The following is a 72,089-nucleotide window of genomic DNA, read 5'->3' as shown; positions in this document are numbered from 1 at the left end:
TGGCCTTTTCACCAGGGGTATTGAGTCTAGCATGGGCCTAGTGTTTGTGTGGGGTGTCTTGAACTTAAACATCATGGAGGGCATGGATGGAATGGGATTGTGCTGATTTTGCAGTGTTTTTCGATTTTTGGGGGTGTTCATGGGGAGGGACAGGCCATGTGGCTGGGGGCCATTTTGAGTGCTGCTACAGGCCCTGGCCATGTGCAGGGAGGCAAGTGGCCATTTTGAATGTAGGCATTGTTGTTAGGCCTGCAACCATTTTGCCTACTTTTCAACCTTTATGCCCAGGGGTAGTGAGTCTTGCATGGGCCTAGTCTTTCTGTGGGTTGTCTTGAATTTAAACATCATGGAGGGCATGGATGGAATGGGATTGTGCTGATTTTTCAGTGATTTTCGTTTTTTGGGGCTGTACTTGTGGCCTTTTCACCAGGGGTATTGAGTCTTGCATGGGCCTCGTCTTTCTGTGGGGTGTCTTGAACTTAAACATCATGGAGGGCATGGATGGAATGGGATTGTGCTGATTTTGCAGTGTTTTTTCGATTTTTGGGGGTGTTCATGGGGAGGGACAGGCCATGTGGCTGGGGGCCATTTTGAGTGCTGCTACAGGCCCTGGCCATGTGCTGGGAGGCAAGTGGCCATTTTGAATGCAGGCATTGTTGTTAGGCCTGCAACCATTTTGCCTACTTTTCAGCCTTTATGCCCAGGGGTAGTGAGTCTTGCATGGGCCTAGTCTTTCTGTGGGTTGTCTTGAATTTAAACATCGTGGAGGGCATGGATGGAATGGGATTGTGCTGATTTTTCAGTGATTTTCGTTTTTTGGGGCTGTACTTGTGGCCTTTTCACCAGGGGTATTTGAGTCTAGCATGGGCCTAGTCTTTCTGTGGGGTGTCTTGAACTTAAACATCATGGAGGGCATGGATGGAATGGGATTGTGCTGATTTTTCAGTGATTTTCGTTTTTTGGGGCTGTACTTGTGGCCTTTTCACCAGGGGTATTTGAGTCTAGCATGGGCCTAGTCTTTCTGTGGGGTGTCTTGAACTTAAACATCATGGAGGGCATGGATATAATGGGATTGTGCTGATTTTGCAGTGTTTTTCGATTTTTGGGGGTGTTGATGGGGAGGGACAGGCCATGTGGCTGGGGGCCATTTTGAGTGCTGCTACAGGCCCTGGCCATGTGCTGGGAGGCAAGTGGCCATTTTGAATGCAGGCATTGTCGTTAGGCCTGCAACCATTTTGCCTACTTTTCAACCTTTATGCCCAGGGGTAGTGAGTCTTGCATGGGCCTAGTCTTTCTGTGGGTTGTCTTGAATTTAAACATCATGGAGGGCATGGATGGAATGGGATTGTGCTGATTTTTCAGTGATTTTCGTTTTTTGGGGCTGTACTTGTGGCCTTTTCACCAGGGGTATTTGAGTCTAGCATGGGCCTAGTCTTTCTGTGGGGTGTCTTGAACTTAAACATCATGGAGGGCATGGATGGAATGGGATTGTGCTGATTTTTCAGTGATTTTCGTTTTTTGGGGCTGTACTTGTGGCCTTTTCACCAGGGGTATTTGAGTCTTGCATGGGCCTAGTCTTTCTGTGGGGTGTCTTGAACTTAAACATCATGGAGGGCATGGATGGAATGGGATTGTGCTGATTTTGCAGTGTTTTTCGATTTTTGGGGGTGTTCATGGGGAGGGACAGGCCATGTGGCTGGGGGTCATTTTGAGTGCTGCTACAGGCCCTGGCCATGTGCTGGGAGGCAAGTGGCCATTTTGAATGTAGGCATTGTTGTTAGGCCTGCAACCATTTTGCCTACTTTTCAACCTTTATGCCCAGGGGTAGTGAGTCTTGCACGGGCCTAGTCTTTCTGTGGGTTGTCTTGAATTTAAACATCATGGAGGGCATGGATGGAATGGGATTGTGCTGATTTTTCAGTGATTTTCGTTTTTTGGGGCTGTACTTGTGGCCTTTTCACCAGGGGTATTGAGTCTTGCATGGGCCTAGTCTTTCTGTGGGGTGTCTTGAACTTAAACATCATGGAGGGCATGGATGGAATGGGATTGTGCTGATTTTTCAGTGATTTTCGTTTTTTGGGGCTGTACTTGTGGCCTTTTCACCAGGGGTATTGAGTCTTGCATGGGCCTAGTCTTTCTGTGGGGTGTCTTGAACTTAAACATCATGGAGGGCATGGATGGAATGGGATTGTGCTGATTTTTCTGGGTGTTTTTCGATTTTTTTGGGGTGTATAACTGAACTGATGTTCCTCTGTCTTCCATTGTTTTTAGGTGCACAAGACTCAAGAGAACCACCAGTGCCAGGAAGAAGTCCTGCAGCGGTGTGTGTGTGCAGCATAACGTCATGCGACGTCACGTCTGGCCTCAGACAACTCTACAATTCGTGCAACTGCGGCCTGCTGTCTGACCTGCTCTGAAGAAGATGGCCCCAAAAAAAGGTCTCCGTAGCTCCTCTAGCAAGAAAGTTGCTAGTAAGGAGCAGAAGAAGCAAGTTACCAAGGAGGCTGGTGTGCCAACCGCCACGTTTTTTGGGAGCAAAAAAAAAAGTACGCCTGCAGCAGCAGGATCTGCTGGGGACCAAGCTGGGAGCAGCACCCCCGCTCCATTGGGTTCAGTGCCTCCACCACCACGCCAACTTAAGTCAAAGCCCTTGAGTGCTTCAGAGGCAGTCAGTGTACTTCTCCAATCACCATCGACCAGTGATGTTGGCTCATCGCAAGAAAGTAGCAGCAATGTCCCTGAATCAACACAGGTTGTTGTAACTCATCTGACAAGTGTTGAACAACCACAGCCGCAACAACAACATGTGCAAGTAGTACAAGCCCAAGAATATGTGGAAGGAGAGGAAGCACAAGGAGATGTGCAAGCAGAGGTGCATGGAGGGTCACAACAAGTTCCCACAATAGTTGTCCCTCCCGAAGTAGGGGCACATCAGGAAATCGACAATCAAGCCGAGGTATCATTGGAAGCCACTCCTCCTGATGATTATTCATTGTCTTCCACATCCCTAGCAAGGAAAAGATCAAGGTTGGTGTCTACATCTTCTTCAAGCCCACCGCCTTCTGATGATCTGGATGACGAATGGGTACCACCACGGCAGCCTGAGAGTGAGGCACACCATGATCTGACTAAGATACCTAAGCGTAAAAGGAAGGTCGTCGAAAAACTCATAGCTATGGAGTGTGATGAGGCACAACAAGAAGTGATGCATACTGCTGCTGGTGAAGCCTCTCACGATGACGACGAGCCAGTCATCATAAAGGTCACTGCAGCCCCAGCGGGCATGCAGCAAAGAGACATTTTGACCCTATCCCGAGAAGCTGCTGAGCGTGATGATGATGTCGACGAGGAGGCAATGGAAATGGAAACACAACAATCATTATATTTGGAGTTAACTAGTACACCAACACCTACCGCTTTCATATTTCTTCCTCGCAAGAAGGGACCTCCATCCACCTCGACCTCAATTCGTGGTGGTGAAAGTGCAAAACGTACTGAAGTTCGGCAATCCACATCCTCCACTTCATCTGGCATTAGCAGCAGGACCACCACCACCAGTATCGCCGCCTCCTCCGGCCCCCAAAGACATTTCAAGTCTCCAGTTTGGGACTTCTTTATTGTTTGCCCAAGAATGGAAAACGTAGCCATTTGTAGCATGTGTAAGTTTCGAGTTAGTCGTGGTAAGTTTGGTACAAACTATGGTACCGGAGGCCAGAGAGGTCATCTTAAGAGAGCGCACCCTGTCCAATGGTTTGCGCACCTAGAGGCGGTCAAGGAAGCCCGAATTGCACGTAATGAAAACGTTGATTTTTCATCTGATGATGGCGAGGAGGAAGAAGACGATTCAAACACTTCACTTACACCCAGTACCCCTGTCAGCAGCACACCCCATGTGAGGCACACTAAGAGTGTGGGAGAGAGTGAGACATCAATGCGGAAAAGTTCATCAGCGAGCGTAACTGGGTCGAAGATATCATCATCATCCCGTAAATCCTTGGTCCAGGGCAACATTAAAAAGATGTTGTTTACAGAAGCGCAATATGAACACAACCACCCACTGACGCGTCTGTATAACACTAAGCTGGCTAAAATGCTAGCTCTGGACCTTCTCCCTTTTTCTTTTGTAGAAGGGGTTGGTTTTCTAGAATTAGTGGCAGCGCTCTGCCCTCAATGGAAGGTTCCTAGCCGGTTCTATTTTGCCCGAGTTGCGGTTCCAGCACTACATGAAGATGTCCTGAAGGTGATTGGGGCATCTTTGCAGAAGAGTGCTGTTCACACTATACATCTGACAACAGACATGTGGACCAGTGGCGCAGGCGCTGATTACATGTGCATCACTGCACACTGGGTCTCTTTTTCAGGGGCTAAAGCAAAGCTAAACACAGGTGTTGACACGGACATTGTTTTTAAAGCTGCTCAGAAACATGCAACACTAGCCATGTTTGGTTTGGAGAAACGTCACACAGCAGAAAACATTTTGGATGTCTTTAACACAAAGGTCCTTAACTGGCTGTCCCCACTAAAACGCCAGGTTGGTTATGTTTCCACGGACAATGGCGCCAATATAGTTAAGGCCATGAGGCTGGGTAACTATTTCAGAGTGCCGTGTTTGGCGCACTGTATAAACCTGGTTGTCCAAAAATTCTTGGGTAATAAAGGCAGTGCAGCGTACAGAGTATTGGACACCTGCCGAAAAATGTGCAACCATTTCAGCCATTCTTTTAAGGCCCGGAAGCAGCTGAGGAGCCTGCTATATCAACGTCAAATGCCAGTGAAAGCACTCATCCAGGAGGTGGTAACACGTTGGAACTCAACCTTCTACATGCTTGAGCGTCTGTATGAGCAGTATACGGTACTCGATCAATATTTCTTAACAGAGGGTACAGCTCAGGATGACCTGAGGATGGGTGCGGCGCAATGGAACATAGTTCAAAGCCTGACACGCATGCTTCGTCCTTTTGAGTTCTTCACGCGTGCAGTCAGCAAGGAGGACTGTAATTTGGGAAAAGCTATCCCATTGTTGTACATGCTGGAGGACCAACTGAAGGAGGTGTGTTCTGTGTTTGAAAAAGATGTACAAAACCAAGACTCTTTTGTTCTGGCTTAGAAATTATTAGAGCTCCTACAAGGTGATGAACGTCTTAAAATGATCCACTCAGAAGAGCATTACATTTGTCCTACTATTCAGGATCCACGCTACAAAAAGGCGCTGGCAGGCCAAGCATTCTTTCCTTTTGATGATGAACATGTTCCAAAGTACAAACGTTGGCTAGCCTTGTCAGCCAAGGTTTTGAAAGAGAACGGCTGAAAATTGAAGGAAATGGCAGTACATCAGCAGGCCATCCCCAGTCAAAACAATCCACTTCTGCACCTGTGGCTGTGGCACAAGTGACCTCTCAGCCGTTAAAGACACCGGCAACCGGATCATCTGCACCAGACACAACAGAAACATTGGAGGCTGAAGAGGATTGGCTAGCTCTGCGTGGGTTTGGTTCTCAAAACGTCAGAGGCACAGCAAGAGCTAAGCAAAGTGGAGGAACCTTGGATGAGGACCTTGAGTCGATAGTGAAGGACTATCTGAATGACTCAACAGAGGTCTATGTTAATTCTGACCCAATGGCGTATTGGCATGGGAAAAAAGAATTGTGGCCACAGCTCACCAACTTGGCTTTAAACTACTTGTCTTGCCCACTCGCAAGCGTGTCTTCTGAACGTGTTTTCAGTGCTGCTGGTGGCATTGTAACTCCCAAACGGAGCCGCCTCTCGCCCAAAAATGTGGAGAGGTTAACAATGATCAAGATGAATCAGCACCTCATACCACCAGATTTCAGAGTACGAGAAAGCGCGCCGGATGAAGACGACGTGGCCAGCAACATAGATGAGGGAATTTCTACTCTGTCAGGTGACACTGAGCTCACCCTGCCTGAATTCGCAGAGTATGATGACGAAGCCTTATTCTCATTCCTGGACCGTGATACCGAGCCCTGAAAATGAGACAACGAATCATTAACTTTCTTTTTCGTCCTTATTCACTTTTATTCCTGTGTGTCTGTCTTTCTTTGTTGTGCACAGTTAATATATTTCAAACTTTAATCAGATAATCACAAAAACAAGCCCATCAGCAGAACTGTCTTCACTGGTTTGCTAATTGATTTGAAGTTGCCGCAGTCTGCATTCCTCAGGTTCACAAGTTTAGAAGAACATGCTCCTCTATCCTCCTCCTCCAGACTCCTATTTCCATCAAACAAGAGGGCTGGTTTACGCCCAATGAAGAAAGACTCAGCACTTGTGGGGGTGTTGTTCTACCTCTTTGCTGGTGAGTTGACGGCTCTGGGACCATTGTTGGGAAGCTCTAATACCGGATAAAAGTGGTTTGGACCAAATCCGAGGCGCAAATTTTTTAGTGTTTTTGCTGACTTGCTTGCCTTTGAGGTGCTCTTAGGGGGGGTTCCGTCTGTTTGTGGGTGAGTTTCGGGGTCTGGGAGCACTGTTGGGACACTCTAATCTTGATTGCATTTGCTTTTCAGGAAATCCGTGGTGGCAACCCCGACTTATGGCCTAGCTACGCAGCGCGTTTGGACCGAAGGCCGAGAAATATTGCGAGTATGAGATTTTGCTTTTGGCCTGTTTGGGGGTGTTATGCTTCTTGGCGGGTGGGTTGGCGGGTCTTGGGGCATTCCTGGGAAGGTCTAATACCGGGTAGAAGTGGTTGGGACAAAATCCTTGTGGAAAAGCCTTTTGGCACTTTTTGTAACTTAGGGTTCGTAAGGGTTAGCCCTAGCAGCAGGATTGCATGTGCTTCGGGGTGTTCTAGATTTTTGCAACTGAGTTCTGGGGTCTTAGAGCACTCGTGAGAATGTGTAATTTTGGTTGCAAGTCATTTGAAGAAAATCCATGGTGGGAAAGGGGGGATTTGGCACAGTTAAAGAAAGCCTTTGCCACTATTCTTAACTTAGGGTTCGTTAGGGTTAGCAGTATTTCTATTGCATGTGTTTGGGTGGGGGGGTTTTCGAGTCTTGGAGCGATGCTGGCTATGGATACTTTTGCTTGGTTGCTTGCAAGTGGTTTGAATGCAATCCACTGTGGGTAAGGGGGTACTTGGGCCTACTTTTACTTTCAAAGTACGTTTTGTCACCAGTTTTCTGCTAGGCCTAGTTTTTTGAGATTTGATTGGGGGTCTTCTACATTTTTGCGACTGGCTTTAGTAAGGGTCTGGGTGGGAGCGCTGCTGGGAAGATCTAATTTTGTTCTAAAACACAGTTTACAGGACACCTAGCTTGAGGGGAAAGATCCGCTACATTAATTTGCCCATGCTTATTTATCCTTCAAAAGGTGACTCTGACAGAGTACGCACTTTCAAAAATATTGTACTGTCTACTAGGAAAATCAAAGTGTGCCTTTTTGCACTCCACAGCCTAGATACCTTATATTTATTTATCAGTGGTGTTGTAATATTATATCACTTCCTGTTTTTCGTTGAATAATTACAGGCCGGGTTTCAGTCTGTGCAATGGGGAAAAAAGGATGGAGTCAGGCTTCACATTAGCGAGCCACAATTCAGCATCAGGCAGGCAGTGGACAGGGTGTCTTCTGGTCACCAACATCGATGGACGAAGCGTCAGCTGCAATGGAGGAGTGCCGCTAATAAGAGGATTTTTTTTCTGCAGGTAACTTACTTACCAAATTCAACAGGACAACTACAACAACATACAGATACAGTATCCTTTGTCTTTTTCTCTGACTGTGACTGCATTTCTTGGATCTCTCTCTGCTTCTAAATTGATCCCTTAACACATCACTTAGTCCACTCCACTATCACATCTGCACCACACATAGTCATTTGTAAGTGCTCCTACGTAATTCGCAAGTCGCAGCACGCCCCAGTCCGTAGAGGACTGGGATGGCCCCAATGATGAAGCATGTCACCAAGGGGCAACCCTGGTGAGTGAGGGGACACCTAGAAAAAGAGCAATTTCTCCTTTTCTATCTACTATACCTTCCAGACCAACCCCATTGAGTGTTGTGAATGGATTTATAGTGACCAGCAAGGCTCTCAGGTATCTGGCAACAGAGACATTATGTTGAATATAGTTATCAATAATTCCACACACGCCCTGTACTGTCGCATTCTTTCTTCCACAGTTGTCGAAAGTACTACTTACTTTTCACTGACATGCATCCAGTAGTGCATGCACTTTCAAAGATTGATGGATAGGTTTGTACCCAAAGATTTGTTTATGTTCAATTGTTTGTCCATGCTGTGCTTTTTTTACAGGGTGTCTTCTGGTGGTGACCAACATCGATGGACGAAGCGTCGGCTGCAATGGAGGAGTGCCGCTAATAAGAGGATTTTTTTTCCGCAGGCAACTTACTTACCAAATTCAACAGGACAACTACAACAACATACAGATACAGTATCCTTTGTCTTTTTCTCTGACTGTGACTGCATTTCTTGGATCTCTCTCTGCTTCTAAATGGATCCCTTAACACATCACTTAGTCCACTCCACTATCACATCTGCACCACACATAGTCATTTGTAAGTGCTCCTACGTAATTCGCAAGTCGCAGCACGCCCCAGCCCGTAGAGGACTGGGATGGCCCCAATGATGAAGCATGTCACCAAGGGGCAACCCTGGTGAGTGAAGGGACACCTAGAAAAAGAGCAATTTCTCCTTTTCTATCTACTATACCTTCCAGACCAACCCCATTGAGTGTTGTGAATGGATTTATAGTGACCAGCAAGGCTCTCAGGTATCTGGCAACAGAGACCTTATGTTGAATATAGTTATCAATAATTCCACACACGCCCTGTACTGTCGCATTCTTTCTTCCACAGTTGTCGAAAGTACTACTTACTTTTCACTGACATGCATGCAGTAGTGCATGCACTTTCAAAGATTGATGGATAGGTTTGTACCCAAAGATTTGTTTATGTTCACAATTGTTTGTCCATGCTGTGCTATTTTTACTTGTCTCCCGAAACCTTTCCCAAAAACCCCCGTACCCATCCATTTTTCAAACCCTAACCCTCTTCCCCCGGGCTGTGTGGTTTTGATTGATGTGTGACTAAATTACAGCAATAAATCCACACACTTGCTGGGGAGGATAAGGTGATAGCAACAGGCTGGTGAAGAAATCCGAGGATATATTCTTACTCTGCTTGACAAAGACCCATGGCTAATGTCAAAGAACTTCAACCGAATTAGTAGTTATACTTTACCATTTGTTAGGCTACAATGTGGCACTGTTCTAGTGTACTTCTGTCACCTGCTATATTCTCTATTGTACCGTTGAATTGCTCAGGAGGACAAACCAGATTTAATTTTCTTTTTTTTCATAGGCATGCAACTGCCACTGTGTCACACCACTAGTACCACCGCTATGAGGAAATTTTATCCGCCCAGGATTGCCAACCTTATTCGCTGTTTCCCGTGGAGCCAGCCCTGGGTCTAGCCCTACTTTCAAACACAAATTACAGGTAAGATAAGCGTTTGGTGGTTTGGGGGTATAATGGAGTATTAGGAGAGACGAGAGACTGACGGTAGTACTACTAAAGTTCTAGGACTCTTGAATTCACTTCACTTACTCTGTGAGAGGCACTTAGTGTTGAAAACATTTGGGCATTTACACTTAAAGGAAGAAAATGGAACTAAACTTTCAGGAAAACAAAGTCACTGTTAAACCCCCACCCACCAGGCAAGCAGTAAAAAACAGGTATGCTCAGATAAAGTTTGAAAAAGTATATTTATATCCCTAAAAAAATAATCTCCCGCAAGACCCTCCCTAACCCCAACGATTGTCCTTCAAAAGTCCCCAAAAACCCAACTCCCAATTCCCACCCCCCAAAAGTCTCTAAAAAAGGGGCAAGGGACACTATGGGTGGATGCTGTTTACTTTTTGGGCCAGGGCATCATGCTCCTCGTGGAGCAAGGCGTGCTCTAAGCGGAGCCCCTCCAACACGTTTGTGAAGTGGTGGAGCTCCTGCTGAAGGCGGGACACCATCAGGGTACTGCGGCGCAGGCGTGCCTTGACTGCCTTGCAGGTGCAATGGCTGTGAGAGGCAGCTGTTGTCCTTGCTGCTCGGCGGTGGCGATTGGCTTTGGCAGCCCGGCTCAGTCTGTGTGGACCACTGTGCTGGGTGGCAGCCCGTGGGGGCACGGAGGCCGATGCAGACGACGTTGTTGTTGTGGTCGACTGCACACTTTCTTCGTCCTCCAGGGCCACCAGCCGCCGATATTCTGCAACAGTGGCATCGATCCTCCGTTGCCGGGCCGCTCTAGCCAGCTCCTTCCTCCTTGTTGGTTTGGAAGGAGCATCTATATGAAGAAAGACATAGTCTGTAACCAATGCTCTTTAAGATTAACTCAATCATTCAGCAGAAATTTGTGTTGCAGTACAACTAGCAACTTGCAAGCGCATTACATAACTATTGAGGCCAGTATCTATCTAACCTCCCACTTCTTCATCCTTGCTCTAACATTAGTGGGAGTTTAAGGAACAAATTCTACGAGCACTATGGACTTCCATTGGAGTCGACTATGAAAGTACACCAGTCTTATTCTTCTTCTTGTCTCTTGTTTAGGAAAATTGGTACGTTATCTTCTGCAAGCCAGCATAATGCCAGCGCAGTGAACTTGCACCCGAGAAAAACAGACGCACACCATGGTGAGTGAGACAGACTTGCATTACTGTACCGGTCCAGTACATGCAGGTGGTGAAGCTCTTACTTTTCTATTACGGGTGGCACTGAGAATACTCTGTTACAAGGGCTACTGCTTAATTAATTTAACTTTCACCCTACAGTGCAAATGAGTACTAGAAATGAAAAATTGAAGAAGATAAATAATCTGATTATCTATCACTTCACATGGGGTGTTTTTGCTTATATATGGGATGACTTTAGGTGCTTTGCTTTTTATTGAGTGACCAGTGATACATCCACACATGAATGACTGAGTACTACTAAACTTATTAAGAGAGGTAGGGAGTGGCCACCGTAATAACCGGATCTATGCTGTGCTTGCAATACAAACTACTGCTACTATTGATGGTAGTATTTGGACAAAATTAAAACTTCTTTTCCTTGCCTTTCCTACACTGGAACGGACGTGCGGGTGCAGTGTTACATGCTCTTCAAAGTTACACTTAGTTCATCCACTGACCGTCTACTCTCTCTAGATCATGGGTACTCACAAACTTTCTCTCAGGGGCTAAATTTACAGTGTAGTTTGTGGCCGAGGGCCGCACTGGTGGGGGCGGAGTCAGATGGGGTGGGGCTAAAGCAAAACGAAAACTTGTGACCATGAGGTTGCACACAGGTCCCTGCAGCAGATGCCTTCATCCACTGAGCCACCAGACCCAGCATTTACATACATCTCGCTCCCTCATGCTCTCCCTCCTGCCCTCCCTCTCCATCTCTCTCTCCCTCCTGCCCTCCCTCTCCCTCCCCCTCTGTCATCTCACTGTGTGTGTGTCTGTCTGTGTCAGCCTTCAGCCCGGGCTGAGACAGCTTCCTCAACGCGCACACACAGACAGCCACACCAAAGTACTTAACAGGTCTTTAAAAGACCATTAACATATTATTGAGGCTTTGTTTGTTGTAGCGCCCCTGCATCTACACCCTGACAATCACTGCTTGCCCAGCCCCACAGAGCAGAGGCTTTGTTCTATTTCACCTCTTTGTGGCCCTGCATCTCCACTCTGCTCTGTGGGGGCCGGGGGAGCAGTGATTGTCTGCAAGGTCTGCGCACCGCCAAGGAAGGCTTGCCGTGCCGCCACTACTACTACTATGAGTACCCCTGCTCTAGATACACATATGCTATCTAAGAGTCAGATAGTAGCATGATCCAGGTATATGGACACATACAGTTTCTGTGTCACCCACCCAGGCTGTTGTCCTTCCACCAATCATTGCTTCATCATTCACCCAGCCATGCATCTCATATTCTTTCCTTCCCAGCCACGTCTTCAATCTCAATAAGTAAGGAATATATAAGAGCTTACCTCTGCCCGCCACCACCACCGTCTGAACTCTCACAGCCGGCACTGGAACCGCCGCATCCTCCCCTGAGGAATTGCCCTCTGCCTCCGTGTCGAGCACCACCACCACCTCCGCGTTGGCCCCAGATGTTCCACCTACAAAGTACATTTAAGAATGTTAGAATAAACCACTCACTAGTATTTGGTCTAGGAATGAAGACATGTGAAAACAATGTAATGCAGCACTTTTTGGCACAACTGATGAAGGCTGGCTTTTTAACACGCACCATTTTTTTCCACACAGACAGAAGATGGACTTCTAACAACAAGATCAAGTTGAAACAAGGTGAGAGCTCGGCTCGACCACAAGAAATGTCTTCAATTAATCGTCAATAAAACAGGTGATGGACCGAATGTGGATCAATTTTCACACATTCACCCCAGTCCGAAGAGCTAGCCGGGCTGATGAGAGGTGTTACCTCGAAACCGGTCCGGTCCTCGGATGCTTAATTCCGTTCTGGGAAGTACATGGCTTTTGTAGTTCGGACTGGACTGTTCCCATGAGGCTCAGGGTCAGAGCTGATTTGCATATCGCCATTGTCTAACCCAGGTTGGTGTGGAGTGCAAAATAACGATGGATTTAGGCCCAGATCCTTGGACTGGGGCGAGTGTGTGACATTGATCCACATTCGGTCCATCACTTGTTGTGTTTGCAATTTCCGCCATAAGTGCGCTGGGGATGCCCAGACGTGGGTCCCAGGCACTCCACACCACTGGAGTCAAGCTAGCCGGGCTGATGAGAGGTGTTACCTCGAAACTGGTCCGGTCCTCGGATGCTTGATTCCGTTCTGGGAAGGACATGGCTTTTGTAGTTCGGACTGGACTGTTCCCATGAGGCTCAGGGTCAGAGCTGATTTGCATATCACCATTGTCTAACCCAGGGTGGTGTGGAGTGCAAAATAACGATGGATTTAGGCCTAGATCCTTGGACTGGGGCGAGTGTGTGACATTGATCCACATTCGGTCCATCACTTGTTGTGTTTGCAATTTCCGCCATAAGTGCGCTGGGGATGCCCAGACGTGGGTCCCAGGCACTCCACACCACTGGAGTCAAGCTAGCCGGGCTGATGAGAGGTGTTACCTCGAAACCGGTCCAGTCCTCGGATGCTTGATTCCGTTCTGGGAAGGACATGGCTTTTGTAGTTCGGACTGGACTGTTCCCATGAGGCTCAGGGTCAGAGCTGATTTGCATATCGCCATTGTGTAACCCAGGGTGGTGTGGAGTGCAAAATAACGATGGATTTAGGCCCAGATCCTTGGACTGGGGCGAGTGTGTGACATTGATCCACATTCGGTCCATCACTTGTTGTGTTTGCAATTTTCGCCATAAGTGCGCTGGGGATGCCCAGACGTGGGTCCCAGGCACTCCACACCACTGGAGTCAAGCTAGCCGGGCTGATGAGAGGTGTTACCTCGAAACCGGTCCTTGGATGCTTGATTCCGTTCTGGGAAGGACATGGCTTTTGTAGTTCGGACTGGACTGTTCCCATGAGGCTCAGGGTCAGAGCTGATTTGCATATCGCCATTGTCTAACCCAGGGTGGTGTGGAGTGCAAAATAACGATGGATTTAGGCCCAGATCCTTGGACTGGGGCGAGTGTGTGACATTGATCCACATTCGGTCCATCACTTGTTGTGTTTGCAATTTCAATTAATCGTCAGCACTAACCACTTTTCCATTCTCAGTTAAACGTTTCGTTTTTTTATTATGACTTCATTTTAATAAATGTGTTTACTTTTAATAAAGCTTTTAAACTTAGAGAGACTCTGTGTTTTTTGGTCCAGACTTGAGTGACTGAGCGAAAGGTTTTGCAATTTTTGCAAGCATGAGTCCGTGCCTCTGACACTTCTTGACTCTGACTCCGTACTCTTCAGCTACGTTGGATCATTGGGGATCAATCAGCGATGAATTCGGGAGGTAAATTACTGTGCCACACTATGTAGTCTAGTCAGTCAGTAAGGACATTGGGGGTTCAAAGTCTGTTATCACAGAGGTATGTGGAAACTCTAACAGCGCCTATTATAATTGATAAGCAATGCACTATTTATTGTCCATAGTTCTGTTTCTGCAGAAGAATTGTCCGCGCCACTGTAGTGGTATGGATTGTCCTCCTATCCAAACCAAAAGGTAGTATCTTATTCTTTCTTGGTGGTCATTCACATTTTATAGTTGGGAATTTTCAAAGCAGATAGAACACTTCAAAAGACATTATGGACAATCGTAGAGGACTGCACTAAGTAGATAGAGCTATTGCTGACTAGAATGGGAGTTTCGCCAACCGTGCAATCTTAGTTAGCTACACAGACAGACTAATAAGAATAATCTAGTAATACCACAGGGAGTCATAGTAGAGGCAGGATAAGAATTTAGATACAGTCTACAAAAAGATCAAAGACGATTTTGAAAAAATCAAATGAGGAACGCTAGGAAAAATAGGTTCTAGTCTAAAATGAAAACTTACTGGGGCCAGCAAAGGAGCCCTCGCCTGCCCGATCCTGGCCCTGTTCAACAGCATCCGCCGCCTGCTGCTCCTGTGTCCTCCCCTCGCCCCTGGGGGGAGCTGACGTACAACATGAAAGAAAGAACAGAAAACATGGATGATTGTTGCTTGTCAATGTCAACCAAATCAAACATTTCAAAACAACAATAACAAAATATTTCCGCGAAATTATATTGATTAGGGTTAGTTTTCATTGATTTGCGGACCTGGGACTTCGAAAGTCACGTAACTCACTAAACAAAGCACTGAAAGGTTCACCTAGGACTGGCAGGCATCAGTCCGCAGGCAAGACGCAAAGTGACAGACAAACTCCATTGTGATTTCAGTCAGATCAGTGACAACACTAACAGTTGCCTGCTACATTACCAGTCATTTAAATAGTCAAACTATCAATCCACCGCCACTATTTTTCTTATTGTCAGGGGTACAAAGGAATGGGCAAATTTAAGCCCCTTGCGGCTCTTTTGCTCCGTTCTTGCCTGACTTTTGTGACGCAGCAGCTAAACAAAAGAGGCTCCATGGTGCGGCGTATAATATTATAACAACGTGACGCATTTGGGAGATGTATCCTGTTATAAAGCCCTGCGCCATCAGGGGGCGTTCCGGCGCAAGGGAGGGCATTCCTGCGCTGGAACACATCCTAAAAGTGGCTGAGGGAAATCTACAAAATTTCAATCAGTCACCTTTAGGACAATGATGCGTCACACAAACCCTGCACCTGCTTGAAGCAGACGTACGGCTTGACCCAGCATTGGGGAGATAGGGTACCCCAGAGCATTGCTGGAGCTGCGCCATCGTTGCGACGCAACTCCAGCAGTAAAGCTTCGGTGACGTTTTGGGCCCATGGTGCGCCGCATTGCAAATACGGCGCACCATGTTTGGTGGTGGTAGCGGGCCGCACAATTAATGGCGCATCCCTGCTACTTTGCAGGGATGCGACGGTAATTGCAATTCTGCCCCTTAGGGGCATACTTACTTACGCGTTCTTGCGCATCTCCAGAGATGCGCTAGATCAAATGCGTCACGCAAAACTACCCTTGCGACACGGCAGATGCGCCTCATTTACAATGCGGTGCGCCCTGGCGCAAGGGTAGGCACTTGCGTGACGCATCTCGTCACGTAAGAGCGGCGCATCGCTGGAGTCACGTCGCCAACGCAATGCAACTCCAGTAATGCTCAGGGCCACCCAATACTTAACATGCTGTGTCAGTCCTTGCGCCTGAATCTTGTAGATTTCATGCAGGCACTTTTGCGAGGCGCACAGCCGCCGGACCGCCCACCCTGCGTACTAGAAACGCACCCTTTGTGGTGCAGGCACATGGCTTTATAACGTGACGCATCTCCCTAGATGCGTCATGCTGTAAATGACTCGCAGGGATGCGCCACGTTTACGCCGCTGTTGCGTCACGCAAGGCAACGTAAACGTGGTGCAAGGGGCTTGTAAATGTAATCTGCCCCCTAGTGTCTAGCATTACGCAGTTCTGTAAAGTACACTCATACATAATAGTTACTCAGGCCAATGAGACCACAAAATAGAAAACAAATAAGCATAGTAGCAACGCCACTGAGAAGGAGAGCAGTGCACCTGAAATGCACAGAAGATTTTGAAATATAATTTAACTACAATGTAATCGTCATCAGCGGCATTTTTGGCTTGCTCCATGTAAAAAACAAATATTTGCAATACAACAACACAGAGCAGGAGAAAACATCATAGTAGTGAGTGATGAAATAGCTAGTACTACTCACCAAGCCCGGGGATCTCCAAGCCGAGCTGGTCCAGCAGGTCGCGCTCCCGGTCCAGGAGGTCCGTCCAGCGGTGGGTGACCTGGCTGTAGGTGCGCTGGACCCCGTAGAGGTGGGACATGGCCCAGCACACCTTCTCCCACCGCTTCCGGCGCTCCCGGATGTTGTAGCCGCCGGCCGTGATCCTGCCGCCTCCCGCGATGGTCCTGGGCAGGCGGCGCTGGACGAAGTTGACCAGCGCGCCCACTTCCTCCGGGCTGAAGATCTCCCGTCGCGTCACCTGCTCCCCCCTCAATCGACCTCATGCTGTCCTGGCACGGGGTCCAGGACTCCTCCTCCCCGCCGCCTCTGCGGCCCTCAAGTGCCTGGGCAGCTTCACGGCGCCTGGCTTCACCATGGTCTGGGCAGGTAAGGTAGGAAGTAGAAAATTAAGAAGGAATAGGATAGGGAAGAAGAAAAGAAAAGAGTTTAAAAAAGTAGTTTAAAAGTAAAGAAAAATAGCAGAAAAGACAAAAACATACAGCTAGGAAAAGAGAGGGATTGATAAGAAGCAAAATCGTTAAAAAAAACCTGAAAACAAGCAAAGGATGGCAAAGATAGCAAGAGGATTAAACACCATGCCCAGACACAGGAAATGAATGAAAAACAAGATGGCCGCCCGTTCACGAGCGCGAAAGTAAGTTTGCACGAGATTTTCCTCGCGATCTCGTGCGAACTTATACTCGCAATGCGCTTACTGCGCGAGATTATACATAGCGGGCGGAAACGGAAATACGTCACGCAATCAAAATGGCCACGCCCGTACTCGACCTTGGGGTAAATTCGCGTGTTGCGCTGCAAGCGGCTCGCGAATACTGCAAAAAAACTCGCGAAACAACAAGCCGCAAAAAAATATAAAGCTCATTCGCCCGAATTGGCGGCTTCCGCGGTCGGTTTCGCACGACGCCGCGCCCCGCGAATAGCGCGAAAAAACCGAAAAACGATTTTTGCAAAAGCAAAAGCAATGAGCAGGTGCAAAAGGTCAACCTCATGATTTGTAACGATTCCCTGTAGTGCTTCCTGAGGGGGCCCTCCAGAATTCGGTTGCCTGCTTGCAACTATTGTGTGACCCTGCTCTGACCTTAACTGTATGCCACAAAGGTCCTGATTTACAGCTAAGGGAGCAGACAAGCAGGTGCAAGCCTGGAACTTCAAATTCAGTGACACATTAATTAGCCCCTAATTCATTATTGTCAGTTGGGGCAGGGCAGGTGTTGTTAATAAACTAACCCCAAATTAATTCATGTCAGTTCAAGCAGGGCAGGTTGGCTTGCTTTTCCCCCCCATCTTCTACAGTGATGATGAACAAGAGGGTGGCATTGATGTAACAGAGGGTGGCATGGGTCAAAGAGAGGGTGGCAGTGGTGAAACAGAGGGTGCTGGGAGGCTGTGATGATGAACCAGACGTAGAAACAACATAGTCGCGACCGTTGCGAGCCGACAAGTAAGTTCGCAATTGCGAACTAGTACCAAATCCTCGCGAACTGGCAGAAACGCTTGCGAACACAAAAAAAAAAATCTGCAAATTCGCGGGAATTCGCGGATTTTGCGGATTGCGAGTTCGCAAATCCGCAAAATTCGCGAACGCGAGATTCGCAAAATTCGCCCATACTTACTCAAAACCAACACGAATCGGTAAATGAAATGAGTCATATCCTTCATTTCAATGTTATCGATTCCACTGTAGGTTTTGAATACCTGTAGCAGTCGTTCATAGTAGGAGTGAACAGTTTCATCACAATTTTGGGTAGTTCTATCTATACGGGTCCTATCAGTTTCCTTTGCTGGCACTTTCTCTTTTAAGTATTGTATTACTTTGTCATATTTTCTCATCACCTCCGGCGAGGGAGCTCCGGTTCTGGATTCTCTCTCATACTCTTCACTATGCCAATCAACTGCAATTTTGCATTCTGTCCACAAATCTACAGGAGCAACAATGTCGAAGAACCCATCCAGGTCCTTCAGGAGACACTTTTGGACCTTAACGAATCTCTCGACCTGCCTATACCACTCTACAGGCTTCTCTCGTAATTTAGGGAAATCATTGGTGAATGACACAATATCCTGTCGGGACCATGGAAAATGTACATATTTCCCACCTGATACTTCTCTCATGGGATACAAATTTTCTGCCTTGTCGACTTCCTTTAGGACATATTCAGAAGTCTTTGGTCTGGCCTTACTATCTTCCTTTTTCTTTGCCCATCTGGCTTTCCATTTGTCTAGATCTCTCCATTTCTGCAGAAAATTCAACAATTCCTTTATCTGTACCTTTTTCCCTGACACATTCATGTTCTCCAGGTCCTTGTCTGAAAATTCGGTTCTGTATGGCTTTTGTAAGACTTTGGATTTGCTAACATCTATTCCCATATTAGCCGCAGTGTCCATTAGTTTCTCATGGAACACTCTGGTGTTTCGGGTAAGGCTCTTGCTTATAAACAGTAACTCCTCCTCACTAAGAGTGTTCAATCTGTCTAATCCCACATTTCCGGCTATTAGTTCCTCCATTTCTATTCTTAGTTTGTAAATATCTAAAGGTAAGGGCTGGGGAGTTTCCTTTTCTAATTCTCAGGGTCCAACGATCTAGTTCCTCCGGAGTCACTACTGTGGCACTCCGGGTCCCTGAAGCAGTTTCTATCAGGACTTCCTTGGCCCTGGTCTGAGTTAGTGTCCGTGGTATACTACTTTCCGGCTCCCTGATGGGCAGATCCATCAAGGAAATTACAGATTCGCATTCACTCGCCTGATCATCAACTATGAGAGGCTCTTTTCTGGGCTGGGCTACAGGTGGTGTAATGACTGGTGTTTTTGGACTAGCCTGTCTATCCCCATAAAGAGGAACAACGGGACCAATTGTTACTGGAATTGTCAGGGCTTCGGGACTGGGATTTATCTGAGCTATGGTCTGAATGAGTTCATTCCGCTGTTTTATCAAGGCTTCCTTTTCTCATTCATGTAAAGCCCTGTCAACTGATGCATCATGTAATACTTGTGGAACTAAAGGAGGATACAGACTCAGTGCAGTTGGGGATATCCCACAGGATCTCTCTTCACCGAACGGTCTATAATTTGGGACAGTAGGGTCAGGTCTACAAAATCCGTCTCCACCAGTTTGCCTATTGCCTATACCTGCTGTATCTGTTTCACTAGCACTTCTCCTTCTAGCAGGTCTAAAGAATGGATTTTTCAAGCTCAAAGACCTGGATTCCTCATCATATGGCGGTGGATTTTTCATAAACAAATCCTCCAAATATTCATCTTCCGAATCACCCATAGTCATTAGGTGTCGGGTTTTCTCTGTGCTTTTTCCTCCCTCGGCCTCATTTACCCCAAATACTGGAAATAGTCCCTCGACCATCATATTCTGTCTCCACTGTTTCATCTTTTTCTCCTTGGTTTCTCGCTGCAATTTTGGATACCATTTACTTATTCCCTTATCCATTCGGGGTCTGTCTCGCTCTAGAGCCTCAATCTCCCATTCCTCTAAAGCCTCATATTGAGTTAATCTGGGTCTGGGGTGTAGGTCATTCATTCGGGTCCTCAAGTTAAACAGGATTCTACTATTAAAGGTACCGTCGAGAGGAAACGCTAGGATTCCGTCATCTTCGGTATACTTTACCCAGTTCTCCAACCATACACAGGTATGATACCCTTTGTCAACCATCATAAATGATGCGGGAGTATTTGGTGGTGGAATAATCACACCTTCTCTAGTTCTAATGGGCTTGTCTTTCTTAAAGTAATTCTTCATCTTATCAGCAAATGCTTCCGTACATATTGTAAGGTCTGCCTCTTAGCATCTGATCCTTGCGAAACCCTAAATGTTGTGGATCAGGTAAGAATTCAGGATACCACATAGACTGCGTACCCAAAAGTTCTGTGGTTAACTACGTCTTTTGTTTACAAATCCTCTTCCAATACCAGTGTGTCTTTTACAAACTACACCAACCAATCAGCACTGTGATTGCAAACAATTTCAACCAATGGGTGCCCAGCCTTTTTCGCGAGACGCGGTCTCACGCTCCGGCACTCACCCCTCCTTTACAATACTAGCTTCATTACACGCCCGTAGTTTCAACCAATACCAGCGCGGCACGGAGTGACGTCAGCGCAGCTTCGCAACCGACTCCCTCCTTCACAAGGTAACGGAAACTTTGAATTTTTCTTAAAGTGCAAGTGCTCTATTCAGTTTACAACGTATAACATTCGCCACTGTACTCGAGTGCCTAAAAGTAAGATTTGTTTCACTGCAAGTAAACCTCTTTCGGATACTTTTCATACACTACAGATAGACCCTTCTGCCTACCCTTGTTAATGTTAATGTTAATGTTATATGTGCTTGCATAGCACACGGCTGCCCCAGGCAAGGGGCGTCCCGGCGCTTGCTGTATGAAGAGTGGACAGATGGTAGGATCGGGGAGGTAGGAAGGGAGGAAGAAAGTTTAGCCGAAGAGGTGTGTTTTTATTGCTTTTCTAAAGGTCTGCAGATCTTGTATCCCTCGGATCGGATCCGGGAGGTCATTCCAGAGTTTGGCGGCCAAGTATTTGAAGGAACGGCCACCCATCCTGGATAGTTTAATACGGGGCATTACAAGCATTAGAGTACCTGCAACTTCTTTTGACTCATCCCCTCTTTCTGGGATATATACTAAGTCCAAAGTTTCACTAGCGAACTCCTTTGCTATCACTTAAGCTCCGATGAACCTACTACTCCTTCCACGTGTGACCCTTACTAGGTTATATCACAACTGAAGTTTCATTAGCGATCTCGTTACTATCATTTATTCAATTAGTCATACAGAAAACCCTAATTAGCGCTTCCAGTTCTGCCTAACCATGCACTAATCTTTCTCGAGCCACTGACCTCTCCGCGGAGTGGATTCTACTCACCACCCGCTATTCTATCCGCCGGAGAATTTCCAGACAACATATAACAATCACTAACCATTTGTTAATAAACACTTACTATAGCAGCATTTCATATAATATAATTTTCAAAACATTTTATAACAATTTTCAAAGCAATATTTCCGATCGGTTTTAGCAACAAAAAAATATATATTTTTAGCAGCAATAAAATTTTAGCAGCACATGTTATAGATTCACGGTTTATCCACAAAACATCTTATCTGCCTATCTTAACTAGTCCTAACCATTCCTCTGCTAACCAGAAAATTACTGATAGCGCGCGCAGGTCACCCGACTCTTTATTTACCAAAAACATACACACTTGGGCCCATAACGTGTTTACTAATTTATGAATCAGGTAACCTACACGCTGCTATTCAGCAATTCGAGTTTCACTTCTATTGATTTTGTGTACCCGACTTACCAATCCTCATCACAGGTACCTATGATCAAGACAGATCAGGAGCTAGCAGGGGTAAACAGATAATTCTAAACAAATAACTTGTACATTTGAATAACGATGTATACTTTCAATAACCACAAACACAGGAAGTTTTGAAATCTTTATCTAGTTATCAAAATTAAATTCATATGCCATGAGACTGAGATTTACACAGATCAGACTATCAATGATTAAGATCAGAAGCAAGGTATAGCTATGAATCAAAACAAGTAACATTTGAGATTTTCAGGATTCTAAGGGTTGAAAGAGGGACTATAGACTTCTCAATGTTACTAAAGGCGGGTAAAGAAAGGGAACATACTAATTAAGGTGATTTCTAATATGCTATAGATCTAAGGAACCACGTCACTCCTAAGGGTTTCTATATCAACAGGTACTTATTCTCTAAAGGAAGGGAAAAATGGAACATACTGCATAGGAAACAGATTTAGAAGGTTTGACTAAAGGTAAGGGGAAAAATATGGAACATGCTAGTAAATACTTTGCATGAAGGCAACTTTTATATGAAGACAGGAAATAACGTCGGCAAGATTGCTTTATTTGGAAAATAGGAGTGAAGAGATTTTAGAATAGACGAATACCCACACAATTATATTTACCTAGAACAGGACGGAGACTAACCCTGGTCACGGGTTAGTTGGGAAAGGCGGAAAAGGACCCTCAAGGACTTAGGATGCCAGTAGGCGAGCAGGTACAGCTCATGGACAGTCAGGACAGGATAACCAGAGGATTAGGATCAGGACCGGGCTCATCAAAGGGTACGACCAACACCTGCAGCTTCGGATGCAACGCCTCCTCTACGCCCTCTCTGCAAGGAATCTGCCAATAACCCCGATTGGGTTCTCGAATCTCCCAGTAAAGTGCTTTGCCAGCACTTAAGGTTTCTCCACCCCAGACTGAGATTGTGGAAATTACGGACAGAGTGCTCCGCAGCTCTCTGTATCAATCACCTATAGAGTTCGTAGGGTCAGTGACAGGTCAGCTACTCGGACAAGTCGGACAATTTCTCTAGCTAAAACTAGACTAGTTATACTGTTTTCGGGTCAGTGGACCACCCATAAATGTTGCAAATGAAAGGATCCCCAACTTTGGATTGGACAAGAGAGGTGGTTAGGTCATTGTCACCACCTAGAATTTGGTGTTCCCATAATTAATATGTAATATTTTGAACCCACCCCTTACATTCCAGTTCCCATGGCATAGGAAGGTAGAGTACAATAGGACACACATTAAAATATCAATTTTGTATCCACTTCAGGTACAGTCGAAGTCTCCTCCTGGAGCAGAGGTCGCTTTCCCAGGAGCATCTGAGCTTCGCAGCCAGCTGGCTTAGTTCCACTCCTGCGCAATTCGTTTTCTCCCTCATCACGTGGTTAGGGTGACATGGGCTTCAAAGATGGAGTGGCGCACAGCTCACAGGCCCCCAAAGTGTGTTGCATGAAAGGTAAGCGAAAACAATTTAGAAACACAGAAAAATTGAATACACTGCATACCATGTTTGGCTATAGTACACCCCTTACAGTATAATAACTATAGCGTTAGGGTTTAAGCAGAAATAAACAACAGTGTGAAAGCAGCGGTGGCAAGCGAGTTGCGTGTTAAAACAAAGCGGCCATTTTTAGTACTACAGCGCATGTGCAAAAAATCCCTCCAGAACTGCGAGTGCCTCACATCACATGGATATAACCGACGCATGCGCAGACTAGAAACCTGCGAAGCAGCGATCGGTCAGTAGGCAAGCGTTGTTAGGATTAGAAACCACATAGGCAAGCGTCTTTGGGACACCCGCGTGTAGTGTAAAAGTGCAATATTAATAAACAAAACAAGTTGATTATAACATTAATGATTATTTGAGGTTCATGAGTCCAGCAAGTCGCGTAACATTGTTACTGCCTTATGTATGTGTTTAAAAAACTGTTTTGTCTGTTGTTTGTATTTGTCCCTGACTTCTTAGTTCTCTATGTATTATCTATTAACTTTTGGAATCCTAATATTATACCTAAAGGTAATCTCTTTTTCTGGATGTTCTGGTTTTAATGCATTTAATGTATTGCAATTTTGGGACTTGAATAAAAAACTTTAAATATAAAACAAATAACATACCACGCAGCATAGGAACAGGACACAGGCTCTGGCTGAAGCATGACAGAAGCTGGACAAGAGAACAGGCAACAAGAGGTCCAGTACACAGAGGTTCAAACTTCAATGCAGGACACGAAGCTTCAGCTAATGGCAGCTTATAAGCAGATCCACGCAGCAGCAAGCCAGGTTGGAATCACATGATTAAGTAGTTCAAGACTCCAGTTCTGAGGAACAGCAGGAATACTCTCATTGAAAGCAAGGCAATGTGGATGCTGGTTCTTATTGAATACTTGGCAGTGCATTATATAACCTGTAATCCATGTAAGCAAATGTAGTTTTATCAATGTGTACATAACTGAAATGAGAAGCAGGAAGAAGTTATAAAAGATATTTAGAGTAGTTTTACTGGCAATTTCCAGGCTGCAGATGGTCTATGTAGAGCGTTCACTTTTAGGACATCCCGAGCCTTTTGCAGTGAAAATAGCTTTTGGGACCTGGTCCCTGTCGGCACATGGTAAAACATTTCTACATGCCCTGCTTTTACATAACATACACCCTTGTTTGTGGGCTACAAGGCCTAAAAAGGGATGACTTATTAGTATGTAATAAGGCTGTTTTTCCCTACCAAATATGTTTATTTTGACAGGCCAGACTGCAGGTTTAACTTGCTAAAGCCATTTTTCTCTGTCACACTAGTATATGGCACAATAAGTGCTGCAGTCTACGGTGACATTTCGCTTTCCATGTCATTGGTGTATTTCTGCACCATATAATGTCATCTTTTGGCAAAGTTATATATTCCAATAAAGGATTAAACACTTTTCAAGTATTTTAGGGGTCAGAACACATATATTGGGTACTGGAAAGCAATGCCCGTGTGTACGTAGTCTAAACCCTATCCATAAAAGTCTGCAAAAACTTGGGGTGACCACAGGAATCGGAGCATTCATCACTTTAAACCCAATTTCCTACTAATTTACCCACTTGTCTCTACAATGCTACAAATTATGAATATTTTTGTTAGCAAACAATCTATGATTTTAATTAATTTCGCATTCCAATAGTCCTCACTTAAAGTTAATGATTCTGAGTTTTCAATTTTTACTTCATGCACCCCTTGCTCAATAATATTCAGGTCACATTGACAATCAGCATTGCCTTACAATAAATATTAACTCTAAAGAACTTTCTAATACAAAATGTAGACTATACAACTAAATTAAGAGCTAAAACATTCTGGGTTTTAAGAATGATTGCAGTTCATGCACATGAAAATCTTGATTAACTAATATAGCAAATCCACTAGAGGGCCTGCCCTTTCTTGGTGATCACTGCAGGAATGTTAGGTATTTTGCCATTGAGAAACAAAGTCACAGTGCGCTATAGATGTTGTGGGTGCACAATATGATGCATTCCATACTCGAATTCCAGCTGTGTGCCCCTCAACACCACATTTGGAAATGCCCAATTTCAAAGGGTTCTACATACTTGTAAATATTTCATCCACCCCATAGCCACAAAGTGATAACAGGGGCGCGGATAACACTGCACTGCAAAACTAAACCTGGAGGCCAGCTACTAGGGGGATGTGGAAATCGCTTGACGCTTATCTGGACTCCTATGAACCCCCGTGAGATCACTTGGGGAGGATGGCTGTCCACAAAACAAACCGCTACAAACCCAGACTAGGCTCATCGCTATAGAATACTTCTTGTAACTTTTCTTCACCCTTTCTTTTCTACTCTCTTTCTTTCTGTCATCTGTTCTTAATCTCCTAGCAAGGCAATGTAAAGAGGTGCAGCCAAACACGAATACCAATTACCTGTAGCCACGACAACACCAACCAAGCTTGGCTGGCACCCTGTAACGGAAAAACGAATGTACTTGTCTGTAAAAAAATCATAAAAATACTGTGAAATAAAAAAAAAAGAACTTAAACAATAGGATCAACTGACTATGGGTGTTCTGAGTGTCCTGTCATAACCTGTCTGTTCCAGACTGAATTCTTCAACATCAATGCTGTCTTGGAAAACGGCTTCCCCTGGAGAGCCATTGAACTATGCCAGCGAGAACTACAAGGGACTTTGGAACTATGGAGCTGGGGAGTTGGCTATCAGCAGCTCCCTTGATCATGGAGCCCATCACCTGCTGTAGTGCAGGAACCATACGTCTTGTAATGTTCACATTCATCAAGGTTTCCTTATGACCTTGAGACTAACTCACCTTGATGGGGGTATCCTCGTATTCGTTTGTTCTGATGGTTAGAAAGGTTTACCTAGCGTCTAAAAAAATATTTTTTTCAGTCTCCATTTTCCTTCGTGTTATCCTGCATTGTAGCGGGCATTCATTTACTTAAAAGAGCTGGAAGCGTTTTTGTTTCGTAGGCTTTATACCTTCGGTGCCAGGCAGCGTCTGTATCTTAGCAACAAAACAAAATTCTATTACCACCATTTTCTTGGTGCCTCTGGTCAGTGTGACCTAAGAAAAATGATACCAAATGCCTGTGTTTGAGATATTTGATGTAACGTTATCCTTTGCCACATATAAAGAATTTCGTTTTAATAAAAAACGAGACAGGCTATTTTGGATTGAAACGTGAAGGATTCTGATGGGTCAGCAAAATTGCCTGTCTCCAGGTGATTGTGGTGCATTTCGCTATCACCTGAATTTTCTTCATATAAATTATGTTACAAATGGGTTAAAGCGTTGATTATTTTCGGTGAGCCCGTTACATAATCTCTCCTCATTTGTTGGCGAAGGGAGGAGGTCATTCATGCATTATTGAAGCAGCAGACATCAGTTACACACAGAGTTGTGACAACACGATTTGTCAGCGAGTTTATGGGCTCCTTAGATCCCGTAGTGATTAATGAGAGCAGCTTCAATGGGAGAAAAAGTATTTCTCTAGATTTCAGTTCTTTAAGCTTTTTTTTGCATGCTCTTTCTTGACATTGTTTTGTTATCCGGTGTTTCTCCATTTCTTGTTAATTATTCACATATGTCTTGCAAACCCATATTCTGACAACTTAATAGAAAGTCTCCCGACTGCCTTGATATTTCAGAAAGAAACTAATATAGGCGAGCTTCAAAGGAACATCTATCAATATCCGAATATTACCAGCAAATGTGGTGTCTTGTACACGCTGTTCTTCTGGCTAGTTCAACTTCTGAAGGTAAAAAATAGCTGCGACATATTTCGAATACAATGGGCATTTCTACAGAAAAAAACATATACGTCTTTACAATTAAAATGTGTAAATTATTAAAAATTCTCGCCCACAACCAGTCCAGAAGTTCGATACGTAGAACCTCATTATGAGTGGCCCTTTTATTCTTATGGGGCCTGTGACAGAAGTTACTGCCCGTGTCAAAATTATGAGATACAGGGAAACTTTCTCCAGGAATGCAGGTGCTGAAAGCAGCACAAATCTCCAGGTGAAACTCAAAATGCGAAGCACTGGGGGATTCGAACCCCGAATTACCGTTTCTCCCTCCAACACCCCCTCTAATTCCCCAGGGTCCAACTGGTAAGGAGCCTGATTTCCCCACCAAAGCAGTTACCAATACCCCCGGAATCAGTAACTCAGGAGTGAGGGAATCCGGTCCATTAACTGCCTTAGCAGTGGCGTGCTATGCATATATAATTATGTCAGGATATATTTCAAACCCCACGAAAATGTCATCAAACAAAGCTGATTCTAGACTGCCTGTTGCTGGGGATTTTTAAAGATGCAGGAATGCTTAAAGAGACTTGTTTTTTTTCCTATTCACTGGATGACCCCTTTAACAACATGTAAAATATATAGATATTCAAATGAGACATTCTTGAGGCCATTCACACATTCTCTTAGGAACTGATATATGTATGTACTCACAGACCTACTCAGAGTTATGCATCCACTTATACACACACTTAGAAAAAAATGGGGTAAAAAAAAGGATGTGTTTGCAACGTTAATTCATACAGGACCTGTCAACACGTCTACAGCCCAACCCACTGAACAGAATTAGCCCAAATTTGGCATCAAGGTAGATTGTGTTATACAGATCATGCTTTCAGATAATTGGTGTAAATCCGTTAAGTAGATTAAGTTAGAGATAACTGTGCTCAAGGATATTTCATTGTGACTCCGTGATTAATCATGAAGATGCGAGGCAACAGGATTGCTGTGATTGGCTGGCCCGAACCTGAACAGACAGCTGCAGCCAGCATTTAATGGATCGGGGAACAGTTCCCGGGGCTGAAAATTTGTGATAAAGCTGATATATTGGTCAAAATGATAAAAATATATTTTAACACACTTGCCCTCAGTTTTATTTAGACACTCACTCATAGATAGTCATGCATCCAGTGACACATCCTTTCAGAAAGCTATGCATCCACTCACAGTCGCACTCCAACACTGACATGCCCACTTACAGATGTAGTCAAAGACTCCCACACCCACTCACAAACCCACTTCGAAACTCATGCATCCAATCATAGATGCACGCACTCACTCACAAACCCAGTGAGACTCTGATGCACCCACTGAGAGATCCACTCAGAGAGTCAGACGCTGACTCAGAGGCACACTCAGACACTGACATGCCCACTCACACTCAATCAGACCCTGATACAGCCACTCAGAGACCCAATCAGACACTTAAGGATCCACTCAGAGACCCGCTCAGACTGTTATTCACCCAGCCAGAGGCCCACTCAGACACTGACATAATCACTTATGGCCCGATTACAAGTTTAACGGTGTGGCAGCGTGTCCCTCCGCTGCCGTACTGCCAAACCAGTGGTCGGGTCGCCAGTTGCACTTGAGTCTGACAGGCGTTTCTTGGTGTTCCCACTGCTGTGCCTTTAAAAACAGGCACCACAATGTAAATGCCAAATACAGTTCCTGCACAGCATGGACTCGAAAGTCCATGATGTGCAGCAACTTGCTGTGCATGCACTCAGGGGGGCACATGTTATGCTCCTCAGTGTGCATACATAGGGTGTGAGCCACAAGGAGGCCTGTTTCCTCTCCACCAGGGTTTACTTGGAGTAATAACCTCCATGTAAACCCAGGCAGAGAGGAAACTTGCAATATGCTTGGTGGGTCCACGGGGGTCCCGCCAAGCATATTGCTTGGCGGGACCGCCACACCACGTCTAGGAACAGGGGTTCCCTGGAGGAGTCGGCAGTCCTGGGCAGTCAAACCTCCTGAGTCGTGTTCAGGTGGTTGAGAGACTGCCACCACGGCAACCCTGCAAGAATGTTGGTCCGTAGCTGCCAGACTCATAATCCACTCCTCAGGGACCCACTCAGACACTCACTGAGGAGCCCACTTAGATACCCTCTCAGATACTCAGACACCTACTCACAAGCCCACTCAAACACTAATGCACCCTCTGATAGATCCATTCAGACACTGATGCACCCACTTAGAGACACACTCAGATACTGATGGACTGAATCAGAAACTCATTCAGATACTGAGACATCCACTAACAGATCCATTCCAACAATGATGTCCCTATTGAGAGACCCACTCAGGTACTGAGACACCTACTCGCAGACTCACCCAAACACTGATGCACCCACTCAGAGGCTGAGACACCCAGAAACAGATGCACTCAGAAACTCATATACACAGTTATAGAACCACTCAGATATTGATGTACTCACTGAGAGGCCAATGAAAGACTGACACATCCATTCACAAACACACTGACATACTATACACAGAAGGTGAGACTCACTGACACAGTGAAAGAGTCTCACAACGTGTCATAGACAAATTCAATCAATCAATCAATCAATCAATCAATCAAAGTGCATGTAAAATGTGCTACTTACCCGTGAGGGTCTCAAGGGGCTGAGGGGAGGGGGTGCCCCTACTGCTCGAAGAGCCAGGTCTTGAGGAGTCTTCTGAAGGTGAGCAGGTTCTGGGTCTGCCGTAGGTGAGAGGGGAGGGTGTTCCAGGAATTGGCCGCGAGGTAAGAGGAGGATCTGCCACCGGGATTGTTCATTGGATGAGGGGGACAGAGGCGAGGGCAAGGCTGGCGGAGCGGAGCTGGCGGGTGGGAGTGTAGAAGCTGAGTCTGCTGCTAAGGTAGGCTGGTCGGGCATTGTGGAGTGCTTTGTGTGCATGGGTGAGGAGCTTAAAGGTGATCCTCTTGTCGACTGGGAGCCAGTGTAGGTCTCTCAGGTGGGGGGTGATGTGGCTGCAGCGGAGGACGTTGACAATCAGTCGGGCGGAGGCGTTTTGGATGCGTTGTAGTCGTCATAGATGTTTGGCTGGGATTCCTGCGTAGAGTGCATTGCTGTAGTCCAGTCTGCTGCTGACGAGGGCCTGTGTCACCGTTCTTCTTGTTTCGGTCGGGATCCACTCGAAGATCCTGCGGAGCATGCAGAGGGTGTTGTAGCAGGAGGAGGAGATGGCGCCGACCTGTTTAGACATTGAGAGGGAAGAGTCGAGGATGAATCCCAGGTTGCGTGCATGGTCGGTGGTTGTCAGTGCTGTTCCAAGTGTGGTCAGCCACCAGGCATTGGTGCTGGGGTTGGAGAGTTCCTTTACGATGCTGAAGAGCTCTTTGCTTTTGTGTGCGTTGTTGTCCAGGAAGTCTTTGAAGGAGGATCCCTTGGCTAATCTGAGGTGGTGATGTCTGCGGGTGGCGTCCTTGTGGGCTGCGTGGTTGTCCAGAGTGCGTTCGTGGAGCCATAGCTGCTCCAGTTTCCGGCATGCGTGTTTCGAGGCTTGCAGCTCGTCGGTGAATGAGGTGACTCAGTTCAGTTCATTATGTCTTTATTTCGAAATAAAATTCATAAAAGACAACATACAATGCATAAAATATGATAAAAACAACAATCATATCCCGTAATATTTAAAAGGTTGTGAACATACAGCAGGGACTTCATATCATGTCATTTAAGTTAAATAAGTGTTCGGTTTCTTAATACGAATCAACCACGCCCTTCCCTGAAACTTGGCCCCACAGACCACGAAAAACTCAGATCTAATATTACGAAACTTCTGCAGGGCTTCAAGGTGGCCCCCACAATCCAATCTACTGCATAAAGGTTTCAGCCATTTAGATCGTGGGGCTCGATAAGCTGGGCAGGCAAAAAACAAATGGCCAATACTTTCCACATGAGCCGGACACCAGGGACATTTATTATTTACATTCCTCGCCCACTTTGCAGTAAATGAATTAATGGGGAGTGTACCTACGCGAAACTGATGATACAATTTCCGATCCAAGGTTTTGCATATCAAATCCCAATAAGGCTCGAGGGAAGGTGTCAATTTATGTGTTAAAAAAAGCCCTGTTAGGTTAGTGTCCGAAGAATGAGTAACTGCAGTAGATTTAACCGAAGCCCAAAATTGGTCTTTAAAATCTTGTTTTGAAGGGAAGATGGAACACCCAGGATTTATCCACAGCTCGGGAAGGCCCATTGCATACAAAACATGTTTGACTTCCCTGAGCCAGGGGATTCTATGGGCACCCCACAGTGATTTAACCTCCTCCAACTCACGAGCAAAGAGGCTAAGCTCTGGGGTCGTCCAAAGCCGTCGCCAAAGTGCCACCAAACGAAACTGTGCCATCTCATCTAAAGGTTTACAGCCTAGATCTAACAGCAGTGGCTTGATGGGTGTGGACTGGGGTAGCCCTACCAGATTCCGCAGGAACCTGTTCTGGGCTGTGGTCAGAACAGACAAATCCTTGTAGCCCCATATGTCTGCTCCGTACAGGGTGGCTGCATTGATCTTGACTTCATATATTTTTAATGCTGGGGTAATACGTTTAGTCAAGGATTTCTTCTGTTCATGCAATAAACAACCCATAAGGCGGACAAATTTAAGATTTAGCGCCTCCATCTGGGGTTTCCAGCTGAGTTGGTAATCAAGGGTCACATCCAAATAAGTCATAGCCTTAACCTGTTCGATTGAAACACCGTTCAGACTAGCAGAGCTTTTAATCGGGGTTTTATTACTAAAAATCATAAATTTGGTTTTATCTACGTTAATCTGTAGATCATTTATCCTACTGAACTCAGCAAACCTATTCAAGGCTGTCTGCAACCCACTCCGGGTTTTAGAAAGAAGCAGGGTGTCGTCGGCAAAGATTAACATCGGGTATTTTGACCCGCCCAGTGATGGTGCATCAGTCTGAGTATTAATAAAAAATTCGACAACCTGGTTGATGAAGAGGAGAAACAGGGTGGGGGCCAGCACGCATCCCTGGCGCACCCCACGTTGGACCGGGAAGCTGCTTGCCCCACCTCACTCGGGCAAAGTTGTCCTCATGAAATCTCATGAATAATTCCAAGAGTTCGACAGGAAGGCCCATGAGTCTTAGTGCTTCCCATAGTTTCGCTCTTGGAACCAAGTCGAAGGCCGACTTGAGGTCCACAAATGCGGCATAGATAACCCCTCCACCCAAAAAAACCACCTTCCAATAAAGCATAGTGAGTCTGAACACCTGGTCTATAGTACTGGTGCCCAATCTAAACCCAGCTTGCATGGGGGAAAGTATATTATTCTGCTCTATCCATCCCTGAATTCTTACAAGAACCATTCTTGATACTATTTTTTGGAGTGAGTCGATCAGACTTATGGGGCGATAGTTGTTTGGCAATGATCGATCCCCTTTTTTAAATATTGGCAAGATCTCTGCCCCTTTCCAGGATTGTGGAATCCTGGCCCCTGCTGCAATGGCATTTGCCAACATAGTGATGTACGGGACCCATACATCGAGGTTCGATTTAAAAAGGTCTGCAGGGATAGCATCTAGTCCCGGAGCTTTTCCTGACTGAACAGAGCCAAGGGAATGCACCGTGTCAGAGGAAGAAAAAATAAGTGAAGCCCCGGAATTAATGGGCAGTAACCCCAGTACAGGCTTGATTACTAAATCGGGCACGGCACTCATATCTTTAAATTGGGCAGTAAAAAAGCCCACCCAGTCCGAAGCAGAGACATAGTTAACCGGTATTTGGGAATCCGGGTCCCTGCCCCACCTAACAGTCTCCCAGAACTTCACTTGGTTAGACGATTTACACGCCAAGAGTAGTTCCGACCAATATGAATCATCCCATTCCCTCTTGGCTGACCATAAGACCAGCTTATAGATCAGCCTAGCATTCTTAATGTCGTTGGAGATCCTCGATTTAACAGCTGCTATTAATTTGCTATGCGCTTCCCTACAGCTCTTGTTGTACCATCTTTTACGGACTTTAACTACCTTATTGTTCGATGGCTTAGTGAGCAGGCTTTTGAGTTCCGTGAAACACTTCTCATGGAGGTTGGTAATTAAGGTGTCGACCCCACTAGAGGGGGATAGGTCTGTCATCTTACCCCTTGTTCCTAAAACCAGCTCCTCTATTTCTTTAATGAGCTCAGAGTCAGCTATGACCCTAGGCCATTTAACCCGTCTTCTGTTGTTACACAAAATTATGTCAGACGTTGGGCATGTTGTTACCAAGGGTCCAGCACCCAATCCGGGGACCCTGAGACCCAAGGAGAGGGGATTGTGGTCACTCTCTGGCCTAGTCTCTACCTCCATGTCTATCACGGATGACCAGAATTCTACTTTGACCAGTATGTAGTCGATACGACTCACACTGGTCCCATTATCAAAGGTTGGTTTGCCAGATTTATCGGACAGAGTGCGGCCGTTCACTGCCCGTAGCCCCCACTCCAAACAAAATCCCAACCAATGAAGGGCCGCCTCAGTTCCCCTAACACCCTTACTTATAGTTAGCGGGGGGATATTCCAAGCAGTGTCCTCGTCAGTTCCCACATCTTCAGCCAGACTAAGAATGGGTTCAAATGAACAGTTCAAATCTCCTGCCACTAGGATAAGACGATCACCGCTAAACTTCTTCAGGAGGCAATCTAGATCGTTCAAAACCGATTGCTTACGGCCGCCCTGGCTGCCTCGGGCATAGATGTTAATTAGTACAATGCCCTTATTATTACCCTTGCTAAGGTTGATACATAGAAGGTCAGCATTATCTATCATGATTTCCTTAGATTGGAATCCCAGGGAATCTCTGATCCATACCACTAGGCCTCCAGAGGCCCTACCCTTTGGGCCCTGTATGGCGGGCTTATAATGGTTCAGGTAACCTGCTCTAAATAAGGGACCGGTTGCCCAGGTTTCCTGGAAAACGACAGTATCATAAGTGTCGATAAAATCGACCCAATCATCGTTGCCCAAGCGACCCCTTAGCCCTGCTATGTTCCAGGAAGCCACCTTAATTGATCCCACTATGCTACTAGTCGGGATTGCCTCTGATAAGCCTAAGTCTTCCACCCTGGTCTCAGTGAGTCTAGTGACATGACTAGGGACTGGTCGTGAACCTTCAGAGGGATCAAGACTGTCTACACGTGTTACTAAGGGGGTAGGGGGAGGAATCTCCTGGATGGGAGTGGGTTCGGTGTTGTGGACTGAAACGTCGACCCCCCCAAGTCAATCGACCTCATCCAAACAACCGAACATATTAGAAGTAGGAGCCCCTTCCCACCAGCCATTTTAACCTTGCCATCCATCCCTTCGTCCACTCCGCATGGTGTTTTTAACTGTTGACCAGTTCCCCCCTTGATTAACGTTCTGCCGTGGGGGGTAAAAGAAGGTGAAAGGTCTGACAACGATGGTTGAATTATCGCCTCGTACATCCCATGAACATAGATGTTGAGCCGTATAGGGATCTGCAAAGGAGACCACTATACAGTCACCAGCAATGGACTTAGGCGTGGGACCTACCCAGGGTACTCTACGTACCATTAGTATGTTACTTCTTAGGTGGTTTGGAAGCTGTTTATTTACATTAAGCCAGTAAATAACCTTGTTTTTTAGTGACCAATGATTCTCTTGAGATTGTGGCTCTAAGGCAGGCACACCAGCTAACACTATGATGTATGGCCTAGCATCTGGTGGTAGATCTATGAATCCCAAAACGAAAATTAGGACGACTAGATTTCTGGGGTTATGTGCGCGTGATCACAGGCTTATTAGGTTGTTGGACTATAGCCTGAGACCTCTGTTTAGATGGTGCTGTGCCTTGTGGGGGGCAAAGGATTGGGGCTGTAGTTCGTGGGATAGTAACTGTAGGGGTATAGACCTTTGTGCGGGGTTTGGGTATGGGTTTAAGGTTTGGGGGGGGCATGGCCGGGGCATCTAGCACTGGGGCCTGTGAAGTGCGCTCATCACCCTTGGAAATGTTAGCTTCCATTTGTTTAAGGCTAAGACTAGCTAGAGTAACTATAGTCTTATCCATTTCTAGTAGACTGTTTTCAATACGAGTAAGTCTAAGTTCCAAGGGAGTTAAAAGCTGTTTTAATGTAACCCAAACAATTTTGAGGAATTCTTCATCACCCCCCTGATGCTTCCCTGGCTCACTCAACCGTCCCTCAATGACCCTCTCAGCAGTGTTTACAAGGGAATCCCCTGTTGTTAGGTCTAACACAGCGCTGTCTAAACCAGTACCAATTTCCTCGCCCGGTGTGCAAGTATTAGCCTCAGGAGCATCAGTACCTACCCCGTTTAAGACCAGAGGTCGACGGTTATTAAAAAATTGAGACCTCGCAATTTTGGCCTTTTTACGTGCATAGGCTGCTCTGGCAAGGCATTTCCTTTTGTGAATAACATCTTTTTTTTTTACACTTACTGCTTGCTTTGACAACTCAAATTTGTTGGGAAAACCTATGCCTGAACCTGAAGTGTTTGATGACAACATCTGAGTGGGCTTTGGGGATGTCGATAATGGAATAAGAAGATGCTCCGACGGTGGTGTTGTTGGTAAATGATGGATATCCGCCTGAGTTATCAATGGTCGAGGACCAGGCAGGCGCTCCGGAGTTATAGCAGAGGCAATATTACCTAAAGATGATTTTTTTGAGGACGCTAAGTTCAGGGATAGTCTTCGTGCTGCTTCTAGCTCCAAAGACACTCTATGTTGCATTTTGCTGATTTCCATATCAATGGCCTTACTGGTCTTGGTAAGGAAATCATCTAGAGTCCCGTTGGGCTTGTGCTCCCCCTTAGCAGTTTTGCTACGACTACCCCGTGTGCACATGATGGTTTAGGAGAAAGGACAAAATAACAGAATATAGATAAGGCAGGAGGTAAACAGGGGGGGTGGCCCAGGCCAGGCCTCTCAGACCTAGAACGGCCTCAAACGGCCCGCTCTTAGCCCGGTCTTCGCCCGGAGCTGTGTCCCGCGCTGCGGGAGTACGAACCTTGGATATAGGGGACGTTAAGGGCGGTGGGCAGTACAGCAGGGAGAGCGGACCGGAAGCTGTCAAACGGTCACGCAGGGACTCCTGAGCAATGGAGTCCCTGCAACGCTCGCAGCCCCGCTGAAAGCCTCGACCCCGTCCACAAGTTCCTTCCTCCTTCTATCTCCGGCGTGGTCCGGCGTACAACCCTTCTCACCCTCAGGCGCTGCGGCACCCGCGGAGCGGGTGCGGCGAGGTACCGGGTCCAGTGGCAGTAGCAGGCAAGTCCGTGACAATTGCTCCTGGTGAGTCCGATTTTAACAAAACGTGGTCCCACTGAAACAATGAGTAAGGGGGTTTAAAAGCCTCCAATGGGCGGTGGGCGGGACAGCAGGGAGAGCGGACCGGAAGCTGTCGAACGGTCATGCAGGGACTCCTGGGCAATGGAGTCCCTGCAACGCTCGCAGCCCCGCTGAAAGCCTCGACCCTGTCCACAAGTTCCTTCCTCCTTCTATCTCCGGCGTGGTCCGGCGTACAACCCCTCTCACCCTGAGGTGCTGCGGCACCCGCGGAGCGGGTGCAGCGAGGTACCGGGTCCAGTGGCAGTAGCAGGCAAGTCCGTGACAATTGCTCCTGGCGAGTCCGATTTTAACAAAACGTGGTCCCACAATGAGGTGACTCTCTTGCTGGCTGGCGTGGTTGTTGGACGGTTTCTTGAGTGGGGCGAGGGTGTTGGAGAAGTCGTCGATCCACTGTCTGAGGTTGCGGGCTGCCATGGTAGCGAGGTAGCTGTTGGGTGCGGTGGTTCGTGGTTGGTTTGTTGAAGGTGAAATGGATGCAGTGGAGGTCGGTCCAGTGGAGTTCGGTGGTGTGGTTGAAGGCGACGTGGGTGCCTGTGGAGAAGATGGGGTCCAGCATGTGGCCGGCAGCGTGGGTGGGTGTGGTGACAAGTTGTCTGAGGCCAAGGTTGGCGAGGTTGTCGATCAGGGTGGTGGAGTTGGCGTTGTTGTTGTTCTCGAGGTGGAAATTCAGGTCCCTGAGGAGGATGTAGTCCGTGGAGGCGAGGCGAGTGCATGGGTACTGGCGAGGTCGGTGATGGAGTCGTTGAATTGGGCTCGGGGTCCGGGTGGTCTGTAGATGAGTGTTCCTCTGAGGGTGGTGTTGGGGTCGGTGTGGATCCGGAAGTGCAGGTGTTCGGCGGTGTTGAGGGTGTCGTCTGTGTGGGTGGCGACCTTGAGGGTGGACTTGGGGAAGATGGCTATTCCTCCTCCGATTCCATTGGCGCAATCCCCGTGGGTGATCTTGTAGCCGTCTGGGATGGCTATGGCGATATCGGGCGCTGGGGGGGTCGTTCCACCAGCTCTCGTGAGGAAGGCCATGTCTGGGGCAGAGGTGTTGAGCAGATCCCAGAGCTCGACGACGTGTTTGCGTGCGGAGGGGGTGTTGTGGAGAATGTAGCGGAGGTGGTTGGGTCCAGTCTTTGGGGGTTTGGTGGTTCAGTCGCAGGTGAAGCTGCAGGTGTGGCTGAAGAAAGGTCCATGAGTCCGTTTCAGGGCGACTTGGAAGCAGGTTTGGTTTTAACCGGCGTTGAGTGTGCATCGCATCGTGGAGGGTGCTGGTGTTGTAGCAGAGTCTGGTGTCGTGGCGCTCGTGGGGTTTGCGGGGCTCGTGGGGTTCGCGGGGTCCAGCGGTTCTGGCGCGCTCCAGGCGCAGACGGGCTTGTCTTTGGCATGCCTTCGGCCCGCCAGCGGCGCACCCGCTGCACGCGGCCTCCATAAGAGGGGGATAGGGAAGGAGGAGCAGCTGGGAGGCGGGAGCGTGGTGGCCAATGGGGAGCAGGGGGGCGGGCCGCAGGGACGCAGTGGCGGAAAAGGATCGGGAAACGGCAGGAATCGGCGGGAACCAGCGGGCGGTAGGAAGCAGGACAAGGGGCAGCTGGCAGCCGTGTGGTGGTGTGGGGAGTGACCTGCCTGTGAGCAGGGTCAAAGGTCGCTCCTACACCACTGCGCGGCACCTTTAAGAGGGGGGTAGGGAGGGAGGAGCAGCTGGGAGGTGGGAGCAGGGTGGCCAATGGGGAGCAGGGGGGCGGGCTGCAGAGACGCCGCGGCGGGAAAGGATTGGGAAACGGCGGGAATCAGCGGGCGGCAGGAAGCAGGACACGAGGCAGCTGGTGGCCGTGTGGTGGCGTGGGGAGCGACCTAACTGTGAGCAGGATCAAAGGTCGCTCCTACACCACTCCGTGGCCCCTTTAAGAGGGGGATAGGGAGGGAGGAGTAGCTTGGAGGCGGGAGCGGGGTGGCCAATGGGAAGCAGGGGCGGGGCCGCAGGGACGCAGCGGCGGGAAAGGATCGGGAAATGGAGGGAACCAGCGGGCAGCAGGAAGCAGGACACGAGGCAGCTGGCGGCCGTGTGGTGGTGTCGGGAGCGGCCTGCCTGTGAGCAGGGTCATTGAGGGAGTCATGCCTGTTTTTCATACAGTGAATTAGATAATAACTAAAGGTTACAGGAACATTATAGTTAGGAAATAAAACTTTTAAAAACCTTAGAAATTCACTGAAGAAAACAAAGGTTACAGGGGCGTTATAGTTTGGCTCAGATTTCACCCATACAGAACCGTTGACATTCAGCAGTTATAGTTACAGATTTCTCAAGTAACTATAAATCGTGCCCTATGGTAACTATAACGTGTGCCCTCAGCATGCCCTGCTAATTATCCCACATAGTTCATCAGTAATGACATCTCCCATGACATATCACTGCAACATTTGCTGTAAAATTATTGATGAGAAAACGATGCATGGCAGGGGCATGAGTTAAAGTTACCTTAGGTCAAGAGTTATATTTACCTGATATAACTCTAATTGCTGAATTTCAATGGTGTTGTACAGGTGAAATCTGAGTCCAACTATAACGTCCCAGTAACCTTTGTTTTGTTCAGTGCATATAACCATATCAAAAGTATTGTTTGACTTGCCCATATCTTTGGTGCCCATTGATAAATCTTCACAAAATGTCCCCCAAAAATTTGACACTAACTTCAGCTGTTGTCTGGAAACTTTCAAGGATGATCCATCAAGCGGGAGTCCAGCAAAAGGGGGGGGGGGGTCCCAAACACCTTTTCACCATGTTAATTCCCAGAGGGATTTTTAACATTACTTCAGCCCAAAGATATAAACAGAATTACACCAAATTTGGCAGAAAGCTAGCTCATGGTCCAGAAAGTATGCTATTGGGATTTGGTGTAAATCTGTTTATTAGTTTTGGAGATATTTAAAGAAATCAAAATGTGTATATCTAGGGGTTCAGACCCTCTGCGGATCTACCTGTGGTTGATCCATGGCTCCATGTGCCACAGCAGGGCCCTGATTGACTGGCAGCAAATGAAGAGAAAAGTTGCAGCTGCCATTTTATGTGTCTGCAAATGGTCACCGGTGCTGAAAAAGAAACATGTAAAACCGATGAAGAGGTCATGAAAGAGGTGCCCTGACGCTATGTGTTTGTTATAAATGAGGTGGAAGAATGATTAAAAAGCAGTAAAATGGCAAAAACATTCTTTTGCCACTTGCAAGATCCTCCACTGACCCATCGCATGGTTCAGTGCACCTTCCCATGTAAATCCACAAACCGCACCGAAAAGTTACACGGGGGGCCGTGCTGAGTATTGTGGAGAATCCGTGGAGTTTCAGTAAAAAGCAACCAAATTGGGCTCCTTCGCAGGAAACCTGGAAAGCGTTTAACCTCTTGGGTGCTGATGACAAGCTCACCTCATCATGCAGCACGGTGGCACTGTGCTGATGACGAGCTGAGCTCGTCATGACCTCCGCAGAATGCCCACGCGGGGATAATTACCCCGCTGTGCTGGGCGTTCCATTGAGTGGGCGTGGCCATGACGAGCTCAGCGCCACTCTGCTGCATGGTGAGCCGAGCTCGTCATCAGCAACGCGGAGCCGCGCGCGGCCCCCGTCCCCCCACGCCGCGGGTGAATTAACCCAGCAGCGATGGGGTTAAGAAATGCTGACCATTTAGAAATGGTAAAACAAAAAAAGAAAGATGAAAGGAATGCTGTGATTTGCTACCTACAGCAGCACATGGTGATGGGTAGCCATTTTACCTGCTTTGCTACTGAGAGATGAGGTGGTTTGCAGGAGTTCTGACTGGACATTTAGAATGAAAATAGATGTGATCAGAGATAGACATAAAGCTGGGAGAAGAGAAAAGATCTTTTACAAATATGTTAATTAGGTTGTACTATATAAAAGATTATTTAAATAAAACATCATGAGTGCATGCAAGCTGAAAGAAAATGTGGACCTTCTAGATACTATACTAGAAGGGAAAATAGAAGGGAGCTTGAATGAGAACATTAACTAAAAATTCAGTGAGCAAGAAAGGAGAAAGAGAAATTGATGGTACTTCTATTGAGCCAGTAATAATGCATGTTTTTGAGATTTGATTTAAGTGTTTGCTTACAGTATGCAATTTAATTGGGTTTACTGACAAAATATTGCTTCAGAAAATATTGCCATACCAAAATATTGTTGTCAAAAATATTGTCATTCTATATTTATATTGTAAATGACACAAATATTGTATCACAAATATTGTTGCCATTAATATTATTGTACAAAATATAGATTTTTTTAAGACATATAAGAATTGAACATCAACTATATTACAATATAACACTAAAATAATACAAATTAAATGTCTTTAATTAATTTTGAAATAAATATAAGTATTATACGTATTCCAAATTTAAAACACACATATATAAATGCATGCCCCTGCCCCCTCCTACTTGCCCTTTATAGCCAACTTGCTGCCACTGCACATGACAGGCTCCCATCCGAGATCAGTTTGTTGGCTCTCTCCCTTCTCCCTCCCCTCCATTCTCCTTGTGCATGCCTCTGCCCCCTCTCTACTGCTCTCCATAGTTCATTGTTCTGCCATTGTCCATGCCAATCTTTCCTCCATGGTCAGTTTGTTACCCTGCCACCCTTCCCTCAGGATTTCCATGTACTTGACTTTGCACCCTGCCATCTCCCTCTGCGGTCCATAGTGCTGCCGTTATCCCCATCCCTGCAACCTGCCAAGCCTCATTTTATCTTTCTAGAGCACTAACCATAATTTCTATGACAAAACAACTCATTTGGTTCATTATCAAAGAAAATGCTTTAGGTATTACAGCTTTGAATCTATCAAAATGGTTTCAGGCGTACCAAAGCAATGTCATTAATACAGAATATCAGCGTTCTAATTATTTACTAGAACACTGACGGAGGCTGTAGTAGAGCACTGAGAATCAGCTGGAGAGCTGCTTCTTCTTTCTGTTGGAAATACATGTTTCAAACAGAATATCAGACTTCATACTCACATGGTTGAGGAACATGATGTGAATTTATAGCAAAACTGCTCTTGTTTAGCTTCTGGTGCGCACTTCATAACCTCAAAGAGAAGATCATGGGAGAAACAGTTTTCTCTCAAACATTGTTCACAGAACCCCAGCAGAGGGTCAGCATTTTTCATTGAGTAAAATCATCTTAGAACACAACACAGTTCCTAAAACTAGTATGGTACCATCAACCAATGTTTTTTTTACTCATTAAAATGTATCTCGTCTCTTTATATGTGCTCAATTTTGAGACCCACAAAACCTTCTATTCAGGTCAACGAGTCCTTTAATGGCTGCCACAACATGTCTATGTTAGGACAGCCAGTCATGTGGGGGCAGGGTCATTTTGGGACCCACATACAAGTGCCTTGGAGTCAGAGTGTGTTCACACTGGCCTTTTATGTATTTTAAATTCATTTGCAGGACTCAGGGGTCATGTCATTGAGTCCTGAATTGATTGTGGCAACATATTGTTCAGGTTTTGACCAGCCAAACAAGATTGACTAGCCCGTTTCAAGTGGCCATTCAGAGTGTATCTGGACATCAACGATAGATATACCTATTTTTTAACCTCTTCAAGTACCTATTTAAACATTTCTAGAAAATGGCTCAACAGATTTATATCAAAGAATAAAAAGCATGCTTTCTGTTAGATCTGGGGGTCTCTAGTTGGCAGTGGTATTCACCTTCGTCCAAACAGGCACCCTTACTTCTAAGTCAAGATAAGGGGATTACACTCCTTGACAACCCCTGCTCACCCCTTGGTTGCTTGGCACGAGCAGACAGGCTTATCTCAGAGGCAGTGTGTTGAGCATTTGTGAATATACACAGTAATACAGTGAAAACACTACAGATGGACACCACTCGGGTTTTTATAAAAATGAGTATTCTTTATATAGACTTAACGCAAGACCAAAAATTACAAAAATCCACAATATTGCACTTAAGATTGCTTAAAAGATTATTAAAGTTGCTTAGTTCAAGATGTTGGTAAATGCAACAAAGTTCTCAACAAAGTACCTGGATGCGTAATACAAAGTAAACAAAAGGCTTGCAAAAGGGGAGATGCATTTGTTCTGTGATCCGGGGGAACGGTTGCGTCCTGTCTTAATGCTTGCACAGAGTAGGGGACTCGTCGGAAGCCTGATGCGTAGATTTTTGGCCTGTGGCCCGTTGCTGTGCACAAGATGGCACCTTGATGCGATACGATGATCCGGTTGCGATGCGAGAAGATGGCGCCTTTGATGCGGTCATGCAATGACGCCCTGGCAGCCTTGCGACAACTCGATGGCAGGCAGCTTCGAGGGAGATGCAGCGAAGGCTCGCTTCTCCGGCGTTGCGATGATTCAGCTGCGGCGGCGACAGACTTCTTCTTGATGCGTCGTGCTTCCAGCTCCCAGTGGCATGCAAGTGACTGTAGTCAGAATTCCCAGCAAGGAAATTCAGGAGGGAGATGGAGGTGAAGTCTTTTGTCCCTGAGACTTCAGCAGGAGGCAAGCACAGTTCAAGCCCTTGGAGAATATTCTATAGATGAAAGTCCTTACAAAGTTCCTTCTCCATCCCTTGGCAATGAAGCAACCACTGCAGGCCAACCCAGCAAATAGCACACTGGCAGAGGGTCAGTCCAAGCTCCTGCAGCTTCCTTGGTTCTTCTCCTTGGCAGAAACGTTTCTTGTCCAGAAGTGATCTAATTTCTTGGGATCAGGGTTCCAATATTTATACCCCAAAATCCTTTGTTCTCTGAAGGCAGAGAGGCCTCTACCCAGTCCAATCCAGTTCCTTAGCACTGTGTTTACATGACTCTATACTTCCTTTCACTGTGCCGGGCAGAGATATCAGCCACCCCACAGGAGGTGGAGCTAGCACAGGGGAGGGAAGATACAGCTCTGGAGCACTCTGTTGACATGATTCCTTCTCTCTTTTCACGGTGCAGGGCAGAGGCATTAGACAAGCCACAGGAGGTGGAGCCAGCATTGTAGAGGGAAGGCCCAGCCCTATTCAGGTCCCAGGTGCAATTCCTCCCTCCCAACTAGATGCAGATCTCTATATACACCACTGGGCTGCCCCAGGCTGTCTCCTGGAATCCCCAAGCCATGTCACTCACACACCCAGACAAGGAATACACAACCCAGCAGAGGCAGGCCTGGATAGTTAGGTAAGAAAATACCTAAAAGTGGTATTTTCAAACACAGAATATTAAAACCAACTTTACTAGAAGCTGTATTTTATTATTCTGAGTTCAGGCATACTAAATTCGAATTTCTACCATGTTCCCTGAGTCAGGATTATAAGAATGTAATAATCTAACTGTTCATTCTGGCCTATGAGAACAGGCAGCCATCAATAGTGAAAACGAAAATGGCTGTAATTTAATATTAGAACATGCTACATACATCAGAGCAAGTCCTACCTTATACTTACAATGCACACTGCCCTTAGGCCTACTATAGGAGTGTCGAATATGAAGCAAAGGGAAGGTTTAGGGACTGACAAGCGGGTGCACTTGGCCAAGTCGACATGGCAGTGCTCAACTGCACACAGGCATTGCAATGGCAGGCCTGAGACTTTACAAGCTGCTTCTGTGGTGGCACAACCAGTGCTGCAAACCCACCAGCAGCATTTGATTTACCATCCCTGGGCACAAATGGTGCACTGTACTAGGGGCTGACAGATAAATCAAATAACCAAATCATGGAATAACCAATTAGTACATAAATTTAACATAGGGAGCCCTTGCACTGTGGCACTAATTTACAGTGGCACATTGCCCTAAGCATAAAACCAGCAAAAACATATCAAAACAGAGGAGGCAATCCGTCAAAATGGAAGGGAGGCTCACGCCAATGATGCCAGGTCTGGGGAGAACTACCCTTCCCCTTGGGAGTTCTCTTCACTAAGGCAGAAAAATCTGGACAGACCATCAGCGTTGGCATGTTCTGTACCAGGGCAGTGTTCCACCGTAAAGCCCATACCCTGTAGGGAGATGGACCCCATCAACAACTTTGGGTTCTCACCCCTCATCTGCATCAGCCATCTGAGGGGCCTGTGGTTGGTCTGAACCCGAAAGTGAGTCTCAAACAAGTATGGTCTCAACTTCTTCAGCGCCCAGACTGCAGCAAATGCCTCACGCTCAATTGCACTCCACCTCTGTTCCCGTGGAAGTAACCTCCTACTGATGAAGGCTACAGGTTGGTATAGGCACTCTTCATTAATCTGTGATAGAACAGCCCTAAAACCATGCTCTGAAGCGTCTGTCTGAACAATTAACTTTTTTTGAGAAGTTGGGCGCCTGAAGCACGGGTGCTGTGCACATGGCAGAATGTTAGTCCAGTTCACTTTCTTGGGCTGCTTACTGGAAGTCAGCTCAGCCAAGGGTTGCCATACCCCTTGACAAACCGCCTGTAGGACCCTGTGAGTCCTAAAAAGGCTTTCACCTGTGTCTTAGTCTTTTGGGGTTCCCATGCCAGGATGGTATCAATCTTGGGTTGTAGGGGCGCCACCTGGCCTCTTCCTACCTGGTGACCCAAGTAAACCACGGAACCCTGCCCGATCTGGCACTTACTCGCCTTGCGCAGTGCCATCAACACTTCCCAGAGGTGCTGCAGGTGTTCTTCCCAACTGGCGCTGAACACTACAATGTCATCCAGGTAGGCGGCACTGAAATCCTCCAGCCCAGCCAACACCTGGTTGACCAACCTCTGAAAGGTAACAGGGGCATTCTTTATCCCAAAGGGCACAACCCAAAATTGGTAGTGCCAATCTGGTGTGGAGAATGCTGACCTCTCCTTAGCCCCATCAGTCAAGGTGATCTGCCAGTACCCAGACCCTAACCGATCAATGAGCTCATCAGCTCTGGGGATGGGGTGCGCATCTGTCCTGGTGACTGAATTGAGCCCTCTGTAGTCCAAACAGAAACGGAGTTCAGGTGTGGCACCCAGCGAGGCAGCCTTTGGGACCAAGACCACTGGGCTGGCCCAAGGACTGTTTGAGGACTCAATGACCCCTAAAGCAAACATCTTGGAGATTTCCTCCCTAATGTAAGCCCTAACCTTTTCAGTCACTCTGTAAGCCTTGTGCTTCACAGGAGGACTGTCACCGGTGTCCACATCATGGACGCACCACTCTCTGACACCAGGAACCAAGGAAAATAGATCAGAGAATTGCCCCAACAGCTGGCGACAATCCGCTGCTGATAAGGGGTTAGTGTGGCAGAGAGGCTGACACCATCCACTGACCCATCTTGCTCTGTTGCAGACAGGAGGTCAGGAAGAGGCTCGATCTCCTACTCCATTCCATCATGATCACGACCGCCACTCAACCCAAAAAGGCGCTGCCCGTCTCCCGTTTTAAACGGCCCTGGCACAAACTCCATAGTATGGACTTCCCTGCCAGTTTAGGTGAACCCAATCTGGAAATCACAAGTGACATCAATATGTCATACGCTGCTTTTCAGGAGTGGATTATTAAAGGACTCGACACTATCATACCAGCCAAATGGACTAGAGGACGGAGTACCCCCTCTAACCCATGGTATGACGAGAATTTGAAAAATCTTAGAAAGGAATGCAAAAGAGCGGAACGCCATTGGAGGAAAAATTATAGGGACAAGGATAAAGCATGCTATTTGGCCACACTCAAGCTATATCACAAAGCTATACGCATGGCTCGCGCTTCTTTTTATGCTAGGGAAATTGATTGCAGCCCCAACCCCACAAAAACAATTTTTAAATTGGTGAAAAAATTACAAAACGGTGGCAACCCCGCCTCCACTCAACAGTGCGATGATCTTGCCACCTTCTTCACAGAAAAGGTGAGAAAGATCTACAATACCTTATCACATACCCCTTCTGACTGCACCGGATCTCCCAATTGTGCTCTCAAAGGCTCCAAGCTCACCCTTCTACCAGCTATCTCTCTTGAAAACCTAGCTACAATTTGTAGGAAGGTGAAATCGGGATCCCCCTCAGACCCCATGAGACCAGCCCACTTTTTAAAAGCGCTGGACTGCTTCCTACCTTCATTGGCCAAACTCCTTAATCTTTCCTTTTCATCAGCCACAGTACCTACATGCTGGAAACAGGCTTGGGTTACTCCCATAATTAAAAAATCTACTCTAGACCCCGCAAAACCGGAAAACTACAGGCCAGTTTCACTGCTCCCGTGGGTGTCTAAATTAGCTGAAGCCCATGCGAACACCGTACTCACTGATCATCTGGCCAAAAATAACATCTTGGACCCCTCCCAACACGGGTTCAGGCCTGGACACAGTACGGAGTCCGCCCTTCTTTCCACCACAGAACACCTCCGGAGGTTAATGGACACCGGTCAGAGTGCTGCGCTGATACTGCTCGACCTCAGCGCAGCATTCGACACGGTTTCCCATAATATCCTACTTGGCCGCCTGGAAAGCATTGGGATCAGTGAACTGGCTCTGGAATGGTTTCGGTCATTCCTCACGAGCAGATCCTTTCGCGTGTCAGCCCCCCCTTTTATTTCCCAACATCATGCAATCGGCCAAGGAGTCCCACAGGGCTCTGCGCTTAGCCCATCCCTCTTTAATGTGTATATGCAACCTCTTGCGGCAGTGGCCAAAGAATGGAACCTCACGCTGGTGTCGTACGCTGATGACACCCAGCTGGTAATCACCCTCACGGAGGTGCCCTCTGCCACTGCTACAATATTTAGGGATGGGTTAGCTGCAGACGCCAACTGGATGACTGCAAACTGTCTACAACTAAATGCAGGAAAAACCGAGGTGTTACTCCTGGGTAAGAACACTGGCGGCTGGAACGACCATTGGTGGCCCCCTTTGCTGGGCCCCACCCCCCCTCCCAAATCCCTGGTAAAGAACCTAGGAGTATGGTTGGACTCCGCACTGAATTACCAGTCGCATACCAAAAAAGTAGCAGCTACATGTATTGGGTTGCTGAGATGCCTTAATTCCATCTTAGGCTTCTTTGACCCCAAGGCAAGGCAGCTCATTGTCCAATCCACCATCCTTGCCCGGCTGGATTATGCGAACGTCCTCTTACTGGGTGCTAACAAAGCCGAAATAGCTAGATTCCAGCGTATTCAGAACTCAGCAGCAAGGGCAATTGTAGGCCTGCCCAGAAGATGCTCGGCTAGAGCCACCATACAGAGGCTCCATTGGCTGCCCATGGAGGCTCGCATCCAGGTTAAAGCTCTTACCATTGCTTTTAAAATCCTTAAAACTGATGGCCCAGAACTTCTCCGATCGTTGCTAACACCTTACACCCCCCAACGCAATCTTCGCTCTATGGGTCAACACTTAGTAGCTGTCGCGCTCTACAAAACATATAACATAACATAACATAACATCATCCGTCGCTAGGGGCATGCCCACTTCAGACCTTTTTAAGTGGGGCTTCAGGCGGTTAACATGCAGGACCTGCAAGGGGTTCCTGGGAGACCACAAGTTCACCATATAGGTGACATCACTCTCGCACTCCACCACCTCATATGGACCGGTCCACCTGTCCTGGAGTGCCCAAGGCTCTACAGGGGCCATGACCCAAACTTTCTGTCCAGGGTGAAGCTCAATCAGAGTGGCATTCTGATCGTACCACCGCTTCATTTCCTCCTGGCTGGCTTCCAGATTCACCAGAGCGAGATCTCTGAATAGCCGAGTCTGATTCCTGAAGGCCAGCATGTAACTATATACATCCTGGGGAGGGTTCCTGGGAGATTGATCCCAGCTTTACTTGACCAAACTCAAAGGTCCTCTTACTGGGTGACCATAAAAAAGCTCAAAGGGGCTGAACCCTAGAGACTTTTGTGGCACCTCACGGGAGGCAAACAGAAGGCATGGCAAAAGGACGTCCCACTTACGCCTCATTGGTTCCTCAAGACCCATGATCATGCCTTTGAGGGTCAGGTTGAATCTTTCAATCAGCCCATTTCCTTGTGGGTGGTAAGTAGTGGTGAACTTGCAGTTAACACCACACTCCTTCCACAGAGACTTCATATAATTAGAAATGAAGTTTGTATCCCGGTCAGACACCACCTCTCTGGGGAACCTTACACGGGAAAAGACCCCAATCAGTGCACATCCCACCACGGGGCCATCACTGTCCTGAGTGGAATGGCATCTGGGTACCGGGTAGCATGGTCCAGCAAGACCAGGATAAACCTGTTGCCCATGGCTGTCTTGGGGTCCAGTGGCCCCACAATGTCAATCCGCACCCGTTCAAAGGGGGTATTGACAACAGGGAAAGGCTGGAGAGAGGGCTTGTGCCTCCTTTCACTTTTCCCACTTGCTTGGCAAGTTTGACAGGTCCTACAATGAGTATCTGAACTCTTCCGCATCTGGGGCCAATAAACGTGGGAGACAAGCCTTTCAAAGGTCTTGTTCTGCTCCATGTGACCAGCTAAAGGAACATCATGAGCCAAACCCAGTAGGAAGGCTCTGAAGCGCTGGGGTACCACCAGCACACGGGCTGACCCAGGCTCAGCAACCTTAGGCGCGCTATACAGGAGACCGTTCTCCCAGTAGATCCAATGTGATCCAGACTGATCACCTGCTGCCAGGTTTGTGACCTGTTGCCTCAAACACACAAGAGAAGGGCACTTCTGCTGCTCTTAACAAAATTCCTCCCTGGAGGGACCCCCTTCTTGCTGCCAATGGGTCAGCTCAGGTAGGTTCCCCAGTTCAGAAACGTGCTCCCCTGTAGGTTCCAGGGCATCCCCCTCAAGGTCTGCCTCCTCCTAGACCGTGGGAACAATGGGGGCTGGTTTCCCATGCCCCCTACCTCTTCTCTTTAATGCAGGTCCTTGGGCCATACTTTCAGGCTCCTGGGTCTCTTGAACACTCTTAGTTGCCATAGACCGAGTGGTCACACATGCCCACTCAGGCAGACCCACCATCTCTAAATGCTCCTTCCTCTCCACCTTAGCCCAAGGGGAGCTTTCTAAATCATTGCCTAACAGACAATCAACAGGCATGGATGGCCTCACAGCTACTTGAAGAGTACCAGAGACCCCCCACTCAAAGGGAACTTGAGCCACCTTGCAATGGCTCTGTGTGTTATCAGCAGCAACAACTGGGAAGAATGCATGAGGGACTACCCCCTCTTCAGACACCAAGTGACACTTGACAGCTGTCACACTTGCTCCGGTGTCTCTCAGAGCCTTCACTCTATGTCCATTGGTGGTCACCCACTGCCTGCATTTCTTAGTGTTGTCAGGCAGCTGAGTTCTAGGGACCATCTCAAAGTCTCCTAATGAGACAAGGCACATCTCTGCGAGACCTCACCCACCTTGGGAACCCATATCCTCCCCACCCAAGGCTACACTGGCCATCTGACGGGGTGGTGTACGGGGTGGCACATAATGTCCCTTTTGAGGACACTGGGGATCATACCAACGGTGTCCCACCTGCTTACACTGAAAGCAGGTAATAGGCTACCTCTGAACAATTTTACCTGTTGGGGGTCGTGACTTCTTCTCAGGGGGAGGCTGGGAACCCTTACCTTGGTTCCCTTGGGAATTACTTTGGGGACCTTTTTGGAACTCCCTCTGATTATCCTTGCCCCCCCCCACTCTTCTGCTGGGGACTCTGCCCACCTTTGGCGGAGTCTCCCACAAGACCCTTGTGGACCCTGTTACTGACCGATCGGTTCGCCTCTTCAGCAAACTTTCTAGGGTTAGTCAACTTGCTATCAATAAGGTGCTGGCGTAGCTCTGGAAAACAATTAGCAGACAAGTGCTCCCTAGAAATCAAATCATAGAGCGCTTGAATATTATCAACATTGCTACCCCTCACCCAACCATCCATAGCTCTGCAAAAGACACATATTCTACCCAAGTGGTTCCCTCCAATTTCTTAAAATTCCTGAACCTCTGTCTATAGAGCTCTGGAGGTAACCCATACCTTGTGATCAGTGCTTCTTTAATGTGGGCATAAGACATTCTATGATCGCTGGGCAAGTCTAACAAAGTATTCCTACCTTCAGTTAAAAAGCGACCCCACAACCCCGCTCCCCAATCCTTCTCAGGGACCCTCTGGACCAATATTGCTAACTCATAGGCTGCAAACCACTGCCCATTATCGTCACCTTTGTGGAAATCTATAATGACATCCTTGTGAATATGTGCCTTCTGAAGGCACAGATGCCACCAGAGGGATTGATTTATAAGCCCTTGTCCTTGATCTCTAACTCCCTCAGCATTCTCTCATGCTCCATTCTTGTTCTCTCCCATTCCAAGGACAACCTATTATTCTCTGTTTCCCTCTGACTTTCCATTTTAATCTTTGCCAACTCCAGCTTCAGTGCCCTATTTCTCTCCCTGTCTTCCAATTGCCTGGGGTACAGGTCTTTGGGAGAGATGCTGCTGCCAAGTGGGGATGGCACCACTCCCCTGGCTGGAAACTCTGGCCCATCAATTTGCCCATCTGCATCCCCAACAGGCTCCACCACAAGACCAGGGACATTCCTGTCTTCTTCACAGTGTAGGTTTCCAACCTCTCTTCCTCAAAATCAAGATCCATAGATACAACAGATGCTGGTTTACTCATGGTAGAAAAAACTGGCAATGGCAGGAAAAATAACAGTCCAAGGAAAAAGGATTCTAAAAAAAAGTATGTGGTCGCATTGGGTCTGCACTCACTAGTAGTGTACACTAATCACTGTATATAAAACACAAATGCAAGGTCCAAATCCTCACCGCTGACCACCAATGTTAGATCTGGGGTCTGTAGTTGGCAATGGTATTCACCTTTGTCCAAATAGGGACCCTTACTTCTAAGTCAGGATAAGGGGATTACACTCCTTGATAACCACTGCTCACCCCCTTGGTAGCTTGGCACGAGCAGACAGGCTTATCCCAGAGGCAGTGTGTTAAGCATTTGTGAATATACACAGTATTACAGTGAAAACACTACAGATGGACACAACTCAGGTTTTATAAAGTAAGTATTCTTTATATAGATGTAACACAAGACCAAACGACAAAAATCCACAATACTACACTTAAGATTGCTTAAAAGATGATTAAAGTTGCTTAGTTCAAGTTGTTGGTAAATATGACAAAGTTCTCAACAAAGTACCTGGATGCGTAACACAAAGTAAACAAAAGGCTTGCAAAAGGGGAGATGCGTTGGTTCTGTGATCCGGGGGACCGGTTGCGTCCTGCCTCAATGCTTGTGCAGAGTAGGGGACTCGTCGGAAGCCTTACCGGTGCGGAGGTGATGTGTAGATTCTCGGCCTGCGAGCCGATTACGATACGAAATATGGCACCTTTATGAGATGCGACGATCCGGTTGCGATGCGATGCAATGACGCCCTTGATGCGGTGATGCGATGATGATGCAATGACAACCTTGGCAGCCATGCAACAACTCTGTACTTTGAAGCCGCGACAAGCCCTGGAACATGCTTCTCCGGTGATGCGATGGCAGGCAGCTTCGATGAACACACGCTTCCAGGGAGATGCAGCGAAGGCTCGCTTCCCCGGCATTGCAATGATTTCAGCTGTGGCGGCGACACGCTTCTTCTCGAATCGTCGTGCTTCCAGCTCCCAGCAGCACGCAAGTGACTGGAGTCAGAATTCCCAGCAAGGAAATTCAGGAGAGAGCTGGAGGTGAAGTCTTTTGTCCCGGAGTCTTCAGCAGCAGGCAAGCACAGTTCAAGCCCTTGGAGAATATTCTGTAGATGAAAGTCCTTACAAAGTTTCTTCTCCTTTCCCTTGGCAATGAAGCAACCACTGCAGGCCAACCGAGCAAACAGCACCGGGCAGAGGGACAGTCCAATCTACTGCAGCTTCCTTGGTTCTTCTCCTTGGCAGAAAGGTTTCTTGTCCAGAAGTGATCTCATTTCTTGGGATCAGGGTCCCAATATTTATACCCCAAAATCCTTTGTTCTCTGAAGGCAGAGAGGCCTCTGCCTAGTCTAAACTAGTTCCTAAGCACCTGGTTTACATGACTCTCTTCTTCCTTTCACTGTGCCGGGCAGAGACATCAACCGCCCCACAGGAGGTGAAGCCAGCACAGGGGAGGGAAGATACAGCTCAGGAGCACTCTGTTGACATGATTCCTTCTCTCCTTTCACAGTGCAGGGAAGAGACATCAGATAAGCCACAGGAGGTGGAGCCAACATTGTAGAGGGAAGGCCCAGCCCTATTCAGGTCCAAGGTGCAACTCCTCCCTCCCACCTAGATGCAGATCTCTCTATTCACCACTGGGCTGCCCCAGCCTGTCTCCTGGAATCCCCCAGCCCTGTCACTCACAAACCCAGACAAGGAACACACAACCCAGAACAGGCAGGCCTGGATAGTTAGGCAAGAAAATACCTACTTTCTAAAAGTGGTATTTTCAAACAAAGAATATTAAAACCAACTTTACTACAATATGTATTTTATTATTCTGAGTTAAGGCATGCTAATTTCGAATTTCTACCATGTTCCCTGAGTCAGTTAGGATTATAAGAATGTAATAATCTAACTGCCCATTCTGGCTTATGGGAGCAGGTAGACTTCAATAGTGAAAAACGAAAATCGCTGTAATTCACTATTAGAACATGCTATACACATCAGAGCATGTCCTACCGTATACTTACAATGCACCCTGCCCTTGGGCCTACCATAAGGGTATCTAATATGAAGCAAAGGGAAGGTTTAGGGACTGGCAAGTGGGTGCACTTGGCCAAGTCGACATGGCAGTGCTAGACTGCACACAGGCCTTGCAATCGACGGCCTGAGACCCATTTTACAAGCTGATTCTGCGGGTGGCACAACCAGTGCTGCAAGCGCACCAGCAGCATTTGATTTACAAGCCCTGGGCACACAATGTGCACTGTAGTAGGGGCTGACAGATAAATCAAATAACCCAAATCATGGAATAACCAATTAGTACATAAATTTAACATGGGGAGCACTTGCACTGTGGCACTTATTAGCAGTGGCACAGTGCCCAAAGCATAAAACCAGCAAAAACATATCAAAACGGAGAAGACAATCCGTCAAAATGGAAGGGAGACTCGCGCCAATGATGCCAGGTCTAACACGTTCTAACCAAAGTTTTAACTTTCTGCCAAGTTAGGTGTAATTCAGTACAGCTGTTTTGTCTGTATCGCATCCAAATTTTTTCTGTGCAAATAAACAGGTGAGATCAGCATTTTGGTTGCCACAGATTAGTTATAGCTTGGTCAGAATTTCCATAAAAAAATGTGTTTTTGTGCAAATAACCTTGGCACTGTTAGACCTTTGGGGTGGTCTTCCCCCAAACGTTTTGCCTTCTCCCTTCTGCATAAAGTGCTATTTCATGCACCTACGGCTTGTAAATTAAATGCTACTACTGTGCCTGTAGTATTTATTGTGCCACCCACTTAAGAAGCCCATTAAACATGTTCCGGACCTGCTATTGTGGCCTTCATGCTACACTTGGCAAAATAAAATGCCTTGCCAGGTCTAAAACTCCCTTTTTAGGTCTTGCATGGCTTACTTCACACATGCGCAGTCGAGCTCGCGGGATTTTATGTTTTCAGGACTACTTCACTACCGAGGGTTAAGCCCCGCCCTTCTTCTCCATTGGCTGGCCTCCTAAATAGTGGCCAGCCATTGGAGAAGAGGTCCTAGTGACGTTCTTCTTTCTTTCTAAGCTCCGTCCTTTTCAGATGGGGTTCCTTGACTTACTGGTGACGTAAAAGCTTTCTTATCTTCTTTATGGGACAGATAGCCCCATAAAGAAGATAAGAAAGCTTTTACGCCAGAAGGAAGTCAGGCGCTTGTTCTTAGGACTGGCGCCTAGCTGCAGATCCTTGGATGAGAGACATACAACTATTCCAATTTTGAGTTCTTCAAGATTTGGTGAAAGAGTGAGCTTTCGCACGCGCACATCAGATTGTGGCCTTCTAAATTCTGAATGCATAGAAAACCAAAGACCGACAAAGCACAGAGACTGGTGCTGAAGAGAACCAGCGATACGGCGAGCACTTGACATTGAATACTTCCGGAGTGGCTATTGTAGGCGGAAAGCTCCCCACCAGATACTCACTGCACAGGGAAAAAAAATGCTGGAGGGGATACAGGAAGCGATGTGCTCTTGTTGCAGAGTACTGCAGTGCACAGGGAATAAAAACGCTGGAGGTAAGGGTTGATGTTTAGGGCCGTAAGTCTGTGCACGATACTTGGACGTTCTGCGTTGTGCCAGTTCTGATCTTCGTATTTGCTCTTGATGTGGGACCTAGAAGACACATTTTGTTAGGAAAGTACAATCTTAAGGTTTAACTTCCGTGGGTCAGATGATGCCATTGTGGCGTGGGGAAGCCGGCTGCTCAGTCTGCTCCCTCACGACCAGGCTGCTATGGGCCAAGATCGTCTCGGTCTTGGAACTAACTTTCTAGTTGTGTCTATGTGCTCCATCCCCGGGTGCCCCATTGGGCCCGCCCCTTTTACTGTGATGCCCTCGGTTGGCGCCCGACATGTGATTGATGCACAGAGCGCGTTAGCATGCTAAGCACAGCATATGTCTGGTGTTCCTCGTAGCCGGGTGCAAGGAAGGGGATTCATAGGATGGGAACGTCCCTTGCTCCGGGCCGGGTGCAAGTGGCCTTCATCGCTCCGTTTGGTGTGTAATTTTTTGGAGACATTGCATAACCAAATCATTTGTGAAGCAGGGGAGGGGAGGTCCGCGTCTGCCCGTAGCCTGGCCCCGTGCAAGAATCATTGCTTGCCGACTAAATTTGTTTTTTGCAGTTTTATGTAGCATGAACTCGACCCGAAGGTATTGGATCAAGTTAAATTAGACAAGGACACATTATTTTTTTTGTAGGCACGGGGAGTTTAATTGATTTGCCCTGAAGCATAGGCTATTGAGCCGCCACCGACACTCGAGCCTGGTTTCTAAGTCGGCAGCTCTGCCCGTTATGACACATCCTCTTATTGCTTTCCTGTTGTCCTGCCCTCCTGTGGGCACCGTGTGATTGGCATAATTAATCTGAAGGCATCCGGTCCTAGGGGGAGTGGGGTAGGCTCCTGAAGCCCCAGCAGTCCAGAGCAGCCCAGCCCTCTTCAGACGCCCGAAGTGCTGGAATCTCAGTGCCGCCTGTTCTCGGTTAAGGGACAGCATTTTGTGTTACGCAATTGGCCATAAGATCACTCATTCACCTTGATTTCCGTTGACAACACAACAGCATGTGCAGTGAGGTGGTCTTGCTACACAAGTGAGCACTGCAGTGCCGACCCCGAAATATTGCAGACTCCTCATTCAAAATGCAAATGACCTAATCCACAGAAGATGAGCAATTAAATACACTGTGGTAACTTAATGGCCAGAGCAGCCGATTTAGGAAGGAAGGGACCAGATTCGAGCCTCGGCGTTGGCTCGATATCCTGTGTGATTCTGCGCAGATGACGTAATCACCCCATTCCTACCAAAAATGAATGTGTTGTTGTGTAACGTAACTGGTGCTCATGCAACCCACTCCAATACCTTAGGGTCGGGGTCTATTTAAACAGCAAAAAAAGTAGTCTCAAGCTGAACAACAGAGGCTTTGTTTGTTGTAGTCTACAAGCAAAGCCTACGACAGACAGCGACCAGCCGCTTTGGATTCCTGCATGAACTGAGCAACTGTGCAGTAACTCACACCTGAACTTCTAACTGCGACCACGAGGGATGTTGACTGACTGACTGAACTATTTTTAGAGCGCTCTTATGCCGAGGCGTCTTGGCGCTGTAGGACGGAAGGAGAGGTGTAGACTTAGGGCAGTGCAAAAAGCCAGGTCTTCAAGGCCTTTCTGAACTTTATTATGCTCATTTCGGAACAAAGTGCAGATGGTAAACTGTTCCAGAGCTTGGGTATTTGATGAGAGAAGGATCTGCCGCCCCAGCGAACTGTCTTGATCCTAGGGATATGCAATAGATTTTGGGAGCTGGATCTGAGTAAGCGCTCAGGTACATATGGAAGAATAAGGTTGGAAAGCTGCTTGGATATCTGCCCATAGAGGGATTTGTGGGCCAGGCACAAAACCTTGAATTGAATTCTGCGCCTAACTGGCAGCCAGTGAAGTTCACAAATTGCTTTGGAGGTAGGATGTCGTTTGGGGAGGTTAAGCAAAACTCTGGCCGCAGCATTCTGGATTGACTAGAGTCTGTCAAGTTGTTTTTCTCCCGCGCCTATGTACAGGGCATTGCAATAATCTACCCTGGACATGATCAGTGCTCCCACTACCGTTTTCCTCAGGGCGAATTGGAGGTAGGGCAAGATTTTACGGAGGACCTTTAGTGTGAAGAAGCAAGCTGAGGTGACCTGACTGATTTGGGCTGTACAGGGCAGTTCCTTTTCCATTATGAAGCCTAGGTTTCTAACGTGTTGGCCGGAACAGGGCAGGTGCCTGCCTCTGGGGGCCACCAAAGATCATTCCAGATGGGGGGTTTCTGGCCTAATTCGATGACCTCCTTCTTTTCTGTGTTTAACTTGAGGAAGTGATCGTTCAATTGTATATCTGCAATCATATTGATTCGTTGGCTGGAGGTGCAGCTGAGTAATGTGACCCATTCAGCTGCCTCCAGGAGCAGGTCGTCCCAGCAAACAAAGAGGCTGGAGTGAGGCGCAGCATCCCGGACGCGGTGTGACCTGTGACACGGCCACCCTGGCCAGCCGCGGCCTGCAGGAGGAGCTGGGCACGGCAGGCCCTCGAAAACCATGACAGCCTGCACGCCTGTGTGTGGGGGGGGCTGTGTGTGTTTGTGTGGGGCTCTGTGTGTGTGGGACTCTGTATGTGTGGGGCTCTGTGTGTGTGTGTGGGGCTCAGTGTTTGTATGTGGCTGTGTGTGTGTGTGTGTGGCTCCTTGTGTGTGTGTGTGTGGAGATCTGTGTGTGTGTAGCTCATTGTGTGTGGGTCTGTGTGTGTGTGTGTGTGTGTGTGGGGCTCTGTGTGTGTGTGCGGCTCTGTGTGTGTGTGGGGCTGTGTGTGTGTGGGACTCTGTGTGTGTGTCTGTAAGTGTGTGGGGCTCTGTGTGTGTGGGGCTGTGTGTGTGTGGGGGCTCTGCGTGTGTGTGTAGAGGGGGTCTGTGTATGTGTGGGGCTCTGTGTGTGTGTGTGTGTGTGGGGTAGCTCCGTGTGTGGGGGGCTCTGTGTGTGTGTGGCTGTGTGTGGGGGGCTCTGTGTGTGTGTGTGTGTGTGGCTCTGTATGTGTGTGTGTGTGTGGCTCTGTGTGTGGGGCTCTGTGTGTGTGTGTGGGTCTATGTGTGTGTCTGTGTGTTTGTGTGTGTCATTTGCGAGAGATTAATCTATTGGCATTGTAAATGACAATGCCATTTATTTATCTGTTTTCAAAACCAACACATAAATACAAAATGTGTCATTTCCAATGCCAATAGCTCTAACTTTTGCAAAGGGGAGACCATTGCATTGTAAATGTTGTTATTTCATATAACTCACCTTTGAGATATGTCATAAATCTTTTAAGTTTTACATGTCCTGGTAGTGAAAAACTCACACATATGCTCTTTACTACTGTGAGCCCTCCCTTTGCCATCGGGTTCCTTTATTACATTTAATAAGTGGTCAATTTACTTTTCTAGCAAGTAGAAATGTCATGTTTGGGGTATAAGGAATTGTAATTTAAAATCCCATTTAATGGTAAGGTTGGATGGTCAGTCACAATTCTGAACATGCCGCTTTCAAAAGTTGTCATTTTCTTGTCCTGACCATTTGGTGCCTGCATCCTGTTTCCTGGGTCACATGACTAGATGTAGTTGGCAGTTAGTCTTTGTGCATTCCCCCCAGACTGACACACAATTAAGAGGGTGGGTGTTGGCAGGATGGGTTATCCAAGCAGGATGGGGGTAGGCTGGGCACAGCCCGACTTGTGCTTCAAAGACCATGCCTCAGCTCACACACAAAGAAACTCACCATAGCCTAATGTGCACCCAGACAGACTGGCGCCTGGGCCAAGAGGCAGGGAACTCCAGACACGTCTAAAGGGTAAAACTCCAGAAGTTTCTTTCACTTCAAAGTTGGCAACAGGTGTAAAAATAGGACCCTCAAACCCACTCCTCATTTCACTTCCGGACCTGCAGAAGGACTAAGAGGACTGCCCTGCTGCCTATGGCCAGCTGTGTACTTCAAAGGACTGTCCATCTGCACCAATATGACTGCCCTGTTGCTTGAAGCCTGCCCTGTGCCCTGAGAGAGCTTACCTGCTGCTTGATGCCTGCTTTCCTGCTTAAATCCAAAACCTCCAGATTGGCTCCAAGGGCTAGTTAGCTAGCCTCCTGACCGGAGCCTCAGGGACAGAAAAGGCTTCATCCTTTTTTAAACCTGTACTGGGCCCGACCTGAGTGAGTCCTGGCCATCCAAGGTGTGTCTCTCCAGTCCTGGAACCTTGGAAGTGATGCTGAAGGTGCCCAGATAGCCCAAATCCAAAAAGTACCCTAAGAACTGAGAGGAAACTGATACCTGTCTGTTCATCAATCTGCCCAAGGTGCATCAACGGATGGACTGACTTAATGTCAGCTCCAGGTATGTTCTTTCTAGCAGCAGAAAATTCTGTTTAGCGGCTCCTCACAGAAGGGATATCTGACCCTGTGGAGCCATTGTAGGCTGCAACTTGTAGCTTCATCCCGCCGGCGATCTTCAACCTTCATAAAACAGACTAAGTGCACACCCAGAACTCTTCAGCACAATTTTTTCCAGCAGCTCGTGATGAGAGAGTCTCCTCTTCAACACCACTGGCAGCCTTGCTTTACTAAACATTAGCTTCTCTGACATTTTTCTTCCAAAATTCCTCTAAGCCTGAACGTAAGTGGAGACCAGGCCCAATTCACTTAGCAAATTCAGACTGCATTCCATCACGCTTGGCCATAAGTTTTGACCTTGCCCCAGTCTTGCGCACTTAGATATTCGCAGTTCACCTTTAGGCACTATTTTTCACATTTAAATTAAAACATTTATAACTCTGACTCTACTGATTGAATTTCTGTTGTTTTTGTGTCAAATAATCTAATGAAATGTACTCTTAGTTTCTAAATAAGTGGGGAATTTTTCTTGTATTATGTTTTTACTTTATTACCATTTTTAAGTGCTGCATAAATACTTTACAGAGTGCTTCTAAGTTAAACCTGACTGCTTTTGTGCCAGGCTATGTGAGGGTTAAGCACAGGTTAGTATAGTGACTTTCTGTGGCTCTCCCTGACAAAGGTTGAGGCTGTTGTTTGAGTAGGATTACACACCCCTCAAACAACTACCCCATTTCTCACATGTGCCATTTGATGAATCTGCACAACTTAAAAGTCCTTCTTGGAAAGTTTTAACCAATCTGTCAAGCTGGATATAAGAAAAATGGGATCCCAAACCATTGATTTTCCATGTTAATTCCAATGGAAAATGTTCTCTCTGATACAAAAATAGGGACCTCTGATTAGCCGAGGGAGCTTTTTCTCCCTTCAGCCATTTCAGTACTACATGATCATGGCATCAGTCCCTGTCCTTGGCTTCCAGTGATGTGATTTGTGGCTGCAACCCAGACAAACATGTTGTGTCCACCATTGCAGGACTTGAGGACTCAGTCCCCATATCCTAGAAAGTTTTTTAAAATAAGGTATGAGGGGCAGGGGAATCCTGCCCCCTGGCACTTGCTAGGAGATTTAGGGAGACCCCCACAGGGGCCAAATTGGTGCAATAATATATATTTTGTGACTCAGGTACCATGTTACTCCAGTGAGACCCAGTTCATCACATCAGTGAGGTGTCTGCAGTACTCCTGAGGGAGCTACTGCTTAAGCTTTACCTCGATCATATCACAGTAGTCTGCATGGTTCCTCAGTGTAGCTTGGATGGTACTGCAATACCATATGGGTGAATCTTTAGCACTGATATCGCAGAAGTATTGCATACCCCAAGAAACGTCAATGTTAAAATTACAAAACCAAATGTGGGTTGAATGTTTGAGGAGTAATGGGTGTCCGGTGCTGTTGGTGGCAAGACCTGGCCGAAGTCCATGCATATCAGAGAGTTCACTGCCCACTGCAAGATGGCGGTACAAAAGGGGGTGGTAATGGACCCCCTTTTGTACCGCTTTTGGCTGCCATAAGTGTGGCAGGGTATGCTCAGACGTGAGTCCCTTTCTCACTTTGCCACTGGATTCAAGCAAGCCGGGCTGAAGACGGCTGGAATGCCAGAAACCGGTCCTTGGAAGCTTGTTTCCGGTCCAGGGAAGACATGGCTTGGCAGTTCGGGCTGGACTGTTCCCATGAGGCACAGGGTCAGACTGATTTGCATATAGCCATGTCTGTACTGGGGTGGCAGAGTGGGCTAAACAACGGTGATGGATTAAACCCAGATCTTTTGACTGGGTGTGAGTGTTTGATTGATTCAGATGCTCCTTTCATCACCACCCCCTTTTGTACCGCTTTTGGCCGCCATAAGTGTGGCAGGGTATTCTCAGACGTGAGTCCCTTGCTCACTTTGCCACTGGATTCAAGCAAGCCGGGCTGAAGATGGCTGGAATGCCAGAAACCAGTCCTCGGAAGCTTGTTTCCGGTCCAGGGAAGACATGGATTGGCAGTTCGGGCTGGACTGTTCCCATGAGGCACAGGGTCAGACTGATTTGCATATAGCCATGTCTGAACTGGGGTGGCAGAGTCGGCTATACAACGGTGATGGATTAAACCCAGATCTTTTGACTGGGTGTGAGTGTTTGATTGATTCAGATGCTCTGTCCATCACCACCCCCTTTTTTACCGCTTTTGGTCGCCATAAGTGTGGCAGGGTATGCTCAGACGTGAGTCCCTTGCTCACTTTGCCACTGGATTCAAGCAAGCCGGGCTGAAGACGGCTAGAATGCCAGAAACCGGTCCTCGGAAGCTTGTTTCCGGTCCAGGGAAGACATGGCTTGGTAGTTCGGGCTGGACTGTTCCCATGAGGCACAGGGTCAGACTGATTTGCATATAGCCATGTCTGAACTGGGGTGGCAGAGTGGGCTAAACAACTGTGATGGATTAAACCCAGATCTTTTGACTGGGTGTGAGTGTTTGATTGATTCAGATGCTCCGTCCATCACCACCCCCTTTTGTACCGCTTTTGGCCGCCATAAGTGTGGCAGGGTATGCTCAGACTTGAGTCCCTTGCTCACTTTGCCACTGGACTCAAGTAAGCCGGGCTGAAGACGGCTGGAATGCCAGAAACCTGTCTTCGGAAGCTTGTTTCCGGTCCAGGGAAGACATGGCTTGGCAGTTCGGGCTGGACTGTTCCCATGAGGCACAGGGTCAGACTGATTTGCATATAACCATGTCTGAACTGGGGTGGCATAGTGGGCTAAACAACGGTGATGGATTAAACCCAGATCATTTGACTGGGTGCGAGTGTTTGATTGATTCAGATGCTCCGTCCATCACCACGCCCTTTTGTACCACTTTTGGCCGCCATAAGTGTGGCAGGGTATGCTCAGACGTGAGTCCCTTGCTCACTTTGCCACTGGATTCAAGCAAGCCGGGCTGAAGACGGCTGGAATGCCAGAAACCGGTCCTTGGAAGCTTGTTTCCGGTCCAGGGAAGACATGGCTTGGCAGTTCGGGCTGGACTGTTCCCATGAGGCACAGGGTCAGGCTGATTTGCATATAGCCATGTCTGAACTGGGGTGGCAGAGTGGGCTAAACAACGGTGATGGATTAAACCCAGATCTTTTGACTGGGTGCGAGTGTTTGATTGATTCAGATGCTCCGTCCATCACCACCCCCTTTTGTACCGCTTTTGGCCGCCATAAGTGTGGCAGGGTATGCTCAGACTTGAGTCCCTTGCTCACTTTGCCACTGGATTCAAGCAAGCCGGGCTGAAGACGGCTGGAATGCCAGAAACCGGTCTTCGGAAGCTTGTTTCCGGTCCAGGGAAGACATGGCTTTGCAGTTCGGGCTGGACTGTTCCCATGAGGCACAGAGTCAGACTGATTTGCATATAACCATGTCTGAACTGGGGTGGCAGAGTGGGCTAAACAACGGTGATGGATTAAACCCAGATCATTTGACTGGGTGCGAGTGTTTGATTGATTCAGATGCTCCGTCTATCATCACCCCCTTTTGTACCACTTTTGGCGACCATAAGTGTGGCAGGGTATGCTCAGACGTGAGTCCCTTGCTCATTTTGCCACTGGATTCAAGCAAGCCGGGCTGAAGACGGCTGGAATGCCAGAAACCGGTCCTTGGAAGCTTGTTTCCGGTCCAGGGAAGACATGGCTTGGCAGTTCGGGCTGGACTGTTCCCATGAGGCACAGGGTCAGACTGATTTGCATATAGCCATGTCTGAACTGGGGTGGCAGAGTGGGCTAAACAACGGTGATGGATTAAACCCAGATCTTTTGACTGGGTGTGAGTGTTTGATTGATTCAGATGCTCCGTCCATCACCACCCCCTTTTGTGCCACTTTTGGCCTCCAAAAGTGTGGCAGGGTATGCTCAGACGGGAGTCCCTTGCTCCCTTTGCCACTGGATTCAAGCAAGCCGGGCTGAAGACGGCTGGAATGCCAGAAACCGGTCCTCGGAAGCTTGTTTCCGGTCAAGGGAAGACATGGCTTGGCAGTTCGGGCTGGACTGTTCCCATGAGGCACAGGGTCAGACTGATTTGCATATAGCCATGTCTGAACTGGGGTGGCAGAGTCGGCTATACAACGGTGATGGATTAAACCCAGATCTTTTGACTGGGTGTGAGTGTTTGATTGATTCAGATGCTCCGTCCATCACCACCCCCTTTTTTACCGCTTTTGGTCGCCATAAGTGTGGCAGGGTATGCTCAGACGTGAGTCCCTTGCTCACTTTGCCACTGGATTCAAGCAAGCCGGGCTGAAGACGGCTGGAATGCCAGAAACCGGTCCTCGGAAGCTTGTTTCCGGTCCAGGGAAGACATGGCTTGGTAGTTCGGGCTGGACTGTTCCCATGAGGCACAGGGTCAGACTGATTTGCATATAGCCATGTCTGAACTGGGGTGGCAGAGTGGGCTAAACAACGGTGATGGATTAAACCCAGATCATTTGACTGGGTGCGAGTGTTTGATTGATTCAGATGCTCCGTCCATCACCACCCCCTTTTGTACCGCTTTTGGCCGCCATAAGTGTGACAGGGTATGCTCAGACTTGAGTCCCTTGCTCACTTTGCCACTGGACTCAAGTAAGCCGGGCTGAAGACGGCTGGAATGCCAGAAACCTGTCTTCGGAAGCTTGTTTCCGGTCCAGGGAAGACATGGCTTGGCAGTTCGGGCTGGACTGTTCCCATGAGGCACAGGGTCAGACTGATTTGCATATAACCATGTCTGAACTGGGGTGGCATAGTGGGCTAAACAACGGTGATGGATTAAACCCAGATCAGTTGACTGGGTGCGAGTGTTTGATTGATTCAGATGCTCCGTTCATCACCACCCCCTTTTGTACCACTTTTGGCCGCCATAAGTGTGGCAGGGTATGCTCAGACGTGAGTCCCTTGCTCACTTTGCCACTGGATTCAAGCAAGCCGGGCTGAAGACGGCTGGAATGCCAGAAACCAGTCCTTGGAAGCTTGTTTCCGGTCCAGGGAAGACATGGCTTGGCAGTTCGGGCTGGACTGTTCCCATGAGGCACAGGGTCAGGCTGATTTGCATATAGCCATGTCTGAACTGGGGTGGAAGAGTGGGCTAAACAACGGTGATGGATTAAACCCAGATCTTTTGACTGGGTGCGAGTGTTTGATTGATTCAGATGCTCCGTCCATCACCACCCCCTTTTGTACCGCTTTTGGCCGCCATAAGTGTGGCAGGGTATGCTCAGACTTGAGTCCCTTGCTCACTTTGCCACTGGATTCAAGCAAGCCGGGCTGAAGACGGCTGGAATGCCAGAAACCGGTCTTCGGAAGCTTGTTTCCGGTCCAGGGAAGACATGGCTTTGCAGTTCGGGCTGGACTGTTCCCATGAGGCACAGGGTCAGACTGATTTGCATATAACCATGTCTGAACTGGGGTGGCAGAGTGGGCTAAACAACGGTGATGGATTAAACCCAGATCATTTGACTGGGTGCGAGTGTTTGATTGATTCAGATGCTCCGTCTATCATCACCCCCTTTTGTACCACTTTTGGCCACCATAAGTGTGGCAGGGTATGCTCAGACATGAGTCCCTTGTCATTTTGCCACTGGATTCAAGCAAGCCGGGCTGAAGACGGCTGGAATGCCAGAAACCGGTCCTTGGAAGCTTGTTTCCGGTCCAGGGAAGACATGGCTTGGCAGTTCGGGCTGGACTGTTCCCATGAGGCACAGGGTCAGACTGATTTGCATATAGCCATGTCTGAACTGGGGTGGCAGAGTGGGCTAAACAACGGTGATGGATTAAACCCAGATCTTTTGACTGGGTGTGAGTGTTTGATTGATTCAGATGCTCCGTCCATCACAACCCCCTTTTGTGCCACTTTTGGCCTCCAAAAGTGTGGCAGGGTATGCTCAGACGTGAGTCCCTTGCTCCCTTTGCCACTGGATTCAAGCAAGCCGGGCTGAAGACGGCTGGAATGCCAGAAACCGGTCCTCGGAAGCTTGTTTCCGGTCAAGGGAAGACATGGCTTGGCAGTTCGGGCTGGACTGTTCCCATGAGGCACAGGGTCAGACTGATTTGCATATAGCCATGTCTGAACTGGGGTGGCAGAGTCGGCTATACAACGGTGATGGATTAAACCCAGATCTTTTGACTGGGTGTGAGTGTTTGATTGATTCAGATGCTCCGTCCATCACCACCCCCTTTTTTACCGCTTTTGGTCGCCATAAGTGTGGCAGGGTATGCTCAGACGTGAGTCCCTTGCTCACTTTGCCACTGGATTCAAGCAAGCCGGGCTGAAGACGGCTGGAATGCCAGAAACCGGTCCTCGGAAGCTTGTTTCCGGTCCAGGGAAGACATGGCTTGGTAGTTCGGGCTGGACTGTTCCCATGAGGCACAGGGTCAGACTGATTTGCATATAGCCATGTCTGAACTGGGGTGGCAGAGTGGGCTAAACAACTGTGATGGATTAAACCCAGATCTTTTGACTGGGTGTGAGTGTTTGATTGATTCAGATGCTCCGTCCATCACCACCCCCTTTTGTACCGCTTTTGGCTGCCATAAGTGTGGCAGGGTATGCTCAGACTTGAGTCCCTTGCTCACTTTGCCACTGGACTCAAGTAAGCCGGGCTGAAGACGGCTGGAATGCCAGAAACCTGTCTTCGGAAGCTTGTTTCCGGTCCAGGGAAGACATGGCTTGGCAGTTCGGGCTGGACTGTTCCCATGAGGCACAGGGTCAGACTGATTTGCATATAACCATGTCTGAACTGGGGTGGCATAGTGGGCTAAACAACGGTGATGGATTAAACCCAGATCAGTTGACTGGGTGCGAGTGTTTGATTGATTCAGATGCTCCGTCCATCACCACCCCCTTTTGTACCACTTTTGGCCGCCATAAGTGTGGCAGGGTATGCTCAGACGTGAGTCCCTTGCTCACTTTGCCACTGGATTCAAGCAAGCCGGGCTGAAGACGGCTGGAATGCCAGAAACCGGTCCTTGGAAGCTTGTTTCCGGTCCAGGGAAGACATGGCTTGGCAGTTCGGGCTGGACTGTTCCCATGAGGCACAGGGTCAGGCTGTTTTGCATATAGCCATGTCTGAACTGGGGTGGCAGAGTGGGCTAAACAACGGTGATGGATTAAACCCAGATCTTTTGACTGGGTGCGAGTGTTTGATTGATTCAGATGCTCCGTCCATCACCACCCCCTTTTGTACCGCTTTTGGCCGCCATAAGTGTGGCAGGGTATGCTCAGACTTGAGTCCCTTGCTCACTTTGCCACTGGATTCAAGCAAGCCGGGCTGAAGACGGCTGGAATGCCAGAAACCGGTCTTCGGAAGCTTGTTTCCGGTCCAGGGAAGACATGGCTTGGCAGTTCGGGCTGGACTGTTCCCATGAGGCACAGGGTCAGACTGATTTGCATATAACCATGTCTGAACTGGGGTGGCAGAGTGGGCTAAACAACGGTGATGGATTAAACCCAGATCATTTGACTGGGTGCGAGTGTTTGATTGATTCAGATGCTCCGTCCATCATCACCCCCTTTTGTACCACTTTTGGCCACCATAAGTGTGGCAGGGTATGCTCAGACGTGAGTCCCTTGCTCACTTTGCCACTGGATTCAAGCAAGCCGGGCTGAAGACGGCTGGAATGCCAGAAACCGGTCCTTGGAAGCTTGTTTCCGGTCCAGGGAAGACATGGCTTGGCAGTTCGGGCTGGACTGTTCCCATGAGGCACAGGGTCAGACTGATTTGCATATAGCCATGTCTGAACTGGGGTGGCAGAGTGGGCTAAACAACGGTGATGGATTAAACCCAGATCTTTTGGCTGGGTGTGAGTGTTTGATTGATTCAGATGCTCCGTCCATCACCACCCCCTTTTGTGCCACTTTTGGTCGCCATAAGTGTGGCAGGGTATGCTCAGACGTGAGTCCCTTGCTCACTTTGCCACTGGATTCAAGCAAGCCGGGCTGAAGACGGCTGGAATGCCAGAAACCGGTCCTCGGAAGCTTGTTTCTGGTCCAGGGAAGACATGGCTTGGTAGTTCGGGCTGGACTGTTCCCATGAGGCACAGGGTCAGACTGATTTGCATATAGCCATGTCTGAACTGGGGTGGCAGAGTGGGCTAAACAACTGTGATGGATTAAACCCAGATCTTTTGACTGGGTGTGAGTGTTTGATTGATTCAGATGCTCCGTCCATCACCACCCCCTTTTGTACCGCTTTTGGCCGCCATAAGTGTGGCAGGGTATACTCAGACTTGAGTCCCTTGCTCACTTTGCCACTGGACTCAAGTAAGCCGGGCTGAAGACGGCTGGAATGCCAGAAACCTGTCTTCGGAAGCTTGTTTCCGGTCCAGGGAAGACATGGCTTGGCAGTTCGGGCTGGACTGTTCCCATGAGGCACAGGGTCAGACTGATTTGCATATAACCATGTCTGAACTGGGGTGGCATAGTGGGCTAAACAACGGTGATGGATTAAACCCAGATCAGTTGACTGGGTGCGAGTGTTTGATTGATTCAGATGCTCCGTCCATCACCACCCCCTTTTGTACCACTTTTGGCCGCCACAAGTGTGGCAGGGTATGCTCAGACGTGAGTCCCTTGCTCACTTTGCCACTGGATTCAAGCAAGCCGGGCTGAAGACGGCTGGAATGCCAGAAACCGGTCCTTGGAAGCTTGTTTCCGGTCCAGGGAAGACATGGCTTGGCAGTTCGGGCTGGACTGTTCCCATGAGGCACAGGGTCAGGCTGATTTGCATATAGCCATGTCTGAACTGGGGTGGCAGAGTGGGCTAAACAACAGTGATGGATTAAACCCAGATCTTTTGACTGGGTGCGAGTGTTTGATTGATTCAGATGCTCCGTCCATCACCACCCCCTTTTGTACCGCTTTTGGCCACCATAAGTGTGGCAGGGTATGCTCAGACTTGAGTCCCTTGCTCACTTTGCCACTGGATTCAAGCAAGCCGGGCTGAAGACGGCTGGAATGCCAGAAACCGGTCTTCGGAAGCTTGTTTCCGGTCCAGGGAAGACATGGCTTGGCAGTTCGGGCTGGACTGTTCCCATGAGGCACAGGGTCAGACTGATTTGCATATAACCATGTCTGAACTGGGGTGGCAGAGTGGGCTAAACAACGGTGATGGATTAAACCCAGATCATTTGACTGGGTGCAAGTGTTTGATTGATTCAGATGCTCCGTCCATCATCACCCCCTTTTGTACCACTTTTGGCCACCATAAGTGTGGCAGGGTATGCTCAGACGTGAGTCCCTTGCTCACTTTGCCACTGGATTCAAGCAAGCCGGGCTGAAGACGGCTGGAATGCCAGAAACCGGTCCTTGGAAGCTTGTTTCCGGTCCAGGGAAGACATGGCTTGGCAGTTCGGGCTGGACTGTTCCCATGAGGCACAGGGTCAGACTGATTTGCATATAGCCATGTCTGAACTGGGGTGGCAGAGTGGGCTAAACAACGGTGATGGATTAAACCCAGATCTTTTGGCTGGGTGTGAGTGTTTGATTGATTCAGATGCTCCGTCCATCACCACCCCCTTTTGTGCCACTTTTGGCCTCCAAAAGTGTGGCAGGGTATGCTCAGACGTGAGTCCCTTGCTCCCTTTGCCACTGGATTCAAGCAAGCCGGGCTGAATCCGGCTGGAATGCCAGAAACCGGTCCTCGGAAGCTTGTTTCCGGTCAAGGGAAGACATGGCTTGGCAGTTCGGGCTGGACTGTTCCCATGAGGCACAGGGTCAGACTGATTTGCATATAGCCATGTCTGAACTGGGGTGGCAGAGTGGGCTAAACAACGGTGATGGATTAAACTCAGATCTTTTGACTGGGTGTGAGTGTTTAATTGATTCAGATGCTCCGTCCATCACCACCCCCTTTTGTACCACTGCAGGTTGGCAGCAGGGCCTTGCTAAAGGCAGGTAGGTCAGGGTGCTTGCGACTTCAGCCTTGTAGTGCCTGAGGCTTTATGCCAATCAGTCGGTCTCTGTATTTTTCCCTACAGTTCACAGGGCAGGTTGGGGACATTCAGCCTCAGTCACCCCACCCACTCTCAGTCAAGGTGGCATATGGAGAACCCATGGCAAAATTCCTGCACTTATGTGTTTGTGGTAAAAAAAAAAATAATATGTTTATTAATTTTATACAACCGTAACATGAGACACATACATTAGCATTATCATCACAGTTGCATTTCGTATATAGGAGTTCCAGCACAGTGCATATATCAATAAATTATTATAAGTTCCACATGACTTTTGCGTCTTTTGTATCATCATCTGCCCAATCGTACCTTCTATTAACGCTCACTCATAAATTAACATCGCAACATACAACATAGGTATTGCTACTTCAACTCTAGACGTTCGTCTGCATCTCTGATTGTGCAGCATCCCCCTCTCATGGCCCACCTCATCTGTACCTTTACTCTCCACATATGTTTTATACAATGGTGTTTGTGGCAATTCCTGGTTAAGGAAGCCTCCATTGAAAATTGCTAGCACTAGTTTATTTAGAGTAACTCTTGGTTTAAGGGAAGATAACAGTGACATATGCAAGTTGGAGAGGAAACCAAGGGAAATGATGGCGTGAGAATCTAGAAGTAATTTTTGGCAGGCATCTCAACAATGATGTACTGATGGCATCAATGGCAAAATAGTGCCATTAAAACACGGTAGGTAATACTTGGACTAAATTGGCACATATGGCATATGGGAGGCACCCACGACAAAAGGTAGGCTCTGTAGCAGTAATTATTATGGCAATCCTTGATATGCAGGGTATCCCATTGTACAGTTTTGAAATGTTGAGCGTCAGGCTTCAATGGATTGGCACACCATGAAAGTACCTGGATCTTTAACGAGTGCCCTTTCATAACCTTTGACTTTTTAGCAAATCTATGTGAAATTATGAGCTAAAATGCACTATGTGACCAAATTTGTTCAAAATATTCTCCGGGGAGAACTTCCCCTGAATTTTCATAGGGGAAGCTGAACTTGCTCTCTTCACCTACTCACTGGAATTCAGACTAATATTATACCCCACCCCTTTCAAAGGTAGATGAAAAAGCAGTTAGGTAGACACTCTTTCTAGAAAGTGTAATTCGTTGAATGAAGACCTCGCAGGGATTTGAACGTTAGCAGGTGATTCCAATGAAATTTGAACAAATATAAATAGATTTTGAAGTTGTAGCATTAGCTAATATAATATTTTTAGAAGATTAATCAACTGCGTTCAAATTTCATTTCTGTCAAGGTTTGATTTCATGTTATATAGCCTTTGACTATTTATGTATGTTTTGTGAGTAAGTTAAATTAGCTTTCTATAGAAATATCGGAACTTGGCGCACAGGACTTGGATACTGTGAAAACCTAAATACCAACAAATACATTGGTATACCTTCTTGTAATCTTTTATAAGGTGAGGGAGGTGAAATAGCAAAAAAAATATTAATTTTAATATAAATAGTGTTTTCACTTGTAAAGTTATTAATATTTTAACCCAAAAAAAGTTGTGTGAATTTCCAGCCAAAAGATACAGAAAAAGGTGCTGGGCTGGGTTCTGAGGTCTTTATATGAAACAAGGGCAATGTAGTGCTGTCCTGTGTTCTATTTATCACGTGCTATTGCGCATGATGGAGACTTTGAAGGTTTAATAGAAATAAAACCTTATTATAACTAAACTGCATCAAGTTTTTATTTATAGGTTTCCAATGCTAATTTGACCCCAAATCATCAACCCCCAGCCCTGTGAGATGCTCTTTTTCATTTTTTAATAAGACTCATCTGTCCATCTGCATGGATGCAGCTGCTACAAAACTAGTTCTGTTATGGGTAGGCGGAACTAGACTCTCTCCTGTGCAATGGGATTTAAATGCAGTTTCATGTGTGATCTTCTCCTTCTGGGTTATGCAATTAGTTGTGGTATGTCCCTAAATTGTCGAGGTATGACACCTACAGTACAGTATGTGGTCTACATCTTAATGTACAAACTGCCTTTTACAAGTAATACTACTTTTTTCTGCTCATGTAATGGCTTTTACGAACCTTTCTTTATTGCAAATTTGAAGGTTGTGTGAAAGAGGAATCACCCCTTCCTATTTCCAAATGGAAAAGGAATGAACAACTCAAAACGTCTGGCTTTGGGTAATAGATACATGGATGATGAGTAACCACCTAAAGCTCAACACCATAAACACAGAGATCATGATTCGTGGACAATGGCAGAAATACCATCCTACTGTCATACAGATCAAGTAATCAATGCCCCTCCACCCACATCAAGAGAAGTGAAACACCTGGGGTAACCATGATCACATATTGGTACGAACAACTTCTACAAAAAGAAAACTGTCATAGCTTCCCCTACCTTGGATACCAACAAAAGCTACAAGCCATCCTCACACTACTTAATTAAAGTAATTTCCAAGCTTTACTATGATAACAGCTTATACCATGGCACACCCACTTCATCATATGCAAAAATAGCTAATCCAAAGTGCTGCTAAAATACTACTCTGCCTTCACCCAACAAAATACATGACAACAGTCTTTAAATCACTCCACTGGCTACTGATAGCTGTAAGAGAAATTCTCAAGGAACACTGGATTATCAAGAGAGCCTCTAAAGGAAAGGAACCATTATACTTTCAAGTCAAATTCAGGCAATACAAACAAAACATTACATTGCACTCCTGGTTTGCACCACAGATCATCATACTACCTTACTATATTAAATACAGAGGATGCCCTGCCCTTTCAGTAAAATCCTCCAAGCTCTTGAACACACTACCATCTAAGATTTGAACCATTCAGTAGCATATACTCTTCAGAAGAGAGTTGAAAATATGGCTATTTCCAAAATAACCTACCTGGTTGGTGTCATGCTTCATCATTGGGGTCCCAGCCGGGTTTCCGAATGCCTCCCGGTTGTGCTACGACGCCTGATTACAGCAGAGCTGGTGTTGTGCAACAGTGTGATGTGAGGTTAAATATTTACAGTTAAAATTATCTCTGAGGATCCTTGCCTAAAACTTTAATAGTGGCAGCTCAGGATAAGGTTAAAAGGATAGTATGTGTTGTGCATCTAATCTGGAATTATCTACCGTAAGTTGCTTTATGTGTGGCTGTTTACATGTTTCAGCCCGTAAAAAATGATGTAAGGGCTTTGTTCAGGACCAAAAAAGATGGGTGAAAAGTGAGGGGCATAGGTGAAGTTGTGCCACGT

This window comes from Lissotriton vulgaris, chromosome 8 (genome assembly GCF_964263255.1).
Source record: "Lissotriton vulgaris chromosome 8, aLisVul1.2, whole genome shotgun sequence".
Lineage (NCBI taxonomy): Eukaryota > Metazoa > Chordata > Amphibia > Caudata > Salamandridae > Lissotriton > Lissotriton vulgaris.
This window is presented reverse-complemented; position numbering follows the sequence as displayed.